Source organism: Dama dama, chromosome 7 (assembly GCF_033118175.1).
Source record: "Dama dama isolate Ldn47 chromosome 7, ASM3311817v1, whole genome shotgun sequence".
Classification (NCBI taxonomy): Eukaryota; Metazoa; Chordata; class Mammalia; order Artiodactyla; family Cervidae; genus Dama; species Dama dama.
In genome coordinates, this window is record NC_083687.1 from 32,440,652 (window position 1) to 32,512,740 (window position 72,089).

Consider the following 72,089-nt stretch of genomic DNA (forward strand, 5'->3'; position numbering starts at 1 on the left):
ACCGCTGTAATATCCTCATTTATCTCCTAGTCAGTAGACTTCAGTGTTAACTGTTTGCCCAGAGTTCAGCTCTAACCAGGGTCACTGAGGACGGAAGGGCAGATTATAGTTCTCTGTCAACACTTTCCTCTGTAGGTGCGATCTTTTGTGATGCCTGTTTGTATTATGATTGAGAACTTCTTCCGTCCTTTCAATATTGTAGCATGGTTCAAACTTGATATGGCAGACTCAGGGAACCATGGTGTATGAAATGTCTTGTGGACATGATTTCCTGGGAAGGGATGCTCTGTGTAAATGCAGAAATGAGAAGTTGTATGTCTCCTGAATCAGAGGGTTCAGGGGAAGGTGTCCCTGAGGCAGCTGTAGGGATTGGATATTCATGCTCCTTTTAAACAATCTATTCTGGTGATTTACATTCTTTGGTGGATTTTTTGAACCATTTTCTAGTGAATTAAATCCACAATGTCTTTAGAAGCTGCAAGTTCTAATTAGGTGACCATTCCTGAGGATAATTTTAGCCTCTTCTGAGAGTGAAACTCATTAGTTGTGAGACGTGAAAGTCACTCCGTCGTGTCCAACTCTTTGTGACCTGATGGACTGTACCCACGAGGCTCCTCTGTCCATGGCATTCCTCAGGCAAGAATACTGGAGTGGGTTGCCATTTCCTTCTCCAGGGTTCTTCCTGACCCAGGGATCTGCCTTGGGGGCTGAACGTTGGTATCTTGCATTGCAAGCATATTTTACCATCTGAGTCACAAGGGAAGCTGTTGCCATACCTGTGACTCTAGTCCCAGTGAAGCCTCGTAGGCATTTCCAGTGATTAGGCTATTGTGGATACTCACGATCATGGAAAAAGCAAGAGAGTTCCAGAAAGACATCAATTTCTGCTTTATTGCCTATGCCAAAGCCTTTGACTGTATGGATTTCAATAAACTGTGGAAAATTCTGAAAGAGATAGGAATACCAGACCACCTGACTTGCCTCTTGAGAAATCTGTATGCATGTCATGAAGCAATAGTTAGACTGGACATGGAACAACACTGTGGTTCTAAATAGAAAAAAGAGTACTTCAAGGCTGTATATTGTCATCCTGCTTATTTAAATTATATGCGGAGTACATCATGAGAAATGCTGGGCTGGAGGAAGCACAAGCTGGAATCAAGATTGCTGGGAGAAATATCAATAACCTCAAATATGCAGATGACACCATCCTTATGGTAGAGAGTGAAGAAGAACTAAAGAGCCTCTTGATGAAATGAAAGAGGAGAGTGAAAAAGTTGGCTTAAATCTCAACATTCAGAAAACTAAGATCATGGCATTTGGTCCCATCACTTCATGGTTAATAGATGGGGAAACAGTGGCTGACTTTATTTTTCTGGGCTCCAAAATCACTGCAGATGGTGATTACAGCTATTAAATTAAAAGACTCTTGAGAGTCCCTTGGAATGCAAGGAGATCCAACCAGTTCATGCTAAAGGAAATCAGTCCTGGGTATTCATTGGAAGGACTGATGTTGAATTTGAAGCTCCACTATTTCGGCCACCTGATGCAAAGAACTGACTCGTTTGAAAAGACCCTGATGTTGGGAAAGATTGAAGGCAGGAGGAGAAGGGGACAACAGAGGATGAGACGGTTGGATGGCATCACCAACTCAATGGACATGAGTTTGGGTAAACTCCATAAGTTGGTGATGGACAGCGAGGCCTGGTGTTCTGTGGTTCATGAGGTTGCAAGGAGTTGGACAGGACTGAGCAACTGAACTGAACTGAACTGAATTGGTAACTCTGTGATCCATTAAAAGTTGGTTATGAATACTAGATAAAAATTAATTTACATGTAAAATTAAATAACTGGATGAGTTCTTATTTATATGTGGAGAATTTTTTTTTTTTGCAATTGTATAAAAAAACTCAAGTGTTTAGTAAAATATCTAAGCCATTAAAAGAGGAGAGCTAAGATAACTGGGAAGTTTAGGGAGTTATCTGAGCTCTGTCATTTATGAGAAGTTATAAAAGAGGCAGATTAAGTTTCCTCTTACAGTCTCCTTGATATTTATTTTCCCTGAGGATTGTCATCTCTGGGCAGCCAGGCAACATCAGCTAATTAACGGTACAGGACGAACATTCTCCAGAGACTTCAGCCAGGTAAACCATTTTCACCAGACCAGTTTTACTGCAGTTTCATACCAATCTCATGCTTTCATAATGAGCTCTCTGTCATAGAGCCAAAACATTATATTCAGAAGGAATCCTGAGAGTTTGAAATTGTCTTCCTATGTCATCCTACCAGCTAGACACAATGCCGATCTTCAGTACCCTGTGAAGGTCTTTGAAGTTATCACGAGAAAGCATCCTCTTGCTTAAGGAAAACTTAAGGATATTCCAATGCTGATAGAGTCAGCTTATGTACTCACAGCAGGCAGCCTGCATCCTTGGTTTACACACCCAGGTTCCAATGGTCAGTACTGTATTAAAGGCAGGAACTGGAAATGAGATAGGGAACGAGTTTAGGACCCTCACATAGGGTGAATAAAACTGAGAGGACTGGAACTCGATCTCTGTGGTACTTTAGAAATTGGTAAGTTAGTCTGTTTTCAGTTGCAAGTGTTCTTTAGAGGTTACATTGACTAACATACATGTTAGTTGGCAAAAGAAACAGAAGTTCCTGTAGAAATTCACCAAATTTAAAAACCAAACTAAGTGTTCCTTCTGGAAGCCAACTTTGTGTTCCTAGACATTGCATCCTATTGTAGTGTATTCATTATGTCTCAGTATGGATATATGGAGCAATTTAAATTCAGGATATTTGGCTGTCATAAAACATGTCCTTCAGTAATTGAATAATAGCATATATGTGAATGTGAAATATTAGACTATACACTTTCATTTTTTCCTCAGCTCCTCTTTCTGTGAAATTACAGAATGTTTCTTAAAGTGTATTGTCAATATCTGTAGTTTTAAAATGTTCATTTTCTTGAAGAAATGAAAGTACATAATCTTCCAAATGCTCATTTGATAATTACCACAATGAAGGTCTGTTTTGTGGTCATTGTGTCAATGCATTTTTGAATTTATTGTTAATGAAAAATGATCATTTTTCAATTGAGGAGAAATACCAATTTGAGAAGAGAAACGTGGGTCAGAAAAGGTGATCTGTAAGTTTAATTTATTGGTGAATTAGGCAAATGACAAGGTGATGTTTAATGTACACTGGTGACTATCTTTCTATCCTTGCACACATTTATGAATGGACTGTACATTTTGTATGAATGGACTCATGTTTCTTATGAATGCTTTCAGTGTCCAGCTCAGATATTTCCTCCTAGCTGCTGCACTGATCCACACCATATTTGTCATGAGTATTGACTGGCAGCTTCACAGTCCTTCCCTTATTTAGAAAATTGCCATCAGTTGAATGGAGCCACATTGCCAGAACTTCCAAATGTGTTTGGGGCAGCTTGTAGTCAATGACAGACTGTTGGGATTTATAAAAGGCTGACTTTTTGTCTAGGTGGAACTAAATCTGACACAATGCATGCTCCACAGCTTGTTATTCTGTATAGTAGTAACTAGTCACATCTAAATAAATAGGGTATTTAAATTTACCTGAGTTAAAATTAAATTTAAAATTCAGTTCTTTATCTGCCCCACTTGAAATGCTCATGTAGCAGCATGTGGGTAGCAGTGACTGTGTAAGTGAAGACACAATATTTTTATCAGCAGATAGCTCTATTTGGTGACTCCTTTTCCAGATTTCTCTGGGATCACATTCATGCTGTTCCATTTGAGATCACATTCTTGCTTAACACATTTGTCTGCTCTGTTTTGATTCCCTGGTTCTCTTTTCTTGAGGACATTGATTCAATAAACAGCATGCAAAAGATTTCCCATTTCAGCCTCTTTTCCCCAACCTGGCCAAACTCTGTCCATAGTGGTTAGAAGTGTTAATCCTGAGACTGTGATAGATCCACTCCCTCTTCATTTATGTGTTCTTCATTGTCATTAGAATGTTGATAGTGAATAATCCTATCTCCTATAGGAATTCCAGGCATTTTACTTGTTGGTAATATATGAAACTGAAATCAGCAGAAAGAAGAGGTAAGTGCTGGTCACTGGAGTTTGAAATTCTATTGTGAAGTGACTGCCTTGGTGTTTAGTCAAAAGTCAAGTCCAACTCTTTTTGACCTCGTGGACTGTAGCACACCAGGATTCTCTGTACTGAAGCGGGTTTCCATTTTCTTCTTCAAGGTATCTTCCGGATCCAGGGACTGAACCTGCCTTTCCTGCATCTCCTGTATTGGCATTGGTTTCTTTACCACTGAGCCAACAGGGAAGCCCGTGAACTGTTTATGCACAGTGAATAAACTTTTGGAGTTCTTGTTAAATTGGTATAGAAATTTTAGGTATCTCAAGGACAAAAGTTAAGCACTGTAATCAAAGGTGACATTTTCAGGCTCTGAGCAATTTATTTTTTACTAGTATACAAAAAGACCAGGATATAGCATTCACAAATATAATGCATTAGGAGTAGAGATAACTATTTTGCCAGAATATATCTATGAGGAAGAATCTTAGTGATACATTGAATGTAATATAATCCTTTGTATTACATAATAGCTCATAAATATCTATATCTGAACGCATTTTAGAGATCATTTTCTATTCCTCTATTACCTGAGAGGTATGTGCAAGCTAAGTTATGTAGAATTATGAGATACATATTTAAAATAAACTTTCTCTCTTTGTCTACATTTTCTTACTCTTTCTAATCACTCTCCCTTGATTTTCCCTCATTCTCACTTTCTCTAAGATGTACAGATAATCATCATACTTTCATCCTATTAAGCTCAATCTAAAATAGGCATTTTATATCTATGATTGATGCAAACCAAGGTTCATTACTTGATTTTATTATTATTATTTTCTTATATTAATTTCAATATATAATTTTTGTGAATAGTAAAGAGCTAATTGATTTAAGATATATCAATTTCAGTGAATACCTCATTATCAAATAGTTGCATATAAAATCACATGACCATGTCTTTGAACATGATAGATTTTCCTCTTCATCTCTGTGCTTTTTTTGGAAGATACCTTTAATAAATTGCTAAATGCTTGATTTGATAGGATCCATATGCTAACAAAGGATGGAACAGAGAAATGAAAGTTCTTTCACTGGATTTATGTTACTGGGCTTCTCTGACAGGCTTCAACTTGAGCTAGTCCTCTTTGTGGTCCTTTTGATCTTCTACATCTTCACTTTGCTGGGAAACACAACCATCATTGCATTGTCCTACTTGGACCCACGTCTTCACACCCCTATGTACTTTTTTCTCTCTAACCTGAGCTTTCTGGACATGTGCTACACCACAAGCATTGTTCCACAGCTCCTATTTAATCTCAGTGGATCAGACAAATCCATCTCCTTTGGTGGTTGTATAGTTCAAATGTACATGTCTCTGGCATTGGGATGTACAGAATGTATTCTCCTAGGAGTTATGGCATTTGACCGCTATGCAGCTGTTTGCAGGCCCCTTCACTACATGGTAATCATGCACCCTGGTCTGTGTGCCCTGATGGCTTCCGCTTCATGGATCATTGGTTTTGCCAACTCCTTATTGCAGACAGTGCTTGTCTTCCTTATACCTCGTTGTGGGAGAAATAAATTAGACCACTTCTTTTGTGAGATCCCTCGTTTTCTTAAACTTGCCTGTGTTGACACTACTATGAATCTGTATGTGACCTTCTTTGGCAGTGTCATCATTCTTCTCATACCTGTTTCATTAATCATGTTCTCCTATGGTAGGATTGTCAGGGCAGTCTTAAGAATCAAGTCCACAGCAGGGCAGAGAAAAGCATTTGGTACGTGTGGATCCCACCTCACGGTGGTCTCCTTGTTCTTTGGCACAGCCATCTATGTGTATTTTCAGCCCAGCAGCAACAACTCCCAGGATCAGGACAAGTTCATGTCTCTCTTCTACACTGTCATTATCCCCATGACCAACCCCCTCATATATACTCTGAGGAACAGGGATGTGAAGGGAGCGATGAAGAAGGTGCTTTGGAAGGACTCTGACTCCAGATGATGGGTGAGGCGGACAGTTTAATGGAAGTACTTTGAATGGCAGAACTATTCAGATATATATATGTGTGCCCCATGAGCCATCTAAAATTCCCTTTGGCAACTCTGAAGGGAGTTTGTTTACTTCATTCCCTTTAAAAAGTGAGTGGTCAAGTTCTAGGTTCATTATTCCTTTCAACTTCCAGAGACACGGATTTAGTGTTCCGACCCCATCTGTTTTGTAGTGATTGTTTTTTATAGTGCCAGGGTTTTTCTTGTTTGCACTCCCTTTTAGGTACATTATTCCACATCTATTTGCAAAATGACATATGAATATATTACATGAAATCACAGCCAAAATAAGAACAGGAAACCACTGAAACGCTGTATGGAATATTAACATTTTATCGTTTCCTAAGAATTGCTACTGCTACAACTCATGTATTCTGATGCCAAAGGGTAGATATCAGTTAGCTGCTTCTATATAACAAATCACTTCAAAACTTAGTTGCTTAAAACACCAACCATTAATTTATCTCACAATTATGTGCATCAGCATTTGGGCTAAGTTTAGCTGGACAGTTCTTCTGGTCTGGGCTGGATTCACTCAAATGCCTGCAGTAGGCTTCTGGGTCTCCTTAGGGCTTCCTGATCTAGATTGCCACAGTTGGCATGCTTTCCATCTTCTTCATGTTGTCTCTTATCTTCCAGTAGGATGGCCTGGAATGTTCATATGGTGAAGGCCGATTTCCAAGTCCTTGTGACTGATTCATTGTTTAAGATATGGCTACTCTCCTGCTTGCCTGTTCTATCTTTCTTTGTGCATTTTTTTACCTCTACAAATAGTAACTGTTAGGGTCTGTTCTTTGTTCCACATGGAAGATCTAGGAGGTCACCGTGTTTTTCCATAGCCTCTTTCCTCAGTCAACAATAAGTAGGGGGCTTCCCTGTTGGTCTAGTGGTAAAATCCTGCTGCCAATGCAGCGAACACAAGTTACATTCCTGGTCCAGGCAGTTCCTACATGATGCAGAGCAACTAAGGCCATGTGCCACGACTACCCAGCCAGCTCTCTAGATCCCATGAGCTACAGCTACTGAAGCCGGCCTGCCCTAGAGCCCATGGTCCCCAACATTGGAAGCCACAGGAATGGGAAGCCCTTGCACCACAGCTAGAGAAAGCCTGCATGGAGCAATGGAGAGTCGCAACAAAGACTGAGCGCAGCCAAAACAAAAGAAAAAATCTAGTCAGTGGGAGGTCTTTCCTGTCGGCCTGGTGGTTAAGAGCCCTGCTTCCACTGCAGAGGTCGAGGGTTCCATCCCAGGTCAGGAAACTAAGATCCACATGCCACGCAGCATGGCCAAATGTTAACAAACAATGAGAACAAATCAGTAAGTGGGGACACAGAGGGGTCTGTCACCAGCAAGGGCCCTACATGGAACTGCTCAGATTCAGACTGAAGATTTGACTAATGGGAAATGGGAGCTAAAGAGCAGATTATTTTTCCTTTCTTCTCCTGGGCTAGGGATCTGTTGGATATCTCCTAAGACGTACTTCAGGGGACAAATGTGATTGAGCACCCAGTTAGTCCATACTAGTGGCAGATTAGATCATGTATCTTTGACAAACCTGCTTTTCTCCCTCTTCTGTTCCCTTTCTTTCACTCCTGATGCTGTATCTCATCCTGCATTTAGTGTTTGTGCATAAACCTTTGTTTCAAATTCTCTTTCCTGGTAAAGCCTAGGCTATGACCTAGAGTCTGGGGGCCTATAAAAATGATCTGAATCATAAATAAGAATTTCTGAGTTTTTGACTGTCAAAGACATTAGCAACTGTTCCCAACCCTTTGAAGTTGAGCCCTAAAAGTGGTCCTTCTGCTGGGTGTTGTTCGTGCCAATCAGACAAGACAGAGTTCAGCTCAGAAGCAAAGGAAGGAACTTCCCTGGTGGCCCAATGGCTAAGACTCTACACTCCCAGTGCAGGGGACCTGGATTTGATCCTTGCTTGGGCAACTAAGTCCTGCTTACCACAACTAAGACCTGTCACAGTCAAATAAGTACATAAAAATAAATAAATATTTTAAAAAAGTAGAAGCAAAGCGAAGTTTTATCCCGGTGGGGGCCTGATCTGCAGGATAAGAAGTGTGTCCTCTGGCAGCAGCCACAAAACCTGGGCGGCCACACATGTAACCAAGCTCCTGTCACAGAGACACTGGTGACCTGGGGTGAGACAGAGGGAAAACATGATGATGGCACCTGTTGGCTTCTCAGGTGATTGGTGAGGATTGCAGTTGACCCCTAGATATGTGTTAGAAGTCTTAGCTTTTAAGATAAGGAAATAGGCTTCTTTCAGGGACAAGCTGGAGGTTTCAGTCTGTGTCTCTGTGCACTTCCCTAGAGAGATAGCCACAGTGAGTCTGGGTGAGCCTGTTAAGAACTGTTTCTCAGTTCTTTATAGCCTCATGGATTTCATGGACACAAGCTTCATTGGCTTTCAGATCTCCTCTATGTTTTGGAGGCCCATGTCTCTGGTGTTAAATCTTCAAAGTTAGGGTCCCAGATGTGGGACACTTGTTCCTCCGGGAGAAACTGACAGTGATGACTTCCCACCTGCTTCTATATTGTGGCTCCAAGGGTGGGTTTTATATAGAGATTTTGTCTCTGCCTCTTCTAATGATTTATTTATTTTTTTTATCTTCTAGTGATTGTAGTTTGGGCTTTTCTTATTCACCTTGTGTATAGGACTCACCCAGCTTGTTTCCACATTCCTTTTCGAAGAAGTTGTTCTGTGTAAAACTGTAGGTTCATTGTGCCCATGGGAGGAGAGGAGATCTGGAGCCAGTATGTCATGAGTGAACAGGAACCTTCTACCCTTCTGAACAGCTTCCTCTCTCCTTTCCTCTCTCTTTGCCATTCTTGTTGCTCTGTGTCTCTGTCTGTCCCTCTTTTTCTCATTCTCTAGTTCTTGTTCTATTCAAGTCTTTTTTCTTTTTAGACTTTTTGTTTTGAAACAATTACAGATTGGTGGGAAAGTCCAAAGTTAGTAGAGAGAGGTCTTGGATACATTTGATCTATTTTCTCCCAGTGATTTTTTAAATATAACTATTCTGTGCTGTGCTTCGTTGCTCAGTCATGTCTGACTCTTTGCAACCCCATGGACTGTAGCCTGGCAGGCACCTCTGTCCATGGGGATTCTCCAGGCAAGAATACTGGAGTGGTTGCCATGCCCTCCTCCAGGGAATCTTCCCAACCCAGTGACCAAACTGAGGTCTCGGGCACTTCATGCAGATGGTTTACCATCTGTGCCGCCAGGGAAGCCCAAAATTACTGGAGTGGGTATCCCTTCTCCAGGGGATCTTCCCGACTCAGGAATCAACCCGAGTCTCCGGTTTGCAGGAGGATTCTTTACCAGCTGAGCTACCAGGGAAGCCCATTATACAACTCTAATGCAATATAAAAACTGGGAAACTGACATATGTATGTTGTGTGTGTTTAGGTCTATGTAAATTTTTCCCCATGTAGATTCCTGAGGCTACCATCACAATCAAGATATGGATTTATCCCATCACCACACACATCTCCTTTGTGATATCCCTTTATGGACAAGCTCGTCCCTCCCTTCCCCTGAAAGTGAAGGTCATTCAGTTGCATCTGATTCTTTAGACCCTCTGCACTATACAGTCCATGGAATTCTCTAGGCTGGAATACTGGAGTGGGTAGCCTTTCCCTTCTCCACGGGATCTTCCCAAAACAGGAATCATTTGCGTGAAATATTTTTTTTTCCAGCCCTTCACTTTTAGTCTGTACCTGTCCCTTGTTTTGAGGTTGGTCTCTTGTAGACAGCATATATAGGGGTCTTGTTTTGTATCCATTCAGCCAGTCTTTGTCTTTTGGTTGGGGCATTCAACCCATTTACATTTAAGGTAATTATTGATAGGTATGGTTCCGTTGCCATTTACTTTGTTGTTTTGGGTTCACGTTTATACAACCTTTCTGCATTTCCTGTCTAGAGAAGATCCTTTAGCATTTGTTGAAGAGCTGGTTTGGTGGTGCTGAATTCTCTCAGCTTTTGCTTGTCTGTAAAGTTTTTGAATTCTCCTTCATATCTGAATAAGATCCTTGCTGGGTACAGTAATCTAGGTTGTAGGTTATTCTCTTTCATTCCTTTAAGTATGTCCTGCCATTCCCTTCTGGCCTGAAGGGTTTCTATTGATAGATCAGCTGTTATCCTTATGGGAACCCCTTTGTGTGTTATTTGTTGTTTCTCCCATGCTGCTTTTAATATTTGTTCTTTGTGTTTGATCTTTGTTAATTTGATTAATATGTGTCTTGGGGTGTTTTGCCTTGGGTTTATCCTGTTTGGGACTCTCTGGGTTTCTTGGACTTGGGTGGCTATTTCCTTCCCCATTTTAGGGAAGTTTTCAGCTATTATCTCCTCGAGTATTTTCTCATGGCCTTTCTTTTTGTCTTCTTCTTCTGGGACTCCTATGATTCGAATGTTGGGGTGTTTCACATTGTCCCAGAGGTCCCTGAGGTTGTCCTCATTTCTTTTGATCCTTTTTTCTTTTTTCCTCTCTGCTTCATTTATTTCCACCAGTTTATCTTCTACCTCACTTATCCTACCTTCTGTCTCTGTTATTCTACTCTTGGTTCCTTCCAGAGTGCTTCTGATATCATTCATTGCATTATTCATTTTTAATTGACTCTTTTTTATTTCTTCTAGGTCTTTATTAAACATTTCTTGCATCTTTTCAATCTTTGTCTCCAGGCTATTTATCTGTAACTCCATTTTGTTTTCAAGATTTTGGATCATTTTTATTATCATTATTCTAAATTCTTTTTCAGGTAGATTCCCTATCTCCTCCTCTTTTGTTTGACTTGGTGGGCATTTTTCATGTTCCTTTACCGGTTGGGTATTTCTCTGCCTTTTCATCTTGTTTAGATTGCTGTGTCTGGAGTGGGCTTTCTGTATTCTGGTGGTCTGTCGTTTCTTTTTGTTGTGGAGGTTTCACCCAGTGGGTGGGGTTGGACGATTGGCTTGTCAAGGTTTCCTGGTTAGGGAAGCTTTCCTTGGTGTTCTGGTGCATGGAACTGGATTTCTTCTCTCTGGAGTGCAATGGAGTGTCCAGTTATGAGTTTTGAGATGGGTCTATGTGTTAGGTGTGACTTTGGGCAGCCTGTATGTTGATGCTCAGGGCTATGTTCCTGTGTTGCTGGAGAATTTGCGTGGTATGTTTTGCTCTGGAACTTATTGGCTCTTGGGTGGTGATTGGTTTCAGTGTAGGTATGGAGGCTTTTGGATGATCTCTTATTACTTAATGTTCCCTGTAGTCAGGAGTTTTCTGGTGTTCTCAGGTTTTGGGCTTAAGTCTCCTGCCTCTGGATTTCAGTCTTATTCTTCCAGTAGTCTCAATACTTCTCCAACTATACAGCACTGATAATAAAACTTCTAGGTTAATGGTGAAAAGATTCTCCACCGTGAGGGACACGCAGAGAGGTTCACAGAGTTACACGAAGAAGAGGAGAGGGAGGAGGGAGATAGAGATGAGCAGGAGGAGAAAAAGGGGGACTCAAGAGGAGAGAGACAGATCTACGCAGTTCTCCGTTCCCAAAGTGTTCTCTGTAGCCCAGACCCCCACAGAGATTCACAGAATTGGATTGGGAAGAGAAGAGGGAGGGAGGAAATAGAGGTGATCTGAGGGAGAAAACGGAGAGTCAAAAGTGGGAGCAAGTAATCAACACACTCCTGAGTAAAAATGGGAACTGAATATTGTATTCTTAAGTGTCCAAAATTGATATCAAATACTGAAAAACAAAGATGAAAAATCTAGAGTAGAGGTTAGACTCTTAAAAATACAATGTTAAAAACAAAAACAAAAACACAAAAAATTTAAAAAATATATATGAAGTTTGGTTTAAAAATAGGGCCTCTTTTTTGTGTGCAAGGTTATAGTGAAATGAAAATGAAAATTAAGGAGTAATAGAGGAGCAATAGAGCACTTTAAAAGAAACTAAGAGAAAAAATAAAAAAAGAAAAAAAATTTTTTTCTAATTAAAAAAATAGTAAAAGTATATGAAAATGAAAATGAAAGTTAAGGAGTAATGGAGGAGTAATAGGTAATTTAAAAAGAAATAAAAGAGAAAAAATAAAAAAAAGAAAAGAAAAAAATTGTTTTTCTTTAATTAAAAAAAAAGATAAAGTAAAAATATATCTAGGAATTTCTCTGGAGCTGTTGCGGTCAGTGCGGGTTCGGTTCACTTTCAGATAGCTCCTCGTTCCAGCTTACACTTCTCGATGTCTATAGGCCCCTTCCGGCGTAGTCAGTGTTACCTACCGGGATTTTAATCTGTTGCACCAGTCCCTTCTGAAGCGGTTCCCTTTGTTCATTTGGCTTCTGTTTTCTGGTCTCTTCAGTGTCTAATTTCCGCCCTGACACAGGCGGGCAGAGGTGGTCTCATGTTCAGGTTAGCTTGTTCAGTCATGCTGTGGGGAGGGAGGGGCGCTGCAGTCAAATGTCACTGGCGTGTGTGGGGAGCACTCGGTTTCTGGCCACACTGGGTTTGCCCCCGCTCACGGCCAACCCAGGAATCAAACCAGGGTCCTCTGCATTGCAGGTGGATTCTTCACCAACTGAGCTATCAGGGAAGCAGCCCCTCCTCTGAAGCCTCTGGAAAACCATCCCTAACTCCTGGGCAGTACTAATTTGGTCTCTGTCTCTATTATTTTGTTATTTCACTGGTGTTATGTAGGAGGGATCATATTTAACCTATTAACACAGACTTATTTTCATTCAACATAACACCCTTGAGACTCATCCAAGATGATATGTGTATTCTTTTTTATTGCCAGGTAGTATTCCACAGTATGGATGTACCCATATTTGTTTAGAATATTTTAGTTGTTTTCAATTTTTGCTGTTACAGATAAAGCTGCTATGAATAATTGTGCACAGGTTTTCGTGTGGAATAAATTTTTGTTTCCCTGCCATAAATGCCCACGAGCATGATTACTGGGCTGTATGGCAAGTGGATATTCGGTTTTTAAATAGCCAAGCTCTTTTATCAAGTAGCTTCATTATTTTGTATTCTCATTAGTAATGTATGAGTGACTCAACTTTGCCACAATCTCACCAACATTAGGTATTGTTCCTATATTTTTCATTTTTGTTGTTCTAGTTTTAGTGTGCATTATGCTGATAGTTAGTGATGATAAACATGTTTTCATGTTTCATAAGAACATCTTTACCATCTGTATATTTACGTTGGTGAGTTATCTGCTCAAATGTTTTTTAATTGAGTTATTTTTTTTATTGTAGAGTTTTGAGAGTTCTTTGTATATTCTAGTAATGAGTGTTTTCTATGAGAAGCAGTTTGAAAATATTTTCTTCCAGTTTGTAGCTTATCTTATTATCCTCTTAACAGGATTTTAATGATTTTATTTTGATGAATTGTCTTTTGTAGATTTTGAAAAAATAGACCATGCTTTGTTGTATTATATTCCAATATAAACCAAGAATTTTGAAAATAGCATAGGAAGAAAAGCATGTAATTTCAAGTAAGCATTCCTAGATAATGTCAAATTATTAGCCAGTGGTATTTTACAAATTAATATTTGCAGCAACAAGATTGAACTGGGAAGAAGTGTTAATAACAGGCCTCTGATTCTCTCCATCTCTGGACACCCTGTGACATATTGGTCTTTCCTCGGCCTCCTTATAAATATTATGTTGGGATTTAACTAGTGGAGAGATTACTGAGAAATTCTAATTAAGACTATTTTAAGGAAGAGATAGTTTCTCTCTATGGATAGAATGTTATAAAAAAAAAAAAGAACTTATGCTTATATGGGCAATGGCTGGCTATAAAATGTAAGTTAATTATTGAAGTTCTCTGTGCTTTTCTGACTAATAACATATAAAAATGAAAATGTTTCAAACTTAAATAGCTTTCTCTGAGATAGCTTATACTACTAGCAGTGGTCTATTACACTGAAAGAAAATGTATTCTAGTGGGGAAAAGAGATTTTATACTTTTTGAAGCTGCATTTGATGGTTAGGCTTCCATAGACAGATGTTAAGTATTCCTGCCTTTTCCTTGTATAGTCAAGTGTGTAAGTTGTTTTGAAACTGATTGATCTTCAAACTTCAATACACACAATACCCTTCAAGTTTCTTTCAATTTACTTTAGCAATTATAGCTATCTTGATTAACTCAATCATGTCCATTGTAAATGGAAAGACAAGTTGAGCTGTAGGAAACCATGGAAGTTCCATTTAAAAAGTCAATAGTTTTTATGTTTGTTTAAGTAAATTATTGCAACTCTCGATAGCAATTGAACAATGTCATAGAGGACTTGATATTTTTCATTAGCCACATTAGAAGTTTTGGAGTAAAATGTGGGTGTTGCCATTTAATATATTACCTTAAAGGTTAGAATCTGCCTAAACACTAACTCTGTGATCTCTTAGAAGTTGGTTATAATTTGCTCTGTGACTCAGGGACTCAAACAGGGGCTCTGTAAAACCTAGAGGAGTAGGAAGTGGAGGGAGGCTCAAGAGGGAAGGGACATAGGTATACCTATGGCTGATTCATATTGATGTTTTGCAGAAGCCCTCATAATATTGTAAAGCAATTCTCCTTCAATTAAAAATAAATAAGTTTAATTATAAAACAAAGAAAAAAGAATTTGGTTATGAATATTCGGTGAAAGTTAACATATTTAAAGTTAAGTAATGGAACCAGTTCTTATTTATACATGTAGTCTTTTTTTTTTTTTTTTTACAATTGTATGAAAAAACCTCAAGTGTTTAGTAAAATACCTAAGGCATTAAAGGAGGAGAGCTAAGATAACTGTGAAGTCTCGGGAGTTATCTGACCTCTGTCATTTATGAGAAGTTAGAAAAGAGGCAGATTAGGTATCCTATTGCATTCTCTTTGATATTGATTTTCCCTGAGGATTGTCATCTCTGGGCAGCTAGGTGACATCAGCTAATTAACAGTACAGGACATCATTCCTCAGAGATTTCAGCCAGGTAAACAATTTTCACCAGACCAGTTTACTGCAGTTTCATACCAATCTCATGCTTTCATAATGAGCTCTTCATCATAGAGCCAGAACATTATATTCAGAAAGAATCCTGAGAGTTTGAAATTGCCTTTCTATGTCATCCTACCAGCTAGACACAAAGCTGATCTTCAGTACCGTGTGAAGGTATTTGAAGTTATCAAGAGAAAGCATCTTCTTGCTTAAGGAAAACTTAAGGATAGTCCAGTGCTGGTAGAGTCAACTTATGTACTCACTGCAGGCAACCTGCATCCTTAGTCTACATACCCAGGTTCCAATGCCCAGTACTGTATTAAAGGCAGGAACTGGAAATGAGGTAGAGAACGAGCTTAGTACACTCACATAAGGTGAATAAAACTGAGAGGACTGGAACTGGATCTCTGTGGTACTTTAGGAATTGGTAAGTTAGCTTGTTTTCAGTTGCAAGTGTTCTTTAAAGTTTACATTGAGTAACGCACATGTCAGTTGGTGAAAGAAACAGAAATTCCTATAGAAATTCACCAACTTTAAGAACTTAACTGTTCCTTATGGAAGCCAACATTTTGTTCCTAGACATTTCATCCTATTGTAGTATATTCGTTATGTCTCAGTATGTATATATGGAAAAATTTAAGTAGAAGATTTTTGACTGTAATAAAACACGTCCTTCAGTAATTGAATAATAGCATATATGTGAATGTGAAAATATTAGACTATGCACTTTCATTTTTTCCTCAGCTCCTTTTCTCTGCAATTACAGAATGTTTCTTAAAGTGTATTGTCAATATCTGTAGTTTTAAAATATTCATTTTTTAAAGAAATGAACATGTGTACTTTAACATGCTAGTTTTGCAGTTACAGCAATGAATGTCCATTTCGTGGTTATTGTGTCAATGCAATTTTGAATTTATTGTTAATGAAAAATGATCATTCTTCAATTGAGGAGAAATACCAACTTGAGAGGAGAAACATGGGTCAGAAGAGGTGATCTGAATGTTTAATTTATCAGTAAATTAGGCAAATGACAAGGTGATGTGTAATGTACACTGGTGACTGTCCTCCATCCTTGCACACACTAATGAATGGACTCTATGTTTTGTATGAATGCTTTCAGTGTCCAGCTCAGATCTTTTCTACTGGCTGGTGCACCAGTCCACACCGTATTTGTCATGAGTGTTGACTGATAGCTTCACAGCTCTTTCCTTCTTCAGAAAATTGCCATCAGTTGAATGGAGCCACATTGCCAGGAATTCTCCTGAATGTGTTTGGGGCAGCTTGCAGTCAATGACAGACTCGTGGGATATGTAAAAGGCTGCCTTTTTGTTAAGATGGGACTGAATCTGACACAATGCATGCTCCACAGCTTGTTCTTCTGTATAGAAGTAACTAGACTCATTTAAATGACTAGGTATTTAAATTTACCTGAGTTAAAATTAAATTTACAACTCAGTTCTTTATCTGCCCCACTTGAAATGCTCACGTAGCATTGATTGTGAAAGTGAAGACAGAATATTTTTACCAGCAGATAGTTCTATTTGGAGAGTCATTTTCCAGCTTTCTACGGGATCAGGTTCATGCTATTCCATTTGAGATCACATCCTTGCTCGGCACATTTGTCTGCTCTGATTTTCTTCCCTGATTCTCTCTGTCTTGAGGACATTCCCTCAATAAACAGCAAAGGAATTCCCATTTCAGCCTTTTCTCCCCAAGCTGGCCAAACGCTGTCCATACTGATTAGAAGTGTTATTTCTGAGATTGTGATTGATCCATTTCTTCCTCATTTATATGTTCCTCATTGCCATTAAAATGTTGATAGTGAATAATCCTGTCTCCTATAGGAATTCCAGGCATTTTAGTTGTTGGTAATATATGAAAATGAAATGAACAGAAAGAAAATATAAGTGCAGGTCACTGGATTTTGAACTTCTACTGTGAACTGACTACTTCTGTTGTTTAGTTACTAAGTCATGTCCAGCTCGTTTGGACTCCATGGCCTCTATCCCACCAGGATTTTCTGTACTGAAGTGGATTGCCATTTTCTTCTTTAAGGTATCTTCCTGATCTGGAGATTGAATCGGCCAGAATACTGGATTAGGTACCTTTCCATTCTCCTGGGGATCTTCCCAACACAGGGATAGAACCCAGGTCTCCTGCATTGAAGGAAGATTCTTTACCAACTGAGCCACAAGGGAAGCCACTATTACATGTGATGTATCTGCATATCCAGTTATGTAGAATTATGAGGTACATATTTAAAATAAACTTTCTCCCTTTGTCTACATCTTTCTTACTCTTTCTACACACTCTCCCTTGATTTCCCTCATTCCCACTTTCTCTAAAATGTACATATACAATGATCATACTTTAATCCTATTAAACTCAATCTGAAAAAGGCACTTGATACATATGATTGATGTAAACCAAGGTTCATTATTTGATTTTATTATTATTATGCATTATTTTTTATATTACTTATCAATATATAACTTTTTGTGATAGATTAGAGCTCAATTTCAACAGGTACATCATTTATTCAAATAGTTACATGTAAATCAAATGACCATGTCTTTGAGCATGACAGATTTTCCTCTTTATCCCCACACTCTTTTGGGAAGATACCTTTAATAAATTGCTAAATGCTTGATTTGACAGGAGCCATGTGCTAACAAAGGATGGAACAGAGAAATGAAAGTTCTGTCACTGGATTTATCTTACTGGGCTTCTCTGATAGGCTTCAACTTGAGCTAGTCCTCTTTGTGGTCCTTTTGATCTTCTACATCTTCACTTTGCTGGGAAACACAACCATCATTGCATTGTCCTACTTGGACCCACGTCTTCACACCCCTATGTACTTTTTCCTCTCTAACCTGAGCTTTCTGGACATGTGTTACACCACCAGCATTGTTCCCCAGTTTCTATTTAATCTCAGTGGAGCAGACAAATCCATTTCCTTTGGTGGATGTATGATTCAAATGTACATGTCTCTGGCGTTGGGATGTACAGAATGTATTCTCCTAGGAGTTATGGCAATTGACCGCTATGCCGCTGTTTGCAGGCCCCTTCACTACACAGTAATCATGCACCCCCGTCTGTGTGCCCTGATGGCTTCTGCTTCATGGATCATTGGTTTTGCCAACTCCTTATTGCAGACAGTGCTTGTCTTCCTTTTACCTCGTTGTGGGAGGAATAAATTAGACCACTTCTTTTGTGAGATCCCTCCATTTCTCAAACTTGCCTGTGTTGACACCACTATAAATGTGTATGCGAGCTTCTTTGCCAGTGTCATCATTCTTCTCACACCTGTTGCGTTGATTGTGTTCTCCTATGGTCGGATTGTGAGGGCGGTCTTAAGAATCAAGTCCACTGCAGGGCAGAGAAAAGCGTTTGGCACGTGTGGATCCCACCTCACGGTGGTCTCCCTCTTCTTTGGCACAGCCATCTATGTGTATTATCAGCCCAGCAGCAATGACTCCCAGGACCAGGACAAGTTCATGTCTCTCTTCTACACTGTCATTATCCCCATGACCAACCCCCTCATTTATACGCTGAGGAACAGGGATGTGAAGGGAGCGATGAAGAAGGTGCTTTGCAAGGACTCTGACTCCAGATGATGGGTGAGGAGGACAGTTTAATGGAAGGGTCTTGAACATCAGTTCTCTAGATGTATCTGTGTGTCCCGCATGAGTCATCTAAAATTCCCTCTGACAACTCTGAAGGGAATTGGTTTCCTTCATTCCAATTGAAAAGTGAGATTCTAAGTTCAGATTCTAAGTTCATGTATTCATTTCAACTTCCAGAGATGCTGATTCAGTGATCTGACAGCATCTGCTTTGTAGTGACTGTTTTAACAGCTCCAAGGATTTTTATTTGCACTCCCATTTGCGTACATTGTTCCACATCTATTTGCAAAAAGACATGCATCTGTATTACATGAAGTCCAAATAAGACAAAACCACTGAAACACTGTAAGGAATATTATTAATAATATTTTCTAGGAGTTACTAGAAGATACCATTCATTGTTTTATTTGGATCACGGCTCTACTAAAATTCCATGGTTTGATGGTTTGATCAGACGTTTTTCACTGATGTAGGTGGAGCACTTGTGGGGAAAATAAAGTTGAATCTCAAAGAAAATCTTGCTGCATTAATCCCGGTCAAGCCATTCAGACATCAGGTGCAACTGCACCCTCAGCAGTGCAGCCGCCATATTGTGGAGGATCATTCAGAGAAGGCGGCGCATAGGACTCACTGAGGGAAGGGGATGATGCGCTGCTGGCAGGGACAGTGGTAGCCCTTCTTTGGTAAGAACACCACATAGTTCTTACATGCCTTTTTGTACACAGCAGGAGAAAAACACTGATGTGAGGTACAAAGTTGGTTATTTTAATTTTGTGAACCACTTAGTTCCTCTCTGAAATGAGATTTTTAAATGAGGAACTTTTGAGGGCATTATATCTGAGTAGCATATGACCCAAGTTCTACTACATACCTACATATTTTAGCTACTGTGATGCAGCATAAGTTTCAAAGGGTAAAATATGTTTAGATTATTCTCGTCATGCCATTTTATAAACTCTTTGATTTAGGCATCAATTGGTTAAGACCTTAGCGTCTCTCCTCTCCCAAAGTTCCTGTGAAATTCAGATTTAGTGAAATATAAAAATATTGAAAATGGCTCCTGATTCCCAGGAAATCCCATGTTTGGTGGAGGTGGCCTCAGACTCATCAGAAGGAAATTGAAAAAACAAATATTGTGTCTATTAAAAATACATGCCTAAGCTTTAGTAGTATCTGTCTAATTGTGAAATAAATGTCACAGAGTTCTGAATTATGAGTAAAAAAATAAACATTCCAGAAAAATTTAATCTGCCATTCTAAGTCTTAGATCCCCATTCAAGTTCAGTTTATAGCATAAATTTATTTTCAGGTATAGATTCTGTTTTTTTTGTGTGTGAGTTAAATTTCATGAACAGTGTATTTTTCTATGGAGGTTAGAGCTCTGATGTGCCAACATCAAAGAAATATTTATGATTTTTGGTAGATTTCCCCAGCATGTACCACTAGGCAAGTAAGTACATTTGTGTCTCTTAGTGGAGACAAAAGCTTGACAACTATCACACAGTTTCCTGTCCTAGCAGCTAACCATCCTCCTGGGTCTCGAACCCTCTTGGCCAATTTGCCTGAAAAGTGGTCTTGCAAGCCGAAAATGGCAGTGTGGGTAAATTACATACAGGGTCAAGATTCTATCTATATTCCTAACAGCACGACACTCTTCACCCTTGAATTAAACACTTATGAAAGCAAGTATTTTGACCCCACAGTAATGATGAACATGTACCTGATGAAAAGCAGAGTGGAGTGCAGTGTACTCTGAATGGTGAGAAATGTCCCCCTTTCCTTACTACTCAATCAGGTCTTGATAGTTATGCCCAAAGAGTCACTTAAAAATCCCTCAATGATACTTTCTTTGCTGCAGAAACCCTCAAAGTCACATGAAGTCACAAATCCTATTTTCCTGAGTGAGCAGCTGCTTGTCTGCTCCTAAGGACTGCCACAAAACAGATTTATTTGTTTTAAGCAGATGCTTGAGCATCATGTGGATGTGTATATTACTTCAGAATAAATTACAGATAATAAAGGTATCTAGATTCCAGGCTTAAAAAAAAAAAACAAAAACATTGCCTAAAAGATAACACATACCCAAAGTTCAGTTCTGTTTTGTAAATTTTCAAATGATTTCTACCTTTTCAAACTTTCCCTCTTTATCCCAGAACAAGGATTGAACCCATGCCCCCTGCAGTAGAAGCATGAAGCCTATACCCGGGAATGCCAGGGAATTCCCTCCTTTTGAATTCTTAATATCTGTGAAATGGCTGCAGTGGGTGTACCCAGGCCTTGGCTAAATTATTTGATCCCATTTTTAGTTCAGAATTGTCAATATGCCCAAGAGCAAGTCATAATCTTTCATCATTTTTGCCTCCTGAGAAGCACAAGGTGAACATGGTGTGTTCAGGTAATGTGTCACCTTGGAAGCCTGAAGTATCAGTGAGACTCCGATGAAACACAATTCTTAAGCAGGACCAGATTGACTAACAATTAGAAAATAATCCAAAACAAGAGCAACAACATGTGCAATGTCTGTGAGGCCCCAAACCAGTCAGACACTGCTTCCTGAACCTAGGTTTTTCAAATGGAAATATAAAATAAATTAGGGACTCTCTCTTGTTTAACTTGTATCGTACAAGTCAGCACAAGGAAGTCTTGAGAGTTTCTCACTTGATATGTGTCCTCACCTTTGTAGTTGTGTTCTGGCTTTAGGACTTTATTCATTAGAACAACTGTAGTCTGTATACTGTAGGTTTATCACACTCTAAACAGACCCTATCCACCCGGCGAAAAATATTACCAGAATGGTAATCAGCATATAGCGACCCTTGTAATATCCTCATTTATCTCCTAGTCAGTAGATTTCAGTGTTAACTGTTTGCCCAGAGTTCAGCTCTAACCAGGGTCACTGAGGATGGAAGGACAGATTATAGTTCTCTGTCAACACTTTCCTCTGTAGGTGCGATCTTTTGTGATGCCTGTTTGTATTATGATTGAGAGTTTCTTCCGTCCTTTCAGTATTGTAGCGTAGTTCAAACTTGAGATGGCAGACTCAGGGAACCTCGGTGTACGGAAATGTCTTGTGGACATGGTTTCCTGGGAAGGGATGCTCTGTGTAAATGCAGAAATGAGAAGTTGTGTGTCTCCTGAATCAGAGGGTTCAGCGGAAGGTGTCCCTGAGGCAGCTGTAGGGATTGGGTATTCAAGCTCCTTTTAAACAATCTATTCTGCTGATTTACATTCTTTGGTGATTCTTTTAACCATTTCGTTGTGAATTAAATCCACAATGTCTTTAGAATCTGCAAGTTCTAAATAGGTGGCCGTTTCTGAGGATAATTTTAGCCTTTTCTGAGAGTGAAACTCTTTAGTTGTGAGACGTGAAAGTCGCTCCGTCGTGTCCAACTCTTTGTGACCTGATGGACTGTAGCCCACGAGGCTCCTCTGTCCATGGCATTCCTCAGGCAAGGATACTGGAGTGGGTTGCCATTTCCTTCTCCAGGGTTCTTCCTGACCCAGGGATCTTCCTTGGGGGCTGAACATTGGTATCTTGCATTGCAAGCAGATATTTTATCATCTGAGTCACCAGGGAAGCTGTGCCATACCTGTGGCTTTAGTCTCAGTGAAGCCTCGTAGGCATTTCCAGTGATTAGGTTATTGTGGATACTCACGATCATGGAAAAAGCAAGAGAGTTCCAGAAAGACGTCTGTTTCTGCTTTATTACCTATGCCAAAGCCTCTGACTGTGTGGATTTCAATAAAGTGTGGAAAATTCTGACAGAGATGGGAATACCAGATCACCTGACCTGCCTCTTGAGAAATATGTATGCATGTTAGGAAGCAACAGTTAGACTGGACATGGAACAACAGTCTGATTCTAAATAGGAAAAAGAGTACTTCAAGGCTGTATATTGTCATCCTGCTTATTTAACTTATATGCAGAGTACATCATGAGAAATGCTGGGCTGGAGGAAGCACAAGCTGGAATCAAGATTGCCGGTAGAAATAGAAATAACCTCAAATATGCAGATGACACCACCCTTATGGCAGAGAGTGAAGAAGAACAAAAAGCCTCTTGATGAAACTGAAAGAGGAGAGTGAAAAAGTTGGCTTAAGGCTCAACATTCAGAAAACTAAGATCATGGCATTTGGTCCCATCACTTCAAGGTTAATAGATGGGCAAACACTGGAAACAGTGGCTGACTTTATTTTTCTGGGCTCCAAAATCATTGCAGATGGTGATTACAGCCATGAAATTAAGACTCTTGAGAGTCCCTTGGAATGCAAGGAGATCCAACCAGTTCATCCTAAAGGAAATCAGTCCTGGGTGTTCATTGGAAGGACTGATGTTGAAGTTGAAGCTCCAATATTTTGACCACCTGATGCGAAGAACTGACTCATTTGAAAAGACCCTGATGATGGGAAAGATTGAAGGCAGGAGGAGAAGGGGACGACAGAGGATGAGATGGTTGGATGGCATCGCCATCTCAATGGACAGGAGTTTGGGAAAACTCCATAAGTTGGTGATGGACAGCGAGGCCTGGTGTGCTGTGGTTCATGAGGTCGTAAGGAGTTGGACATGACTGAGTGACTGAACTGAAATGAGCTGAATTGGTAACTCTGTGATCCATTAAAAGTTGATTATGAATACTAGATAAAAATTAATTTACATTTAAAATTAAATAACTGGTTTCCTCAGTGTGTATGACACGTGCACCCCAATGTTCATCGCAGCACTGTTTATAATAGCCAGGACATGGAAGCAACCTAGATGCCCATCAGCAGATGAATGGATAAGGAAGCTGTGGTACATATACACCATGGAATATTACTCAGCCATTAAAAAGAATTCATTTGAACCAGTCCTAATGAGATGGATGAAGCTGGAGCCCATTATACAGAGTGAAGTAAGCCAGAAAGATAAAGAACATTACAGCATACTGACACATGTATATGGAATTTAGAAAGGTGATAACGATAACCCTATATGCAGAACAGAAAAAGAGACACAGAAATACAGAACAGACTTTTGAACTTTGTGGGAGAATGTGAGGGTGGGATATTTCAAAAGAACAGGATGTATACTATCTATGGTGAAACAGATCACCAGCCCAGGTGGGATGCACGAGACAAGTGCTCGGGCCTGGTGCACTGGGAAGACCCAGAGGAATTGGGTGGAGAGGGAGGTGGGAGGGGGGATCGGGATTGGGAATACATGTAAATCCATGGCTGATTCATATCAATGTATGACAAAACCCACTGGAAAAAAATAATAATAATAATAAAAAAAAAAGAAAAAAAATTAAATAACTGGATGAGTTCTTATTTATATATGGAGAATATTTTTTTGTTGCTCTTGTATAAAAAACTCAAGTGTTTAGTAACATATCTAAGCCATTAAAAGAGGAGAGCTAAGATAACTGCGAAGTCTAGGGAATTATCTGAACTCTGTCATTTATGAGAAGTTATAAAAGAGGCAGATTAAGTTTCTTCTTACATTCTTCTTGATATTCATTTTCCCTGAGGATTGTCAACTCTGGGCAGCCAGGCAACATCAGCTAATTAACGGTACAGGACAAACATTCCCTAGAGACTTCAGCCAAGTAAACCATTTTCACCAGACCAGTTTTACTGCAGTTTCATACCAATCTCATGCTTTCATAATGAGCTCTCCGTCATAGAGACAAAACATTATATTCAGAAGGAATCCTGAGAGTTTGAAATTGTCTTCCTATGTCATCCTACCAGCTAGACTCCATGCTGATCTTCAGTACCCTGTGAATGTATTTGAAATTATCAAGAGAAAGCATCTTCTTGCTTAAGGAAAACTTAAGGATAGTCCAGTGCTGGTAGAGTCAACTTATGTACTCACTGCAGGCAACCTGCATCCTTAGTCTACATACCCAGGTTCCAATGCCCGGTACTGTATTCAAGGCAGGAACTGGAAATGAGATAGGGAACGAGCTTAGGACACTCACATAAGGTGAATAAAACTGAGAGGACTGGAACTGGATCTCTGTGGTACTTTAGAAATTGGTAAGTTAGTTTGTTTTCAGTTGCAAGTGTTCATTAAAGGGTAAACTGAGTAACATACAGGTCAGTTGGCAAAAGAAACAGAAGTTCCCGTAGAAATTCACCAAATTTAAAAACCAAACTAAGTGTTCCTTATGGAAGCCAACTTTGTGTTCCTAGACATTTCATCCTATTGTAGTGTATTCATTATGTCTCAGTATGGATACATGGAGCAAATTAAATTCAGGATATTTGGCTGTCATAGAACATGTCCTTCAGCAGTTGAATAATAGCATACATGTGAATGTGAAAATATTAGCCATACACTTTCATTTTTTCCTCAGCTCCTCTTTCTGTGAAATTACAGAATTTTTCTTAAAGTGTATTGTCAATATTTGTAGTTTTAAAATGTTCATTTTCTCAAAGAAATGAACGTACATAATCTTCCAAATGCCAGTTTGATAATTATCACAATGAAGGTCCGTTTTGTGTTATCGTTTCAGTGCATTTTTTAATTTATTGTTAATGAAAAATGATCATTCTTCATTTGAGGAGAAACACCAATTTGAGAAGAGAAACGTAGGTCAGAAAAGGTGATCTGAATGTTTAATTTACTGGTGAATTAGGCAACTGACAAGGTGATGTGTAATGTACACTAGTGACTGTCCTTCCATCCTTGCACACATTTATGAATGGACTGTACATTTTGTATGAATGGACTCTCATTTTTTATGAATGCTTTCAGTGTCCCGCTTAGATATTTCCTCCTGGCTGCTGCACTGATCCACACCATATTTGTCATGAGTATTGATTGACAGCTTCACAGCCCTTCCCTTCTCTAGAAAATTGCCATCAGTTGAATGGAGTCACATTGCCAGACGTTCTGAATGTGGTTGGGGCAGCTTGTAGTCGATGACAGACTGGTGGGATTTATAAAAGGCTGCCTTTTTGTCAAGGTGGAACTAAATCTGACACAATGCATGCTCCACATCTTGTTATTCTGTATAATAGTAACTAGACTCATTTAAATGACTAGGTATTTAAATTTACCTGAGTTAAAGTTAAATTTAAAATTCAGTTCTTTATCTGCTCCACTTGAAAGGCTCATGTAGCAGCATGTGGGTAGCAGTGATTGTGTAAGTGAAGACACAATATTTTTATCAGCAGATAGCTCTATTTGGAGAGTCTTTTTCCAGCTTTCTCTGGGATCACGTTCATGCTATTCCATTTGAGATCACATCCTTGCTTAACACATTTGTCTGCTCTGTTTTGATTCCCTGGTTCTCTTTTCTTGAGGACATTGATTCAATAAACAGCATGCAAAAGAAATCCCATTTCAGCCTCTTTTCCCCAACCTGGCCAAACTCTGTCCATAGTGGTTAGAAGTGTTATTTCTGAGGCTGTGATAGATTCATTGTCTCCTCATTTATGTGTTCTTCATTGCCATTAGAATGTTGATAGTGAATAATCCTATCTCCTATAGGAATTCCAGGCATTTTACTTGTTGACAATATATGAAACTGAAATCAGCAGAAAGAAGAGGTAAGTGCTGGTCACTGGAGTTTGAAATTCTATTGTGAAGTGACTGCTTTGGTGTTTAGTCACTAAGTCAAGTCCAACTCTTGTTGACCTCAGGGACTGTAGCCTGCCAGGATTCTCTGTACTGAAGTGGGTTTCCATTTTCTTCTTCAAGGTATCTTCCTGATCCAGGGACTGAACATGCCTTTCCTGCATCTCCTGCATTGGCAGGTGGTTCCTTTACCACTGAGCCAACAGGGAAGCCCGTGAACTGTTTATGCACAGTGAATAAACTTTTGGAGTTCTTGTTAAATTGGTATAGAAATTTTAGGTATTTCAAGGACAAAATCGAAGGTGATATTTTCAGGCTCTGAGCAATTTATTTTTTACTAGTATACAAAAAGACCAGGATATAGCATTCATAAATATAATGCAATAGGAGCAGAGAGAATTATTTTCCAGAACTTATCTATGAGGAAGAATCTTAGTGATACATTGAATGTAATATAATCCTTTGTATAAGTACATAATAGCTCATAAATTTCTATATCTGAATGCATTTTAGAGATCATTTTGTATTATTCTATTATATGTGAGGTGTGTGCATGCCAAGTTATGTAGAATTATGAGATACATATTTAAAATAGACTTTCTCCCTTTGTCTACATTTTCTTACTCTTTCTAATCACTCTCCCTTGATTTTCCCTCATTCCCACTTTCTCTTAGATGTACAGATAATCATCATACTTTCATCCTATTAAACTCAATCTAAAACAGGCATTTTATATCTATGATTGATGCAAACCAAGGTTCATCACTTGATTTTATTATTATTATTTTCTTATATTAATTTCAATATATAATTTTTGTGAATAGTAAATAACTAATTGATTTAAGATATACCAATTTCAATGAATACATCACTTATTCAAATCATTGCATATAAAATCACATGACCATGTCTTTGAACATGATAGGCTTTCCTCTTCATCTCTGTGCTTTTTTGGAAGATACCTTTAATATATTTCTAAATGCTTGATTTGACAGGAGCCATGTGCTAACAAAGGATGGAACAGAAAAATGTAAGTTCTGTCACTGGATTTATCTTACTTGGCTTCTCTGACAGGCTTCAACTTGAGCTAGTCCTCTTTGCGGTCCTTTTGATCTTCTACATCTTCACTTTGCTTGGAAACACAACCATCATTGCATTGTCCTACTTGGACCCACGTCTTCACACCCCTATGTACTTTTTCCTCTCTAACCTGAGCTTTCTGGACATGTGCTACACCACAAGCATTGTTCCACAGCTCCTATTTAATCTCAGTGGATCAGACAAATCCATCTCGTTTGGTGGTTGTATAGTTCAAATGTACATGTCTCTGGCATTGGGATGTACAGAATGTATTCTCCTAGGAGTTATGGCATTTGACCGTTATGCCACTGTTTGCAGGCCCCTTCACTACACGGTAATCATGCACCCCCGTCTGTGTGCCCTGATGGCTTCCGCTTCATGGATCATTGGTTTTGCCAACTCCTTATTGCAGACAGTGCTTGTCTTCCTTATACCTCGTTGTGGGAGGAATAAATTAGACCATTTCCTTTGTGAGATCCCTCCATTTCTCAAACTTGCCTGTGTTGACACCACTATGAATCTGTATGTGACCTTCTTTGGCAGTGTCATCATTCTTCTCACACCTGTTTCATTAATCATGTTCTCCTATGGTAGGATTGTCAGGGCAGTCTTAAGAATCAAGTCCACTGCAGGGCAAAGAAAAGCATTTGGAACGTGTGGATCTCACCTCACGGTGGTCTCCTTGTTCTTTGGCACAGCCATCTATGTGTATTTTCAGCCCAGCAGCAATGACTCCCAGGATCAGGACAAGTTCATGTCTCTCTTCTACGCTGTCATTATCCCCATGACCAACCCCCTCATTTATACGCTGAGGAACAGGGATGTGAAAGGAGCGATGAAGAAAGTGCTTTGGAAGGACTCTGACTCCAGATGATGGCTAAGGCGGACAGTTTAATGGAAGTACTTTGAATGGCAGAACTATTCAGATATATATGTGTGCCCCATGAGCCATCTAAAATTCCCTTTGGCAACTCTGAAGGGAGTTTGTTTACTTTATTCCCTTTAAAAAATGAGTGTTCAAAAGAAAAAAGAAGAACCACAACAAAAAAACAAATAAAAAATGAGTGTTCAAATTCTAGGTTCATTATTCCTTTCAACTTCCAGAGACACGGATTTAGTGTTCCGACCCCATCTGTTTTGTAGTTATTGTTTTTTATAGTTCCAGGGATTTTCTTGTTTGCACTCCCTTTTAGGTACATTATTCCACATCTATTTGCAAAATGACATATGAATATATTACATGAAATCACAGTTAAAATAAGAACAGGAAACCACTGAAATGCTGTATGGAATATTAACATTTTATCATTTCCTAAGAATTGCTACTGCTACAACTCATGTATTCTGATGCCAAAGGGTAGATATCAGTTAGCTGTTCCTATATAACAAATCACTTCAAAACTTAGTTGCTTAAAACACCAACCATTAATTTATCTCACAATTATGTGCATCAGCATTTGGGCTAAGTTTAGCTGGACAGTTCTTCTGGTCTGGGCTGGATTCACTCAAATGCCTGCAGTAGGCTTCTGGGTCTCCTTAGGGCTTCCTGATCTAGATTGCCACAGTTGGCATGCTTTCCATCTCCTTCATGGTGTCTCTTATCTTCCAGTAGGATGGCCTGGAATGTTCATATGGTGAAGGCCGATTTCCAAGTCCTTGTGACCAATTCATTGTTTGAGATATGGCTACTCTCCTGCTTGCCTGTTCTATCTTTCTTTGTGCATTTTTTACCTCTACAAATAGTAACTGTTAGGGTCTGTTGTTTGTTCCACATGGAAGATCTAGGAGGTCACAGTGGTTTTCCATAGCCTCTTTCCTCAGTCAACAATAAGTAGGGGGCTTCCCTGTTGGTCTAGTGGTAAAATCCTGCTGCCAATGCAGTGAACACAAGTTATATTCCTGGTCCAGGCAGTTCCTACATGATGCAGAGCAACTAAGGCCATGTGCCACGACTACCCAGCCAGCTTTCTAGATCCCATGAGCCACAGCTACTGAAGCCGGCCTGCCCTAGAGCCCATGGTCCCCAACATTGGAAGCCACAGGAATGGGAAGCCCTTGCACCGCAGCTAGAGAAAGCCTGCAAGGAGCAATGAAGAGTCACAACAAAGACTGAGCGCAGCCAAAACAAAAGAAGAAATCTAGTCAGTGGGAGGTCTTTTCTGTCGGCCTGGTGGTTAAGAGCCCTGCTTCCACTGCAGAGGTCGAGGGTTCCATCCCAGGTCAGGAAACTAAGATCCAGATTCCATGCAGCATGGCCAAATGTTAACAAACAAGGAGAACAAATCAGTAAGTGGGGACACAGAGGGGTCTGTCACCAGCAAGGGCCCTACATGGAACTGCTCAGATTCAGACTGAAGATTGGACTAATGGGAAATGAGAGCTAAAGAGCAGATTATTTTTCCTTTCTTCTCCTGGGCTAGGGATCTGTTGGATGTTTCCTAAGACGTGGTTCAGGGGGACAAATGTGATTCAGCACCCAGTTACTTCATACTAGTGGCAAATTAGATAATGTATCCTTGACAAGCCTGCTTTTCTCCCTCTTCTGTTCCCTTTCTTTCACTCCTGATGCTGTATCTCATCCTGCATTAAGTGCTTGTGCATAAACCTTTGTTTCAAATTCTCTTTCCTGGTAAAGCCTAGGCTATGACCTAGAGTCTGGGGTCCTATAAAAATGATCTGAATCATAAATAAGAATTTCGGAGTTTCTGACTGTCAAAGACATTTGCAACTGTTCCCAACCCTTTGAAGTTGAGCCCTAAAAATGGTCCTTCTGTTGGGTGTTGTTTGTGCCAATTGAACAAGACAGAGTTTGGCTCAGAAGCAAAGGAAGGAACTTCCCTGCTGCCCCAATGGCTAAGACTGCACTCCCAGTGCAGGGGACCTGGGTTTGATCCTTGCTTGGGCAATTAGGTCCTGCTTAGCCCAACTAAGACCTGCCACAGTGAAATAAATATATAAAAATAAATAAATATTTTTAAAAAGTAGGAGCAAAGAGAAGTTTTTTTTTTTCCATTTATTTTTATTAGTTGGAGGCTAATTACTTTACAATATTGTAATGGTTTTTGTCATACATTGACATGAATCAGCCATGGATTTACATGTATTCCCCATCGATCCCCGCTTCCACCTCCCTCTCCACCCGATCCCTCTGGGTCTTCCCAGTGCACCAGGCCCGAGCACTTCTCTCATGCATCCAACCTGGGCTGGTGATCTGTTTCACCCTAGATAATATACGTGTTTCGATGCTGTTCTCTCGAAACATCCCACCCTCGCTTTCTCCCACAGAGTCCAAAAGTCTGTTCTGTACATCTGTGTCTCTTTTTCTGTTTTGCATATAGGGTTATCGTTACCATCTTTCTAAATTCCATATATATGTGTTAGTATACTGTATTGGTCTTTATCTTTCTGGCTTACTTCACTCTGCATAATGGGCTCCAGTTTCATCCATCTCATTAGAACTGATTCAAATGAATTCTTTTTAATGGCTGAGTAATATTTCCTGGTGTATATGTACCACAGCTTCCTTATCCATTCGTCTGCTGATGGGCATCTAGGTTGCTTCCATGTCCTGGCTATTATAAATAGTGCTGCGATGAACATTGGGGTGCACGTGTCTCTTTCAGATCTGGTTTCCTCGGTGTGTATGCCCAGGAGTGGGATTGCTGGGTCATATGGCAGTTCTATTTCCAGTTTTTTAAGAAATCTCCACACTGTTCTCCATAGCGGCTGTACTAGTTTGCATTCCCACCAACAGTGTAAGAGGGTTCGCAAAGGGAAGTTTTATCCCGGTGGACGCCTGAGCTGCAGGATAAGAGATGTGTCTTCTGACAGCAGCCACAAAACCTGGGCGGCCACACATATGAACAAGCTCCTGTCACAGAGACGCTGGTGACCCTGGGGTGGGACGGAGGGAGAGTACAATGATGGCGCCTGTTGGCTTCTCAGGTGTTTGGTGAGGATTGCAGTTGACCCCTAGATATGTGTTAGAAGTCTTAGCTTTTAAGATAAGGAAATAGGCTTCTTTCAGGGACAAGCTGAAGGCTTCAGTCTGTGTCTGTGCTTTCCCTGGAGAGATAGTCACAGTGAGTCTGGGTGAGCCTGTTACGAACTGTTTCTCAGTTCTTTATAGCCTCATGGATTTCATGGACACAAGCTTCACTGGCTTTCAGAGCTCTATGTTTTGGAGGCCCATGTCTCTGGTGTTAAATCTTCAAAGTTAGGGTCCCAGATGTGGGACACTTTGTTCCTCCGGGAGAAACTGACAGTGGTGACTTCCCACCTGCTTCTATATTGTGGCTCCAAGGGTGGGTTTTATATAGAGATTTTGTCTCTGCCTCTTCTAATGATTTATTTAATTTTTTATCTTCTAGTGATTGTAGTTTGGGCTTTTTAAATTCACCTTGTGTATAGGACTCACCCAGCTAGTTTCCACATTTCTTTTTTTTTTTCGGTGTGTGTTTTTTATTTTTTTATTTATTTATTTATTTCAGTGGGTTTTGTCATACATTGATATGAATCAGCCATGAATTTACACGTCTTCCCCATCCCAATTTTGAACAAGTTGTTCTGTGTAAAACTGTAGGTTCATTGTGCCCATGGGAGGAGAGGAGATCTGGAGCCAGTATGTCATGAGTGAACAGGAACCTTCTACCCTTCTGAACAGCTTCCTCTCTCCTTTTCTCTCTCTTTGCCATTCTTGTTGCTTTGTGTCTCTGTCTGTCCCTCTTTTTCTCATTCTCTAGTCCTTGTTCTATTCAAGTCTTTTTCTTTTTAGACTTTTCATTTTGAAACAATTACAGATTGATGGGAAAGTCCAAAGTTAGTAGAGAGAGGTCTTGGATACATTTGATCTATTTTCTCCCAGTGATTTTTTAAATATAACTATTCTGTGCTGTGCTTCGTTGCTCAGTCATGTCTGACTCTTTGCAACCCCATGGACTGTAGCCTGGCAGGCACCTCTGTCCATGGGGATTCTCCAGGCAAGAATACTGGAGTGGTTGCCATGCCCTCCTCCAGGGAATCCTCCCAACCCAGTGACCAAACTGAGGTCTCCTGCACTGCAGGCAGATTGTTTACCATCTGTGCCACCAGGGAAGCCCAAAATTACTGGAGTGGGTAGCCTATCCCTTCTCCAGGGGATCTTCCATACTCAAGAATCAAACCGAGTCTCCTCCATTGCAAGCGGATTCTTTACCCGGATTCTTTACCAGCTGAGCTACCAGGGAAGCCCATGATACAACTCTAATGCAATATAAAAACTAGGAAACTGACATATGTACATTGTATGTGTTTAGGTCTATGCACATTTTTCCCCGTGTAGATTCCTGAGGCTACCATCACAAGCAAGATATGGATTTATCCCATCACCACACACATCCCCTTTTTGGACATTTAGTCCCTCCCTTCCCCTGAAAGTGAAGGTCATTCAGTTGCATCTGATTCTTTAGACCCTCTGCACTATACAGTCCATGGAATTCTCTAGGCTGGAATACTGGAGTGGGTAGTCTTTCCCTTTTCCAAGGGATCTTCCCAACCCAGGAATCAAACCAGGGTCCTCTGCATTGCAGGTGGATTCTTCACCAAATGAGCTATCAGGGAAGCAGCCCCTCCTCTGAAGCCTCTGGAAAACCATCCCTAACTCCTGGGCAGTACTAATTTGGTCCCTGTCTCTATTATTTTGTTATTTCATGGGTGTTATGTAGGAGGGATCATATTTAACCTATTAACACAGACTTATTTTCATTCAACATAACACCCTTGAGACTCATCCAAGATGATATGTGTATTCTTTTTAATTGCCAAGTAGTATTCCACAGTATGGATGTACCCATATTTGTTTAGAATATTTTAGTTGTTTTCAATTTTTGCTGTTACAGATAAAGCTGCTATGAATAATTGTGCACAGGTTTTCGTGTGGAATAAATTTTTGTTTCCCTGCCATAAATGCCCACGAGCATGATTACTGGGCTGTATGGCAAGTGGATATTCGGTTTTTAAACAGCCAAGCTCTTTTATCAAGTAGCTTCATCATTTTGTATTCTCATTAGTAATGTATGAGTGACTCAACTTTTCCACAATCTCACCAACATTAGGTATTGTTCCTATATTTTTCATTTTTGTTGTTCTAGTTTTAGTGTGCATTATGCTGATAGTTAGTGATGATAAACATGTTTTCATGTTTCATAAAGACATCTTTACCATCTGTATATTTACATTGGTGAGTTATCTGCTCAAGTGTTTTTTAATTGAGTTATTTTTTTATTGTAGAGTTTTGAGAGTTCTTTGTATATTCTAGTAATGAGTGTTTTCTATGAGAAGCAGTTTGAAAATATTTTCTTCCAGTTTGTAGCTTATTATCCTCTTAACAGGATTTTAATGATTTTATTTTGGTGAATTGTCATTTGTAGATTTTTAAAAAAATAGACCATGCTTTGTTGTATTATATTCCAATATAAAAGAAGAATTTTGAAAAATAGCATAGGAAAAAAAGCATGTAATTTCAAGTAAGCATTCCTGGATAATGTCAAATTATTAGCCAGTGGTATTTTACAAATTAATATTTGCAGCAACAAGATTGAACTGGGAAGAAGTGTTAATAACAGGCCTCTGATTCTCTCCATCTCTGGACACCCTGTGACATACTGGTCTTTCCTCGGCCTCCTTATAAATATTATGTTGGGATTTAACTAGTGGAGAGATTACTGAGAAATTCTAATTAAGACTATTTTAAGGAAGAGATAATTTCTCTCTACGGATAGAATATTATTAAAAAAAAGAATTTATGCTTATATGGGCAATGGCTGGCTATAATATGTAAGTTAATTATTGAAGTTCTCTGTGCTTTTCTGACTAATAACATATAAAAATGAAAATGCTTCAAACCTAAATAGCTTTCTCTGAGATAGCTTATACTACTAACTAACAGCAGTCTGTCACTCTGAAAGAAAATGTATTCTAGTGGGGAAAAGAGATTTTATACTTTTTGAAGCTGCATTTGATGGTTAGGCCAAAGCCTTCCATAGACAGATGTTAAGTATTCCTGCCTTTTCCTTGTATAGTCAAGTGTGTAAGTTGTTTTGAAACTGATTGATCTTCAAACTTCAATACACACAATACCCTTCAAGTTTCTTTCAATTTACTTTAGCAATTATGGCTATCTTGATTAACTCAATCATGTCCATTGTAAATGGAAAGACGATTTGAATTGTAGGAAACCATGGAAGTTCCATTTAAAAAGTCAATAGTTTTTCTGTTTGTGTAAGTAAATTATTGCAACTCTCGATAGCAAATGAACAATGTCATTGAGGACTTGATATTTTTCCTTAGCCACATTAGAAGTTTTGGAGTAAAATGTGGGTGTTGCCATTTAATATATTACCTTAAAGGTTAGAATCTGCCTAAACACTAACTCTGTGATCTCTTAGAAGTTGGTTATAATTTGCTCTGTGACTCAGGGACTCAAACAGGGGCTCTGTAAAACCTAGAGGAGTAGGAAGTGGAGGGAGGCTCAAGAGGGAAGGGACATAGGTATACCTATGGCTGATTCATATTGATGTTTTGCAGAAGCCCTCATAATATTGTAAAGCAATTCTCCTTCAATTAAAAATAAATAAGTTTAATTATAAAACAAAGAAAAAAGAATTTGGTTATGAATATTCGGTGAAAGTTAACATATTTAAAGTTAAGTAATGGAACCAGTTCTTATTTATACATGTAGTCTTTTTTTTTTTTTTTTTTTTTACAATTGTATGAAAAAACCTCAAGTGTTTAGTAAAATACCTAAGGCATTAAAGGAGGAGAGCTAAGATAACTGTGAAGTCTCGGGAGGTATCTGACCTCTGTCATTTATGAGAAGTTAGAAAAGAGGCAGATTAGGTATCCTCTTGCATTCTCTTTGATATTGATTTTCCCTGAGGATTGTCATCTCTGGGCAGCTAGGTGACATCAGCTAATTAACAGTACAGGACATCCATTCTTCAGAGATTTCAGCCAGGTAAACAGTTTTCACCAGACCAGTTTACTGCAGTTTCATATCAATCTCATGCTTTCATAATGAGCTCTTCATCATAGAGCCAGAACATTATATTCAGAAAGAATCCTGAGAGTTTGAAATTGCCTTTCTATGTCATCCTACCAGCTAGACACAAAGCTGATCTTCAGTACCCTGTGAAGGTATTTGAAGTTATCAAGAGAAGGCATCTTCTTGCTTAAGGAAAACTTAAGGAGAGTCCAGTGCTGGTAGAGTCAACTTATGTACTCACTGCAGGCAACCTGCATCCTTAGTCTACATACCCAGGTTCCAATGCCCAGTACTGTATTAAAGGCAGGAACTGGAAATGAGGTAGAGAATGAGCTTAGTACACTCACATAAGGTGAATAAAACTGAGAGGACTGGAACTGGATCTCTGTGGTACTTTAGGAATTGGTAAGTTAGCTTGTTTTCAGTTGCAAGTGTTCTTTAAAGTTTACATTGAGTAACGCACATGTCAGTTTGTGAAAGAAACAGAAATTCCTATAGAAATTCACCAACTTTAAGAACTTAACTGTTCCTTATGGAAGCCAACATTTTGTTCCTAGACATTTCATCTTATTGTAGTATATTTGTTATGTCTCAGTATGTATATATGGAAAAATTTAAGTAGAAGATTTTTGACTGTAATAAAACATGTCCTTCAGTAATTGATAATAGCATATATGTGAATGTGAAAATATTAGGCTATAACTTTTGTTTTTTCCTCAGCTCCTTATTTTCTCTGAAATTACAGAATGTTTTTTATAGGCTATTGTCAATAACTGTAGCTTTAAAATGTTCATTTTCTTAAAGAAATGAGAATGTGTACTTTTCCACATGCTAGTTTTGCAGTTACAACAATGAATGTCCATTTCATGGTTATTGTGTCAATGCAGTTTTGAATTTATTGTTAATAAAAAATGATCATTCTTCAATTGAGGAGAAATACCAATTTGAGAGGAGAAACATGGGTCAGAAGAGGTGATCTGAATGTTTAATTTATCAGTAAATTAGGCAAATGACAAGGTGATGTGTAATGTACACTGGTGACTGTCCTCCATCCTTGCACACACTTATGAATGGACTCTATGTTTTGTATGAATGCTTTCAGTGTCCAGCTCAGATCTTTCCTACTGACTGGTGCACCAGTCCACACCATATTTGTCATGAGTGTTGACTGATAGCTTCATACCTCTTTCCTTCTTCAGAAAATTGCCATCAGTTGAATGGAGCCACATGGCCAGGAATTCTCCTGAATGTGTTTGGGGCAGCTTGCAGTCAATGACAGACTCGTGGGATATGTAAAAGGCTGCCTTTTTGTTAAGATGGGACTGCATCTGACACAATGCATGCTCCACAGCTTGTTCTTCTGTATAGAAGTAACTAGACTCATTTAAATGACTAGGTATTTAAATTTACCTGAGTTAAAATTAAATTTACAATTCAGTTCTTTGTCTGCCCCACTTGAAATGCTCACGTAGCATTGATTGTGAAAGTGAAGACAGAATACTTTTACCAGCAGATAGTTCTATTTGGAGAGTCATTTTCCAGCTTTCTACGGGATCAGGTTCATGCTATTCCATTTGAGATCACATCCTTGCTCGGCACATTTGTCTGCTCTGATTTTCTTCCCTGATTCTCTCTGTCTTGAGGACATTCCCTCAATAAACAGCAAAGGAATTCCCATTTCAGCCTTTTCTCCCCAAGCTGGCCAAACGCTGTCCATACTGATTAGAAGTGTTATTTCTGAGATTGTGATTGATCCATTTCTTCCTCATTTATATATTCCTCATTGCCATTAAAATGTTGATAGTGAATAATCCTGTCTCCTATAGGAATTCCAGGCATTTTAGTTGTTGGTAATATATGAAAATGAAATGAACAGAAAGAAAATATAAGTGCAGGTCACTGGATTTTGAACTTCTACTGTGAACTGACTACTTCTGTTGTTTAGTTACTAAGTCATGTCCAACTCTTTTTGACCCCATGGCCTCTATCCCACCAGGATTATCTGTACTGAAGTGGATTGCCATTTTCTTCTTTAAGGTATCTTCCTGATCTGGAGATTGAATCGGCCAGAATACTGGATTAGGTACCTTTCCATTCTCCTAGGGATCTTCCCAACACAGGGATAGAACCCAGGTCTCCTGCATTGAAGGAAGATTCTTTACCAACTGAGCCACAAGGGAAGCCACTATTACATGTGATGTATCTGCATATCCAGTTATGTAGAATTATGAGGTACATATTTAAAATAAACTTTCTCCCTTTGTCTACATCTTTCTTACTCTTTCTACACACTCTCCCTTGATTTCCCTCATTCCTCACTTTCTCTAAAATGTACATATACAATGATCATACTTTAATCCTATTAAACTCAATCTGAAAAAGGCACTTGATATGTATGATTGATGTAAACCAAGTTTCATTATTTGATTTTATTATTATTATGTATTATTTTTTATATTACTTATCAATATATAACTTTTTGTGATAGATTAGAGCTCAATTTCAACAGGTACATCATTTATTCAAATAGTTACATGTAAATCAAATGACCATGTCTTTGAACATGACAAATTTTCCTCTTTATCCCTGCACTTTTTTGGGAAGATACCTTTAATAAATTGCTAAATGCTTGATTTGACAGGAGCCATGTGCTAACAAAGGATGGAAGAGAGAAATGAAAGTTCTTTCACTGGATTTATCTTACTGGGCTTCTCTGACAGGCTTCAACTTGAGCTAGTCCTCTTTGCGGTCCTTTTGATCTTCTACATCTTCACTTTGCTTGGAAACACAACCATCATTGCATTGTCCTACTTGGACCCATGTCTTCACACCCCTATGTACTTTTTCCTCTCTAACCTGAGCTTTCTGGACATGTGCTACACCACCAGCATTGTTCCCCAGTTTCTATTTAACCTCAGCAGAGCAGACAAATCCATCTCCTGTGGTGGATGTATGATTCAAATGTACATGTCTCTGGCGTTGGGAGGTGTAGAATGTATTCTCCTAGGAGTTATGGCATTTGACCGCTATGCAGCTGTTTGCAGGCCCCTTCACTACACAGTAATCATGCACCCCCGTCTGTGTGCCCTGATGGCTTCTGCTTCATGGATCATTGGTTTTGCCAACTTCTTATTGCAGACAGTGCTTGTCTTCCTTTTACCTCGTTGTGGGAGGAATAAATTAGACCACTTCTTTTGTGAGATCCCTCCATTTCTCAAACTTGCCTGTGTTGACACCACTATAAATGTGTATGTGAGCTTCTTTGCCAGTGTCATCATTCTTTTCACACCTGTTGCGTTGATTGTGTTCTCCTATGGTCGGATTGTGAGGGCGGTCTTAAGAATCAAGTCCACTGCAGGGCAGAGAAAAGCGTTTGGCACGTGTGGATCCCACCTCACGGTGGTCTCCCTGTTCTTTGGCACAGCCATCTATGTGTATTATCAGCCCAGCAGCAATGACTCCCAGGACCAGGACAAGTTCATGTCTCTCTTCTACACTGTCATTATCCCCATGACCAACCCCCTCATTTATACGCTGAGGAACACGGATGTGAAGGGAGCGATGAAGAAGGTGCTTTGGAAAGACTCTGACTCCAGATGATGGGTGAGGAGGACAGTTTAATGGAAGGGTCTTGAACATCAATTCTCTAGATGTATCTGTGTGTCCCGCATGAGTCATCTAAAATTCCCTCTGACAACTCTGAAGGGAATTGATTTCCTTCTTTCCCGTTGAAAAGTGAATGTTCAGATTCTAAGTTCATGTATTTATTTCAGCTTTCAGAAATGCTGACTCAGTGTTCTGACAACATCTGCTTTGTAGTTACTGTTTTAACAGTTCCAAGGATTTTTATTTGCACTCCTATTTGGGTACATTGTTCCACATTTATTTGCAAAAAGACATGGATCTATATTACATGAAGCCCAAATAAGACAAAACCACTGAAACACTGTAAGGAATATTATTAATAATATTTTCTAGGAGTTACTAGAAGATACCATTCATTGTTTTATTTGGATCACGGCTCTTCTAAAATTCCATGGTTTGATGGTTTGATCAGACGTTTTTCACTGATGTAGGTGGAGCACTTGTGGGGAAAATAAAGTTGAATCTCAAAGAAAATCTTGCTGCATTAATCCCAGTAAAACCATTCAGACATCAGGTGCAACTGCACCCTCAGCAGTGCAGCCGCCATATTGTGGAGGATCATTCAGAGAAGGCGGCGCATAGGACTCACTGAGGGAAGGGGATGATGCGCTGCTGGCAGGGACAGTGGTAGCCCTTCGTTGTAAGAACACCACATAGTTCTTACATGCCTTTTTGTACACAGCAGGAGAAAAACACTGATGTGAGGTACAAAGTTGGTTATTTTATTTTGTGAACCACTTAGTTCCTCTCTGAAATGAGATTTTTAAATGAGGAACTTTTGAGGGCATTATATCTGAGTAGCATATGACCCAAGTTCTACTACATATTCTACACATTTTAGCTACTGTGATGCAGCAAAAGTTTCAAAGAGTAAAATATGTTTAGATTATTCTCATCATGCCATTTTATAAACTCTTTGATTTAGGCATCAATTGGTTAAGACCTTAGAATCTCTCCTCTTCCAAATGTTCTGCAAAATTCAGATTTAGTGAAGTATAAAATATTGGAATACATGTAAATCCATGGCTGATTCATGTCAATGTATGACAAAAACCACTACAATATTATAAAGTAATTAGCCTCCAACTAATAAAAATGAATGGAAAAAAAATATTGGAAATGACCCCTGATTCCCAGGAAATCCCATGTTTTGTGGAGCCGTCCTGAGACTCATCAGAAGGAAAATGAAAAACTAAATATTGTGTCTATTAAAAATACATGCCTAAGCTTTAGCAGTATCTAATTGTGAAATAACTGTCACAGAGTTCTGAATTATGATTAAGAAAATAAACATTCCAGAAAAAATTTAATCTGACATTCTGGCTTGTAGATCCCCACTCAAGCTCACTTTACAGCATAAATTTAATTTCAAGTATAGATTCTGGGTCTTTTTGTGTGTAAGTTATTCATCATAAACAGTGTATTTTTTCTTTGGAGGTTAGAGCTTTGACTGTGCCGTCATCACAGAAATATTTAAGATTTTTGGTAGATTTCCCCAGCATGTAACACTAGGCATGTCAGTACATTTTTGTCTCTTAGTGGAGACAAAAGCTTGACAACTATTACACATTTCCCTGTCCTAGATGCTAATCATCCTCCTGGGTCTCGAACCCTCTTGGCCAGTTTGCCTGACAAGTGGACTTGCAAGCTGGAAATGGCAGTGTGGGCAAATTATATACAGGGTCAAGATCCTATCTATATTCGTAACAGTACCACACTCTACACCCTTGAATTAAACACTTGTGAAACCAAGTATTTTGACCCCACAGTAAGGATGAACATATATCTGATTAAAAGCAGTTTGGAGTGCTGTGTACTCTGAATGGTGAGAAATTTCCCCCTCTCCTTATTACTCAATCAGGTCTTGATAGTTATGCCCAAATAGTCACTGAAAAAATCCCTCAATGATACTTCCTTTGCTGCAGAAACCCTCAAGGTCACATGAAGTCACAAAGCTTGTTTTCCTGAGTGAGCAGCTGCTTGTCTGCTCCTAAAGACTGCCACAAAACAGATTTATTTGTTTTAAGCAAATGCTTGAGCATCATGTGGATGTGTATATTACTTCAGAATAAATTACAGATAATAAAGGTATCTAGATTCCAGGCTTAAAAAAAAAAAAAAAAAAAGATCACCTAAAAGATACCACATACCCAAAGTTCAGTTCTGTTTTGTAAGTTTTTCAAATGATATCTACCTTCACAAGCTTTCCCCCTTTAGCTCCCAGAACAGGGATTGAACCCATGGCCCCTGCAGTAGAAGCATGGAGCCTATACCCTGGAACACCAGGGAATTCCCTCCTTTTGAATTCTTAATATCTGTGAAATGGCTGCAGTGGGTGTACCCAGGCCTTGGCTAAATTATTTGATCCCATCTGGAGTTCAGAACTGTCAATACGCCCAAGAGCAAGTCATAATCTTTCATCATTTTTGCCTCCTGAGAAGCACAAGGTGAACACAGTGTGCTCAGGTAATGTGTCACCTTGGAAGCCTGAAGAGTCAGTCAGACTCCTATGAGACACAATTCCTAAGCAGCACTAGACTGACTAACAATTAGAAAATAATACAAAACAAAAGCAACAACATGTACAATGTCTATGAGGCCCCAAACCAGTCAGACACTGCTTCCTGAATTTAGGTTTTTCAAATGGAATATATAAAATAAATTAGGGACTCTCACTTGTTTAACTTGTATCATTTAAGTCAGCAAAAGGAAGTCTTGAGAGTTTCTCACTTGATATGTGTCCTCACCTTTGTAGTTGTGTTCTGGCTTTAGGACTTTTATTCATTAGAACAACTGTAGTCTGTATACTGCAGGTTTATCACACTCGAAACAGACCCTATCCACCCTGCTGAAAACATTACTAGAATGGTAATCAGCATATATTGACCGCTGTAATATCCTCATTTATCTCCTAGTCAGTAGATTTCAGTGTTAACTGTTTGCCCAGGGTTCTGCTCTAATCAGGGTCACTGAGGATGGAAGGACAGATTATAGTTTCCTGTCAACACTTTCCTCTGTAAGTGTGATCTTTTCTGATGCCTGTTTGTATTATGATTGAGAGTTTCTTCCGTCCTTTCAGTATTGTAGCAGAGTTCAAACTTGATTTGGCAGACTGAGGGAACCACAGTGTATGGAAATGTCTTGTGGACGTGGTTTCCTGGGAAAGGATGCTCTGTGTAAATGCAGAAATGAGAAGCTGTGTGTCTCCTGAATCAGAGGGTTCAGGGGACGGTGTCCCTGAGGCAGCTGCTGGGATTGAGTATTCATGCTACTTTTAAACAATCTATTCTACTGATTTACATTGTTTGGTGAATTCTTTTAACCATTATGTAGTGAATTAAATCCACATTGTCTTAGAAGCTGCAAGTTCTAATAAGGTGACCATTTCTGAAGATAATTTTAAACTCTTTTGAGAGTGAAACTCTTCAGTTGTGAAAAATGAAAGTCACCCCATCGTGTCCAACTCTGTGAGCCCATGAGGCTCCTCTGTCCATGGCATTCCTCAGGCAAGAATACTGGAGTGGGTTGCCATTTCCTTCTCCAGGGGATCTTCCTGACCCAGGGATCTTCCTTGGGGGTTGAACCTGGGTATCTTGTATTGCAAGTAGATATTTTACCATCTTAGCCATCAGGGAAATTGTTGCCATACCTGTGGCTTTAGTCTCACTGAGGCTTCCTAGGATTTCCAGTGATTAGGTTATCGGGGATACTCACGCTCGTCGAAAAAGCAAGAGAGTTCCTGAAAAACATCTATTTCTGCTTTATTGCCTATGCCAAAGCCTTTGACTGTGTGGAATTCAATAAACTGTGGAAAATTCTGAAAGAGATGGGAATACCAGATCACCTGACTTGCCTCTTGAGAAACCTGTATGCAGGTCAGGAAGCAACAGTTAGACTGGACATTGAACAACAGACTGGTTCTAAAGAGGAAACGGAGTGCATCAAGGCTGTATATTGTCACCCTACTTATTTAACTTATATGCAGAGTACATCATGAGAAACGCTGGGCTGGAAGAAGCATAAGCTGGAATCAAGATTGCCAGGAGAAATATCAATAACCTCAGATATGCAGATGACACCACCCTTACGGAAGAAAGTGAAGAGGAACTAAAAAGCCTCTTGTTGAAAGAGAAAGAGGAGAATGAAAAAGTTGGCTTAAAGCTCAACTTTCAGAAAACTAAGATCATGGCATCTGGTCCCATCACTTCATGGCAAATAGATGGCGAAACAGTGGAAACAGTGGCTGACTTTGTTTTTCTGGGCTCCAAAATCACTGCAGATGGTTTTTGCAGTCATGAAATTAAAAAAATGCTTACTCCTTGGAAGGAAAGTTATGACCAACCTAGACAGCATATTAAAAAGCAGAGACATTACTTTGTCAACAAAGGTCGGTCTAGTCAAGGCTATTGTTTTTCCAGTAGTCAGGTATAGATGTGAGTGTTGGACTATAAAGAAAGCCGAGTGCCAAAGAATTGATGCTTGTGAACTGTGGTGTTGGAGAACTCTTGAGAGTCCCTTGGACTGCAAGGAGATCCAACCAGTTCATCCTAAAGGAGATCAGTCCTGGGTATTCATTGAAAGGACTGATGTTGAAGCTGAAACTCCAATATTTTGGCCACCTAATCTAAAGAGCTGACTCATTTGAAGAGACCCTGATGTTGGGAAAGATTGAAGGCAGGTGGAGAAGGGGACGATAGAGGATGAGATGGTTGGATGGCATTGCCAACTCAATGGACATGAGTTTGGGTAAGCTCTGGAAGGTGGTGAGGGACAGGGAGGCCTGCTGTGCTGCAGTTCATTGGGTCACAAGGAGTTGGACATGACTGAGCGACTGAACTGAACTGAACTGAATTGGTAACTCTGTGATGCGTTAAAAGTTGGTTATGAATATTAGATAAAAATTAATTTACATTTAAAATTAAATAACAGAATGAGTTCTTATTTATATATGGAGAATATTTTTTTTTGCAATTGTATAAAAAAGCTCAAGTGTTTAGTAAAATATCTAAGCCATTAAGAGAGGAGAGCTAAGATAACTGGGAGGTTTAGGGAATTATCTGAGCTCTGGCATTTATGAGAAGTTATAAAAGAGGCAGAATAAGTTTCCTCCTACTTTCTCCTTGATATTCATTTTCCCTGAGCATTGTCATCTCTGGGAAGCTAGGCAACATCAGCTAATTAATGGTACAGGACAAACATTCCCTAGAGACTTCAGCCAGGTAAACCATTTTCACCAGACCAGTTTTACTGCAATATCATACCAATCTCAAGCTTTCATATAGAGTTCTTCATCATAGAGCCAAAACATTATATTTAGAAGGAATCCTGCGAATTTGTAATTGTCTTCCTATGTCATCCTACCAGATAGACACAATGCCAATCTTCAGTACCTTGTGAAGGTCTTTGAAGTTATCAAGAGAAAGCATCTTCTTGCTTAAGGAAAACTTAAGGATATTCCAGTGCTGATAGAGTCAACTTATGTACTCACTCCATGCAACCTGCATCCTTAGTCTACATACCCAGGTTCCAATGCCCAGTACTATATTAAAGGCAGGAACTGGAAATGAGATAGGGAACGAGCTTAGTACACTCACATAAGGTGAATAAAACAGAGGACTGGAACTGGATCTCTGTGGTACTTTAGAAATTGGTAAGTTAGTCTGTTTTCAGTTGCAAGTGTTCCTTAAAGGTTATATTGGGTAACATACATGTCAGTTGGAAAAAGAACAGAAGTTCCTATAGAAATTCACCAAATTTAAAAACCATACTAAGTGTTCCTTATGGAAGCCAACTTTGTGTTCCTAGGCATTTCATCCTATTGTAGTGTATTCTTTATGTCTCAGTATGGATATATGGAGCAATTTAAATTCAGGATATTTGGCTGTCATAAAACATGTCCTTCAGTATTTGAATAATAGCATATATGTGAATGTGAACATATTAGACTATATACTTTCATTTTCTCCTTAGCTCCTATATCTGTGAATTACAGAATATTTCTTAAAGTATATTGTCAATATCTGTAGTTTTAAAATGTTCATTTTCTCAAAGAAATGAACGTATGTAATCTTTCAAATGCTAGTTTGATAATTATAACAATGAAGGTCCATTTTGTGGTTATTGTGTCAATGCATTTTTGAATTTACTGTTAATGAAAAATGATCATTTTTCAATTGAGGAGAAACACCAATTTGAGAGAGAAACGTGGGACAGAAAAGGTGATCTGAATGTTTAATTTATTGGTAGATTAGGCTAATGACAAGGTGATGTGTAATGTACACTGGTGACTATCCTTTCATCCTTGCACACACTTATGAATGGACTATACATTTTGTATGAATGGACTCTCATTTTTTATGAATGCTTTAAGTGTCCAGCTCAGATATTTTCTACTGACTGCTGCACTGATCCACACCATATTTGTCATGAGTATTGACTGACAACTTCACAGCCCTTCACTTCTTTGGGAAATTGCCATCAGTTGAATGGAGCCACATTGCCAGAACTTCCGAATGTGGTTGGGGCAGCTTGGAGTCAATGACAGACTGGTGGGATTTATACAAGGCTGCCTTTTTGTCTAGGTGGAGCTAAATCTGACACAATGCATGCTCCACAGCTTGTTATTCTGTATAGTAGTAACTAGTCACATCTAAATAAATAGGTATTTAAATTTACCTGAGTTAAAATTAAATTTACAATTCAGTTCTTTATCTGCCCCACTTGAAAGGCTCAGGTCGCAGCATGTGGATAGCAGTGATTGTGTAAGTGAAGACACAGTATTTTTAACAGCAGATAGCTCTATTTGGTGAGCCCTTTTCCGGCCATCTCTGGGATCACGTTCATGCTATTCTATTTGAGATCACATCCTTGCTTAACACATTTGTCTGCTCTGTTTTGATTCCCTGATTCTCTTTGTCTTGAGGACATTCATTCCATAAACAGCATGCAAAAGAATTCCCAGTTCAGCCTCTTTTCCCCAACCTGGCCAAACTCTGTCCATAGTGGTTAAAAGTGTTATTTCTGAGGCTGTGATAGATTCATTGTCTCCTCATTTATGTGTTCTTCATTGCCATTAGAATGTTGATAGTGAATAATCCTATCTCCTATAGGAATGCCAGGCATTTTACTTGTTGACAATATATGAAACTGAAATCAGCAGAAAGAAGAGGTAAGTGCTGGTCACTGGAGTTTGAGATTGTTGTAAAGCGACTACTTTTGTTGTTTAGTCACTAAGTCAAGTCCAACTCTTGTTGACCTCAGGGACTGTAGCCCACCAGGATTCTCTGTACTGAAGTGGGTTTCCATTTTCTTCTTCAAGGTATCTTCCTGATCCAGGGACTGAACCTGCCTTTCCTGCATCTCCTGCATTGGCAGGTGGTTCCTTTACCACTGAGCCAACAGGGAAGCCCGTGAACTGTTTATGCACAGTGAATAAATTTTTGGAGTTCTTGTTAAATTGATATAGAAATTTTAGGTATCTCAAGGACAAAAGTTAAGCACTGTAATTGAAGATGATATTTTCAGGCTCTGAGCAATTTATTTTTTCCTACTATACAAAAAGACCAGTATATAGTATTCATAAATATAATGCAATAGGAGTAGAAAGAACTATTTTTTCAGAACATATCTATGAGGAAGAATCTTAGTGATACATTGAATGTAATATAATCCTTTGTATAACTACATAATAGCTCATAAATTTCTATATCTGAATGCATTTTAGAGATCATTCTGTATTATTCTATTACATGTGAGGTATGTGCAAGCCAAGTTATGTAGAATTATGAGATACATATTTAAAATAAACTTTCTTCCTTTGTCTATGTTTTCTTAACTTTCTAATCACTCTCCCTTGATCTTCCCTCATTCCCACTTTCTCTAAGATGTACAGATAATCATCATACTTACATCCTATTAAGGTCAATCTAAAACAGGCATTTAAAAAAAATAAATAAAACAGGCATTTTATATCTATGATTGATGCCAACCAAGTTTCATCACTTGATTTTATTATTTTCTTATATTAATTTCAATATATAATTTTTGTGAATAGTAAAGAACTAATTGATTTAAGAAATATATCAATTTCAATGAATACATCACTTATTCAAATTGTTGCATATAAAATCACATGACCATGTCTTTCAACATGATAGGTTTTCCTCCTCTGTGCTTTTTTGGAAGATTCCTGATCTTCCCGACTCAGGAATCCAACTGAGTCTCCTGCATTGCAGGAAGATTCTATACCAGCTGAGCCACAAGGGAAGCCACTATTACATGTGATGTATCTGCATATCCAGTTATGTAGAATTATGAGATACATATTTAAAATAAACTTTCTCCCTTTGTCTACATCTTTCTTACTCTTTCTACACACTCTCCCTTTTTTTCCACACTCTCCCTAATTTCCCTCATTCCCACTTTCTCTAAAATGTACATATATAATGATCATACTTTAATCCTATTAAACTCAATCTGAAAAAGGCACTTGATATGTATGATTGATGTAAACCAAGGTTCATTATTCGATGTTATTATTATTATGTATTATTTTCTTATATTATCAATATATAAATTTTTGTGATAATATAGAGCTCAATTTCGATGAGTACATCATTTATTCAAATAGTTGCATATAAAATCACATGACCATGCCTTTGAACATGACAGATTTTCCTCTTTATCCCCACACTTTTTTGGGAAGATACCTTTAATAAATTGCTAAATGCTTGATTTGACAGGAGCCATGTGCTAACAAAGGATGGAACAGAGAAACGAAAGTTCTGTCACTGGATTTATCTTACTGGGCTTCTCTGACAGGCTTCAACTTGAGCTAGTCCTCTTTGTGGTCCTTTTGATCTTCTACATCTTCACTTTGCTTGGAAACACAACCATCATTGCATTGTCCTACTTGGACCCACGTCTTCACACCCCTATGTACTTTTTCCTCTCTAACCTGAGCTTTCTGGACATGTGCTACACCACCAGCATTGTTCCCCAGTTTCTATTTAACCTCAGCAGAGCAGACAAATCCATTTCCTTTGGTGGATGTATGATTCAAATGTACATGTCTCTGGCGTTGGGAGGTACAGAATGTATTCTCCTAGGAGTTATGGCAATTGACCGCTATGCAGCTGTTTGCAAGCCCCTTCACTACACAGTAATCATGCACCCCCGTCTGTGTGCCCTGATGGCTTCTGTTTCATGGATCACTGGTTTTGCCAACTCCTTATTGCAGACAGTGCTTGTCTTCCTTTTGCCTCGTTGTGGAAGAAGTAAATTAGACCACTTCTTTTGTGAGATCCCTCCATTTCTCAAACTTGCCTGTGTTGACATCACCGTGAATGTGTATGCGAGCTTCTTTGCCAGTGTCATCATGCTTCTCACACCTGTTGCGTTGATTGTGTTCTCCTATGGTCGGATTGTGAGGGCGGTCTTAAGAATCAAGTCCACTGCAGGGCAGAGAAAAGCATTTGGAACATGTGGATCCCACCTCACGGTGGTCTCCCTGTTCTTTGGCACAGCCATCTATGTGTATTATCAGCCCAGCAGCAACAACTCCCAGGATCAGGACAAGTTCATGTCTCTCTTCTACACTGTCATTATCCCCATGACCAACCCCCTCATTTATACGCTGAGGAACAGGGATATGAAGGGAGCGATGAAGAAGGTGCTTTGGAAAGACTCTGACTCCAGATGATGGGTGAGGACAGTTTAATGGATGGGTCTTGAACACCAGTGCTCTTTAGATGTATCTGTGTGTCCCGCATGAGTCATCTAAAATTCCCTCTGACAACTCTGAAGGGAATTGGTTTCCTTCCTTCCCGTTGAAAAGTGAGTGTTCAGATTCTAAGTTCATGTATTCATTTAAACTTCCAGAGATGCTGATTCAGTGTTCTGACAACATCTGCTTTGTAGTTACTGTTTTAACAGCTCCAATGATTTTTATTTGCACTCCCATTTGGGTACATTGTTCCACATTTATTTGCAATAAGACATGCATCTATATTACATGAAGCCCAAATAAGATAAAACCACTGAAACACTGTAAGGAATATTATTAATAATATTTTCTAACAGCTACTAGAAGATACCATTCATTGTTTTATTTGGATCACGGCTCTTCTAAAATTCCATGGTTTGATGGTTTGATCAGACGTTTTTCACTGATGTAGGTGGAGCACTTGTGGGGAAAATAAAGTTGAATCTCAAAGAAAATCTTGCTGCATTAATCCCGGTAAAGCCATTCAGACATCAGGTGCAACTGCACCCTCAGCAGTGCAGCCGCCATATTGTGGAGGATCATTCAGAGAAGGCGGCGCATAGGACTCACTGAGGGAAGGGGATGATGCGCTGCTGGCAGGGACAGTGGTAGCCCTTCGTTGTAAGAACACCACATAGTTCTTACATGCCTTTTTGTACACAGCAGGAGAAAAACACTGATGTGAGGTACAAAGTTGGTTATTTTAATTTTGTGAACCACCTAGTTCCTCTCTAAAATGAGATTTTTAAGTGAGGAACTTTTGAGGGCATTATATCTGAGTAGCATATGACCCAAGTTCTACTACATATTCTACACATTTTAGCTACTGTGATGCAGCAAAAGTTTCAAAGAGTAAAATATGTTTAGATTATTCTCATCATGCCATTTTATAAACTCTTTGATTTAGACATCAATTGGTTAAAACCTTAGAATCTTTCCTCTCCCAAACTTCCTGTGAAATTCATATTTAGTGAAGTATAAAAATATTGGAAATGACCCCTGATTCCCAGGCAATCCCATGTTTGGTGGAGATGTCCTTGACTCATCAGAAGGAAAATGAAAAATTAAATATTGTATCTATTAAAAATACATGCCTAAGCTTTATCTATCTAATTGTTAAATAACTGTCACAGAGTTCTGAATTAGGAGTAACAAAACATTCCAGAAAAAATTAATCTGACATTCTAGGTTGTAGATCCCCACTCAAGCTCACTTTACAGCATAAATTTAATTTCAGGTATAGATTTTGGGTTTTTTTGTGTGTAAGTTATGCGTCATGCACAGTGTATTTTTTCTATAGAGGTTAGAGCTTTGACTGTGCCGTCATCACAGAAATATTTAAGATTTTTGGTAGATTTCCCCAGCATGTACCACTAGGCAAGTAAGTACATTTGTGTCTCTTAGTGGAGACAAGAGCATGACAAGTATTACACAGTTCCCTGTCCTAGATGCTAATCATCCTCCTGGGTCTCAACCCTCTTGGCCAGTTTGCCTGACAAGTGGACTTGCAAGCTGGAAATGGCAGTGTGGATAAATTATATACAGGGTCAAGATCCTATCTATATTCCTAACAGCACCACACTCTTCACCCTTGAATTAAACTCTTGTGAAACCAAGTATTTTGACCCCACAGTAAGGATGAACATATACCTGATTAAAAGCAGTTTGGAGTGCTGTGTACTCTGAACGGTGAGAAATTTCCCCCTCTCCTTATTACTCAATCAGGTCTTGATAGTTATGCCCAAATAGTCACTGAAAAAATCCCTCAATGATACTTTCTTTGGTGCAGAAACCCTCAAGGTCACATGAAGTCACAAATCCTATTTTCCTGAGTGAGCAGCTGCTTGTCTGCTCCTAAGGACTGCCACAAAACAGATCTATTTGTTTTAAGCAAATACTTGAGCATCATGTGGATGTGTATATTACTTCAGAATAAATTACAGATAATAAAGGTATCTAGATCCCAGGCTACAATAATAAAAAAAAAAGATCACTTAAAATATATATAGATCCAAGGCTACAATAATAAAAAAAAGATCACTTAAAATATATCACATAGCCAAAGTTCAGTTCTTTTATAAATTTTTCAAACGACATCTACCTTTCCAAGCTTTCCCTCTTTAGTTCCCAGAACAAGGATTGAACCCATGGCTCCTCAGTAGAAGCATGGAGCCTATATCCGGGAATGCTAGGGCATTCCTTCCTTTTGAATTCTTAATATCTGTGAAATGGCTGCAGTGGGTGTACCCAGGCCTTGGCTAAATTATTTGATCCCATTTTTAGTTCAGAACTGTCAATATGCCCAAGAGCAAGTCATAATCTTTCATCATTTTTGCCTCCTGAGAAGCACAAGGTGAACACAGTGTGTTCAGGTAATGTGTCGCCTTGGAAGCCTGAAGTGTCAGTCAGACTCCTGTGAAACACAATTCCTAAGCAGCACTAGACTGACTAACAATTAGAAAAAATACAAAACAAGAGCAACAACATGTGCAATGTCTATGAAGCCCCAAACCAGTCAGACACTGCTTCCTGAATTTAGGTTTTTCAAATGGAATATATAAAATAAATTAGGGACTCTCACTTGTTTAACTTGTATCTTTTAAGTCAGCAAAAGGAAGTCTTGAGAGTTTCTCACTTGATATGTAGCCTCACCAGAACCAGTCGTGTTCTGGCTTTTAGGACTGTTATTCATTAGAACAATTGTAGTCTGTATATTGTAGGTTTTTCACACTCGAAACAGACCCTATCCACCCTGCTAAAAACATTACTAGAATGGTAATCAGCATATAGCTACTGCTGTAATATCCTCACTTATCTCCTAGTCAGTAGACTTCAGTGTTAACTGTTTGCCCAGGGTTCTGCTCTAACCAGGGTCACTGAGGACGGAAGGGCAGATTATAGTTCTCTGTCAACACTTTCCTCTGTAGGTGCGATCTTTTGTGATGCCTGTTTGTATTATGATTGAGAGTTTCTTCCGTCCTTTCAGTATTGTAGCATAGTTCAAACTTGATATGGCAGACTCAGGGAACCATGGTGTACGGAAATATCTTGTGGCCATGGTTTCCCGGGAAGGGGTGCTCTGTGTAAATACAGAAATGAGAAGTTGTATGTCTCCTGAATCAGAGGGTTCAGGGGAAGGTGTCCCTGAGGCAGCTGTAGGGATTGGGTATTCATTCTCCTTTTAAACAATCTATTCTACTGATTTACATTGTTTGGTGGATTCTTTTAACCGTTTTGTAGTGAATTAAATCCACAAATGTCTTTAGAAGCTGCAAGTCTTCTAATTAGGTGACCATTTATGAGGATAATTTTAACCTCTTTTCAGAGTGAAACTCTTCAGTTGTGAGACGTGAAAGTTGCCCCATTGTGTCCAACTCTTTGTGACCTGATGGACTGTACCCACGAGGCTCCTCTGTCCATGGCATTCCTTAGGCAAGAATACTGGAGTGCGTTGCCATTTCCTTCTCCAGGGGATCTTCCTGATCCAGGGATCTTCCTTGGGGCTCAACCTCGGTATCTTGCATTGCAAGCAGATATTTTACCATCTGAGCCACCAGGGAAGCTGTTGCTGTACCTGTGGCTTTAGTCTCACTGAAGCTTCCTAGGAATTTCTCAGTGATTAGGTTATTGGGGATCCTCATGATCAATGGAATGTCATTGTTAGTTGTCAAAACCTTCCTCAAGAGCCCAGTCCTGATTTTGTGTTAGCCGGTCACAAGTCTTGCTGACTAAATATTTTTAAGTCCTCATTTCATGCATTTGAGGATTGTTAAATAGTCTCCCAAGATTCTTTTGAGAAGTCTCTTTTTTATGCATTCACTCAATGAGAATTCTGTTTGGTTTAATATAGATAAAGTGAGCACCATAGCCATTAATGTGTCTTCATTATGAGATCAACCTCTCTCTGAATTTACTCCCCATCTTGGAAAAAGCCTCCAATACTTCCCAATGAATATTTCTCATCATATTCCTCCACAGCATGTTCTATTTTGGTTTATATTTGGCTTTAAATAACACATAGTACTATGTTATTACACATAGCCAGATATACACATCCACAAACATGCACTCTGTATGCAACCAGTTTTTGATAGATCTTTTAACTCTTTCCTGAGGATGAACAATAGAAGGAATGTTTTCTTTAGCTTATATCACTTAGAAGATACAGGTTTATATATGGTGTAATTTCAGTGTTCTCTGAAATAAGTACAAATATACGCAAGTCAATGTGGTAATTTTTTTTTTTCTGCAAGTCATGTTGAAAAGAAAACTGATAGCATTTGCTGCACTAAGGAGCTTCAGAGAAGAGATCATGCTCCTTTTGCTATTATGATGAATACACAAACTGTTAAACTTTTAGAAGTGCCATTCTTTCAGGCTCTGGACTGAAATTTGGATCGCAAAGAGAAAGCAGTCTTTGTACATAGGATAAAGCTAGAGTATTTTCCTTCATTAACTATGTAGAAATCGTTGTCTTAAACAATAGTGAAAATCTGACTTTGGAGAGGAAAAATAAGTAGGATGAAAAAAATGAATAATAACTCTTATTTTCATTTATTTTCCTCTATATCTAATGAGATATAAATTGAGCAAGTTTAAAGAGTACAAAGCATGATTTGATATACCTGTATATGGTAAAGTGATTACTACATAGTGTTAGCTAAGATCTTTATCTTGTCAAATATTTATTCCCCTTAGAAAATTTAAAAAAGCTTATTTTTTTGACTCCTCAGAAATTATTAATTTTTAACTGGAAGTTTGGACCTATTTGCCAATATCGCCCCATTTCTTCTACCTTTTTGGCCCTGGTAACCACCATTCATCCCTCTGTTTGTAACAAGTTCAGTTTTTCTGATGCCACATGTATGTGAGATTATATAGTATTTGTCTTTCTCTTATTTCACTGAGCATAATGCTGTCAAGGTCCATCCATGTTATTGCAAAGGGAAGTATTTCATTCTTTCTCGTTGATGAATAATATTCCTTTGGATATGCACAGAACTTTTTCTTTAGTCATTCACCTCTTTGGTCACCTATGTTTTTTCCGTATCTTATCTATTGTGAAAAATGGGGCATTGAACATGGGAGTGAAGATAGTGATTTCATTTTATTTGGTGTACCTAGAATTTGGATTGCTGGATAATACGGAAGTTCTATCTTTAGTTTTTTTGGTATCTTCATATTATTTTTCATAGTGGCTTACCAACTTACATTCCCATCAACAGTACATGGGTGTTCCTTTTCCAACTTCACCAACAGTTGTTATCCTTTATCTTTTTAAAGATAGCTATTAGTTTGTTTTCTTCCAGCCTCGTTCAGGAATAAATTTTCTTCTCGAGGTTTTATGACTTCATGTCTTATATACAGTGTTGCATAAGTTTGTGATGCCATCCAACCATCTCATCCACTGTCATCCCCTTCTCCTCCTGCCTTCAATCTTTCCCAGCATCAGGGCTTTTCAAATGAGTAAGCTCTTCGCATTAGGTGGCCAAACTATTGGAGTTTCAGCTTCAACATTAGTCCTTCCAATGAACACCCAGGACTGATTTCCTTTAGGATGGACTGGTTTGATCTCCTTGCAGCCCAAAGGACTCTCAAGAGTCTTCTCCAACACCACAGTTCAAAAGTATCAATTCTTCTGCGCTCAGCTGTCTTTATAGTCCAACTCTCACATCCGTACATGACCACTGGAAAAACGATAGCCTTGAATAGAAGGACCTTTGTTAGCAAAGTAATGTCTCTGCTTTTTAATATGTTTTCTAGGTTGGTCATAACTTTCCTTCCAAAGGTTGAGGGCAGGAGGAGAAGGAGATGACAGAGGATGAGTTGGTCGAATGGCATCACCGACTCAATGGACATGGGTTTGGGTGGACTCCAGGAGCTGGTGATGGTCAGGGAGGCCTGATGTGCTGTGGTTCATGGGGTCGCAAAGAGTCGGACATGACTGAGCGATTGAACTGAACTGAACTGAACTGAAGATATAGAATAGTGATCTGAGTTACATACATCATGAAATGATGACCATAATATGTTTGTGTGTATATCTCGTTTTTCAGATTCTTAACCTTTATCGGGTACAAAAATAGTTACAAAATGTTGACTATAGTTTCCTCTGCTGTACAGTTGGTCCTTGTCCTATTCAGTCTTTATCTTGTTCTGTTCTAGAAATATAAGAGATACAATCTTCTCCTGAGTTTTGACAGAAGGCCTCAGGAGTCTTATTTTCTCAGCCCTGAAAGACTCTTGGAGCTTAAGTTCTGCCTCTCAAAGATGTCTAGCTTAGCTTTTTAGCCCTTGCTTCATGAAGCTTCAAAATTTGGCAACTGCCTTAACGAAGAGAACTGTGTGTTAGAGAAAGGACCCCTACCCTAGAGAGTTTTTGTTTCTTAAGCACAATGGAGTTGCAGGATAGATCATTCTGTATTTTTGAAACTTTGGTCTGGCTTTCTGGCTTCCCAGTGAGTCCACTGGAAATAGAAATGTCCACTGGAAACATCTGGCCACATAGTTAAGTCTCTTTAAGTTTTTGACTTGTCAGTCTAGACTTACATGAGTGTTTGGTTTTTCATGTTTTCATAGCAAAGTCCCTCTCTATGGGCCATGCTCAATTCTAATCTCACATTCAAGCTCATCAAATACTCCATGAGAAAAAAAAAAAAAAGCAGTTTCCCTTCAGCTCACCTCAAAAGTGTTCAGTGCTTTCTGTTATTCATGTCTACATCACCCTCATCACTTCCACAACTCTCTAATGGCTTCATAAATATGGTTGCTAAAATTAGTTTGACCTTTCAAAGTACAATTGTTCCTCAGTGTTGGCCAGGGGTTGTTTCAGGCACTACCTTCCACCCACTCCTATACCAGAAAAGCTGGATGCTCAAATCCTTTGTGGAGAATGAGAGATCAAATGGATCCATGTTTGGATGAGTTTGTGGCTAAGGAGGAGTGTCTGTCCTTGCAGTAGGAACTGTGTTCAGCTGTAACCTAATGTGCTTTATTGGGAAATGAAATTCACAAAAGGCTACGTTGAATGAAATGATAAATTTTCAGCATTTATTTGCTGAAATGGAAAAATGTAAGCATCTAGATGATTATTAGTATGGAACTTTTGTGCCAAAAGATGATATGGTTATCAGTGAAGCTAGCTGTCATGGTTTGAAAGAAAACTCCAAGGGGTTGATATAAAAAAATCATATCTTCTCTATTACAAAAAATATAATCAGAAATCATTCATATTCAGTACAAGTAGAGGTAAGAATAGTACAGAACTCAACAATTCAGTAATCTATTTTCACTTAAATAAAGAAAAAAAAATCCTTGTTCTATTATTTCATTAAGAGAATAATACATGAAAAACCATCCAACTTACAAGTATTAAATAAGAAATATTTAAGAACATATTTGCACAAAGGCACATTGATCTTACCAGAAAATTATTTCTGTTTTTACATTGTTTTATAAATTCCCTTCAGTATCTGACCTTTTATCTGCCTTTCCTGGGTCTGTAAGCGCTGCATTAACTCTGTCTCAAGCCTAGGATTCTCCTCATTTGTCTCCTTAGTGCCCCTTTGACTTCTTTGTTTCTCAACGTGTAAATCAGGGGATTAAGCAGGGGAGTCACCAGAGTATAGAACAGTGCAATGCTTTTGTTCACATCCTGTGAATAGCTGGAAGGAGGTTGAAGGTACATGGAGATGAGTGTCCCAAAGAAAATAATCACTACCATTAGGTGAGAACCACAGGTTCCAAAAGCCTTCTGTCTCCCTTGGGCCGACTTCATCTTCAGGACTGCACGGGTAATGTGACTGTAGGATACTAAGATGAGTGACAGGGGGACGACCAAGAAGAATACACTGACAGCAAAGAGTTCAGCCTCATTGATGGAGGTGTTGGTGCAGGCCAGTTTCAGCATCACTGGAACTTCACAGAAGAAATGGTCCACTTGGTTTTTACCACAGAGGGGAAGAGTCATGGTCAGTGCTGTCTGGATTACAGAATTGCCAAAGCCTGTAAGCCAAGCAGTTACAACCAGCTGCAAGCAAAGCTGGGGATGCACGATCACCATGTAGTGGAGGGGACGGCACACAGCTGCATAGCGGTCATAGGCCATGACAGACAGGAGGACACACTCTACTCCCCCAAGTCCCAAGGCAATGAAGAGCTGGGTCACACAGCCGCCATAGGTGATGGTCTTGTCTTTCCCCTTACAGTTGGCCAGGGTCTGAGGGACAGTGCAAGTCGTCAGACAAAGATCCATGAAAGAGAGGTTGGAGAGGAAGAAGTACATAGGGGTGTGGAGGTGAGGATCCATCGTTGACAAAAGTATAATGATGCCATTGCCTAAACAGCTCAAGAAGTAGATGATCAGGATGACCACAAAGAGAGCCGTTTCCAGCTGGGGCTGGTTGGAGAAGCCCAGGAGAATGAATCCAGAGAAGGCGCTGTCGTTAGCTCTTTCCATTGTACTCTACTTGTTGGAATTAAGAGAACGCCATACTGTTAAGCTGTTTGTTTAATCCACCTCTTTCCCCTTGAGTAAGTAGAGTTTGTGAGGAAGCTTGAGGCATTTTCACAGTTACCCTTTTGTTGACAAAACAGGAGCACTAGAGAGCTACTATATACAGTATCTTCTATGTTTCAGGCACTGACTGAACACTTTCTAGGTAATTTGTCACAACAACTCTATGAGCTTGGCATTACCATGATTTCTGCTAAACATATGAAGGAACTAAGGATTAAAGAGGTGTAGTGACTTTATCAGAGCGATGTACTTAATAAACCACTGAGGCAAGATTCCAACAGACTCTGCAATATAAGTTCTTAACTGCTGGGGATACTGTCTGTCTTTATGACTGTATGAACTACAAAGATAACTCAAAAGTTTCTCAAAAATTAAATCTATATGTTCTAAATAAGACACAAATATGTACTGCCTCAGTACTAGCTTTTTTTTCCCCCCCTGGAGGGTTGAATATAATTAAAGACCGGCTTTCCTGCTTATGTTTTGTATAGAGAAAAACAATTTTTTTCTGAAGATGCACAGATAATAGAATTTACTATTAATAATTTTATTCAGTTGGAAACAATACATTTTAATGTGTGGAATAATGGAGCCTTTGGTGTTGAGTCTGTAATCATGTCTTTGATTGGAGAAGTTTTATTGGAAGTGATTTAAGATTTTATTGTATCCAAACTGCAAGTTCCAGAGGCACTCAGTCTGAGTAACCATCACTGTAACCATCTGCAGTGAAAACTCAGGAAACCATCACTAGGTTTTAATTTTCTTTCACTTTATAAGTCTTTTGAAATTGTAAAATGGACTGGAATGGGTGTAAAATGGAATGGGTGTAAAATGGAATGGGTGAATTTAACTCAGATGACCATTATATCTACTACTGTGGGCAAGAATCCCTTAGAAGAAATGGAGTAGCCATCATAGTCAACAAAAGAGTCTGAAATGCAGTACTTGGATGCAGTCTCAAAAATGACAGAAAGATCTTTGTTCGTTTCCAAAGCAAACCATTCACTATCACAGTAATCCAAGTTTATGCCCCAACCAATAATGCTGAAGAAGCTGAAGTTGGATGGTTCTATGAAGACCTACAAGACCTTCTAGAAGTAAAACCCCCAAAAGATGTCCTCTTCTTTATAGGGGACTGGAATGCAAAAGTAGGGAGTCAAGAGATACCTGGAGTAACAGGCAAATTTAGCCTTGGAGTATAGAATGAAGCAGGGCAAAAGCTAATAGTTTTGCCAAGAAAACGCACTGGTCGTAGCAAACACCCTCTTCCAACAACACAAGAGAAGACTCTACGCATGGACATCACCAGATGGTTAATACCGAAATTAGGTTGATTATTTTCTTTGCAGCCAAAGATGGAGAAGCTCTATACAGTCAGCAAAAACAAGACTGGGAGTTGACTGTGGCTCAGATCATGAACTCCTTATTGCCAAATTCAGACTTCAATTGAAGAAAGTAGGGAAAACCACTAGACCATTCAAGTATGACCTAAATAAAATCTCTTATGATTATACAATGGAAGTGACAAATAGATTCAAGGGATTGGATTTGATAGACAGAGTGCCTGAAGAACTATGGACAGAGGTTTATGACATTGTATGAGAGGCAGGGATCAAGACCATCCCAAGAAAAAGAAATGCAAAAAGGCAAAAAGGCTGTCTGAGGAGGCCTTACAAATAGCTGTGTATAGAAGAGAAGCAAAAGGAAAAAGAGAAAAGGAAAGCTATACCTATTTGAATGCAGAGTTCCAAAGAATAGCAAGGAGAGATAAGAAAGCCTTCCTGAGCAATCAATGCAAAGAAATAGAGGAAAACAATAGAATGGGAAAGACTAGAGATCTCTTCAAGAAAATTAGAGATACAAAGGGAACATTTCATGCAAAGATGGGTACAATAAAGGACAGAAACTTTATGGACCTAACAAAAGCAGAAGATATTAAGAAGAGGTGGCAAGAATACACAGAAGAACTGTACAAAAAAGATTTTCACAACCCAGAAATCACGATGGTGTGATCACTCACCTAGAGCCAGATATCCTGGAATGTGAAGTCAAGTGGGCCTTAGAAAGCATCACTACGAACAAAGCTAGTGGATGTGATGGAATACCAGTTGAGCTATTTCAAATTCTGAAAGATGATGCTGTTAAAGTGGTGCACTCAATATGTCAGCAAATTTGGAAAACTCAGCAGTGGCCACAGGACTGGAAAAGGTCAGTTTTCATTCCAATCCCAAAGAAAGGCAATGCCAAAGAATGCTCAAACTACCGCACAATTGCACTCATCTCACACGCTAGTAAAGTAATGCTTAAAATTCTCCAAGCCAGGCTTCAGCAATATGTGAGCTGTGAACTTCCAGATATTTAAGCTGGTTTTAGAAAAGGCAGAGGAACAAGAGAACAAATTGCCAACATCCACTGGATCATTGAAAAAGCAAGAGAGTTCCAGAAAAACATTTATTTCTGCTTTATTGACTATGCCAAAGCCTTTGACTGTGTGGATCACAATAAACTGTGGAAAATTCTGAAAGAGATGGGAATACCAGACCACCCGACCTGCCTCTTGAGAAACCTTTATGCAGGTCAGGAAGCAACAGTTAGAACTGGATGTGGAACAACAGACTGGTTCCAAATAGGAAAAGGAGTACGTCAAGGCTCTATATTGTCACCCTGCTTATTTAACTTATATGCAGAGTACATCATGAGAAATGCTGGGCTGGAGGAAGCACAAGCTGAAATCAAGATTGCCGGGAGAAATATCAATAACCTCAAATATGCAGATGACACCACCCTTATGGCAGAAAGTGAAGAGGAACTAAAGAGCCTCTTGATGAAAGTGAAAGAGGAGAGTGAAAAAGTTGGCTTAAAGCTCAATATTCAGAAAACTAAGATCTTGGCTTCCGGTCCCATCACTTCGTGTCAAATAGATGGAGAAACAGTGGCAACAGTGGCTGACTTTATTTTTTTGGGCTCCAAAATCACTGCAGATGGTGATTGCAGCAATGAAATTAAAAGACACTTAATCCTTGGAAGGAAAGTTATGACCAACCTAGATAGCACATTTAAAAGCAGAGACATTACTTTACCAACAAAAGTCTGTATAGTCAAGGCTATGGTTTATCCAGTGGTCATGTATGAATGTGAGAGTTGGGCTATAAACAAAGCTGGGTGCCGAAGAATTGATGCTTTTGACCTGTGGTGTTGGAGAAGACTCTTGAGAGTCCCCTGGACTGCAAGGAGATCCAACCAGTCCATCCTAAAGGAGATGAGTCTTGGGTGTTCATTGGAAGGACTGATGATGAAGCTGAAGGTCCAATAGTTTGGCTACTTGATGAGAAGAGCTGACTCATTTGAAAAGACCCTGATGCTAGGAAAGACTGAAGGCAGGAGGAGAAGGGGACGACAGAGGATGAGATGGTTGGATGGCATCACCAACTCGATGGACATGGGTTTGGGTGGACTCCGGGAGTTGGTGATGGACCGGCAAGCGTGGCGTGCTGCGGTTCATGGGTTCGCAAAGAGTTGGACACGACTGAGTAACTGAACTGAACTGAACTGAAAGTGCTGTGTAGATAGCAGAATTCTGCAATAATAGGGAAAAAACTGACTCCCTTTACTTGGTATGAATGTCCAATTAAGGTTATTTTCCTATACACACTTTTGTTACACTTTACAGATCTAAAATATCATTACAGATTGCATGATAATAAGATCTAATATTTTGTTTGAATTGGTAGAGAAAATACTTACATCCTTTCATTTCTCCTTTCATCCATACCACTAGTCTCCAAGTCTGGAGTTCAGATTCCTCTTCCAGTACAGAACTTACTTTAAGTAAATAGCAAACTGATGCATAGACCCTATCTCTGCAGGTATGACCACCACATTTTTGGATCAAAGAAACTATGTCCTGTGGCCTTAGAGACATTTGAATAGGTGTTGGACTAAGAATATGGTGTCTTCTTTTTTTTTTTTTTTTCTTTTTTTCTTTTTAAATTTTTATTATTATTATTTTTTTTTCCCAGTGGGTTTTGTCATACATTGATATGAATCAGCCCTTCTTTAAGACAAAATAACAAGACGAAAGATTTAAAACTACTTCAAGAAGAAACAAGATGGTCTTGAAGAATCATCATAGTTGTATAAAATTAGAAGTTTGGCATGTTGATGAAATTGTTAATATCAGACAGATGAATCACATAACTACTTGTCCCCCATGAAAGCTAGTAATTCAGGGGTTATCAAGTGAGTGTGGTCTTGGAATTGAGGAAAGGTATTTGAGGTGAAGTAGATAGGACAGAGTCCTTAGGATAAATACAGAACCATGCATTTAAATATGTTTTAAAATATGCCAAACTTGAAAGTGATTTGTTATCAAAGATAAGGAAAATGAAAATTGTAACTCACTCAGGCTCCATTAAAGGTAGAACTGGTTCTTTTAAAAATTACATTTACCATAACTTTTGTCATCCCCAGAGTTTTCCCAGGCAGAATCTATAAGTGCAGTGCATGTTTCAGGGTATATGAGGGAGTATAGATCAGAGTAGACAGTTAATTCTGTAACTAAACAGATGTTGGAATCTGTAAAATCTATGGAAACTGCCTATGAGTAAAAGGGCTAATATTATATCTGAAGGATACTTTTATAAGCACCAGAGTCAAAGTATGTGCTTTAAGAGACTGAGATACTTGAAGATGTATTTATTTTTAGTGGCCCCAAGAGAGTCCTGCCCCATGTAACTCATTAGCTTCAGTTCAAGTATCCAGAGTTTGACTGTCTCTAGGGTACAAGGAAAGAGGGAGTCTCTGGAGAGGTGACATCAACATAGTCCATCTTTTCCTTCCAAATTGATTAGGAGTGAACCTATTGTTTCCACTTAACTTTCAAATTTCAAATCTAGTATTATTGATTACAATTTTTTTTTTTGGCTAGTCTTTTAAAAAAATTATTTAATTTTGTCTGTGCTGGTTCTTTGTTGCTGTGCACAGGCTTTCTCTAGTTGTGGTGAGCAGGGGCTACTTTCTAGTTCAGGTTGGGCTTCAGATAGAATACACATCCCCAGTGCCACATGAAGATATGTGAAGTCATCATGAGAAAACATTTTATGGCTTAAGAAAAATTTCAGGATAATCTGGTGCTTGATTGCACTCACTCCACAAAATCTGCTTTCTGATTTTATATATTCAAGTTCTAACCCCCAGTGCTGTGTTAAAACTTGGATATTAGCTAGGAAAAGAGCTTTGGTTCCACAGATAAGGTAAATAAAAGTAAGTATAGTGGAACTAAGTTTCTGTTACTTTAGGAATCAGCAAATTAGATTATTTTCAGTTGTGATTGTTCTTAAAAGAAAAAACTCAATTGGTTAGCATGTGTGTCAGTTGGCAAAATGAACAGAAATTCCTACAGATATTCAACAAATATAAGAACTAAATTATTTATTTTATAAGCCAACACTTTATTTGTAGACATTTCATTCTATTTTAGTACATTCATTATAACAGTATGTACACATGAAAATAATTTAAATACAGCATATTTAGCCCTAGTAAAACATGCATTTAGGATAATGCATAAAACAGGATAATAGTACATGTCTGAATGTAAAACTTTAGACTGTATGCTTCCATTTTTTCCTCTAGGTCCTTATTTTCTGTGAAATTACACAATATTTCTCAAAATCTACTGTCACTATCTATGTTTTTTAAGTGTTCATTTTTTCAAAGAGGTACAAAAATATCTGAAATATACATGGAATCTCCCAAATGCTAGGTTGACAGTGACAAGGAATATTGTGTCAATGTGTCAAAGCCATAGTAACTCAGTCAGAGCACTGAGGCTGCAGAAATTTTGCCGAGACTTCAGGATTCATTGAGAAACTAGATAAGACAGTCTGAATGTCAAAAATATTGGTGAATGCTGTATAATTTGAAATATCTTAAAAATTATTATCTTGAAATCTCCTGTCTTTAAAATGTGTGGTTTACCTACTGAGTATCCAGTTTTATTGAAATACTTATTCTTCCACTCAAATTTTAGTTATATTATTTGTCAGTATTGTACAATTATTGTAATTGCAAACTATTATCTCTATCACCTGATGTGTGTCAATACTAAGCATTTAACTTCTTTCATTTGATGCCTATTCTCTTGATTAGAATAGTAAAATTGTGTTCCTATGAGATATCATTTTCCATTTTTAAAATAATTGTTACACAGAATGTCATCTTTGTCTTATAGAATCTATTCATTTTAATTTTACCGATTTAAATTTTTCTACATAAATTTGCTGTTTTTCAATTATTTCTTTTTTTGTATCCAAGTAATAACTTTTGTATAATTTTTATGACAAGACTTTCTTATATCATGTCACATAATGATGGTTACCACAGACACCATTTTTTGTTCCTGTAGTTAGGGTGAATGTGTCTAATATTTTCAGTTATTATTATTTATATAGTTTGTCTAATATAGATCAAGATTTCTTACTGCATTAAGTCAACTGATGCTTGTGTTAACATAGATGACAATTCCCAGTGAAATTACACAGTTCTTTCAGTATGTAGGAAAGAAATGAGAATTTCTAATTAACTTTAACCAAAACATATTTCTTCTCTTGGAAGACTGCCTTTTGTGGTGGTGTGAATAGCTCTAAGAGAAATGGATGTTGAATAGGAAAGTACAAAAGGAACAAAGTGACCCAGAACAGCAGAATATATTAGAGAATTAATGGGTTAATGCTTCTAGCACAAGAGATTTCCCATATCCAGTGTTACTAAAGGATAATAATTTTCCTGAATGTAAAAAAAAAAAAAAGAATTAGTATCTTAGTATAGTATACATTATAGTATATATATAGTATGTATGTTAGTATACATTAGTATACATTATTAAGATATATAGTATCTTAGTATACATTAGTGTCCTAATTATGTCTCAGTGTGCTATGTGGATTCAATTTTAACATAAAGAGACCATTATATTCTTTATTCTATTTTAGTTGGTGTCTCCTTTGCCTGACACTTTTTATTTCAATCTAAACCCATTCATTTTTATCTGTCAGGTAGGTAGCCATTCAACATTCTTTTTTGTTTATTCTATAAAGCAGTAAATGGTTATGTAACTTTATTTCCCCAAGGATTTTTTTTTTTCAAACAGAAGAGTAGTTGACTGGTATATGCACTTCAGGTATATATAGCATAGTGATTTTATATTTTCATAGATTATACTCCACATAAAGTTATTTTAAAATATTGGCTGTGTTCTCTATGCTGTACATTACATGCTTGTATCTTGTTTATTTCGTACCTAGTAGTTTTTAACCTCTTAATCCATTGCCCCTATCTTGCCCTTTCCCCTCTCCCTTTCCCCAGTGGTAATCACGAGTTTGTTCTTTGTATCTTTGAGTCTGTTTGGTTTTGTTATATTCATTTGTTTGTTTTAGGTTTTAGATTTCACATATAAGTAAAAACATACAGTATTTGTCTTTCTTTGTCTGACTTTCCTAAGCGTAATATTCTCCAGGTTTGTCCATGTTGTAAATGGCAAAATTTCATCTTTTTCATGGTTGAGTAATATCCCATTGTACCTATCTATCTGTATAAATATACACCACATCTTCTTTATCCATTCATCTGTTGATGCATACTTCCATAGGTTGCTTCTATATCTTGGCAATTGAAAATAATGCTGCTATGAAAATTGGAGGGTTTTACCTTTTGTCAGTTGCCTTCTTGATCCTTATTGATATGATAATGTTCAAATAAATTATTATTTTATTATACTGTGTTATTATATTAGTGTTTTCCCTGGATGAGTTAGCATTTTATTTTTTCCCTCCTTTAGTCTGCTAAATACTTCTTTATTAGGTACATTAAAAATAATTTGCCAGCAGTACATTTCAGATGACTATATTATATTTGTATATGTGTTCATGAGACTAAACCATGATTTTTTAAATTTGCTCTTCTGAGCAGGTGTGAATCAGGGGGATGTAGAATGTCATTGTACATGTACACTGTATATGGTACTTTTTTCTCATACTTTTATGATTAATTTTATTATGAAATTTTTGGACCCAGATTTTTTTGTGGATACCATTGATCACATCACTATAAAAGTCAAAGAAAGTATAAAATACTACATCCTCTATACCCCATGTAGGTGGGGAAACAGTGGAAACAGTGGCTGACTTTATTTTTCTGGGCTCTAAAATCACTGCAGATGGTGATTGCAGCCATGAAATTAAAAGACGCTTACTCCTTGGAAGGAAAGTTATGACCAACCTAGACAGCATATTAAAAAGCAGAGACATTACTTTGCTAACAAAGGTCCTTCTATTCAAGGCTATTGTTTTTCCAATGGTCATGTATGGATGTGAGAGTTGGACTATAAAGAAAGCTGAGCGCAGAAGAATTGATACTTTTGAACTGTGGTGTTGGAGAAGACTCTTGAGAGTCCCTTGGACTGCAAGGAGATCCAACCAGTCCATCCTAAAGGAGATGAGTCCTGGGTGTTCATTGGAAGGACTGATGCTGTAGTTGAAACTCCAATACTTTGGCCACCTGATGTGAAGAGCTGACTCATTTGAAAAGACCCTGATGCTGGGAAAGATTGAGGGCAGGAGGAGAAGGGGACGACAGAGGATGAGAGGGTTGGATGGCATCACTGACACAATGGACATGGGTTTGGGTAGACTCCGGGAGTTGGTGATGGACAGGGAGGCCTGGCGTGCTGCGATTCATGGGGTCACAAAGAGTCGGACACGACTGAGCGACTGAACTGAACTGAACTATACCACATGTACTGCCTTTGAATTTTAGTATATTCATTTGCTTGATGATAAACTAATAGCTATTTAAAAGCACAAACTTTGATATTAAAAGGACTTGGGTTTCTATTAAAATAGGAATTTTATGATCTTGGTTAAGTTAGTTAACTACTTTAACCTATTTCTTCATATGTAAAAGGGTTGTAGTAAATTTCAATTTTTTGGAGTCAGGATTATGCTTGTAAAGGTTTTAGAATATAAAACACTTAGTAATACCAGCTATTATGAATATTGTTAATTGATATGTAGGTAGCATATCTGTCCAGCATTCAACCTTTGGCTGCTTTATTTTTCAAACTTCTTTTTTTTCTTTTTTTAATTTCTTTTATTAGTTGGAGGCTAATTACTTCACAACATTTCAGTGGGTTTTGTCATACATTGACATGAATCAGCCATGGAGTTACATGTATTCCCCATCCTGATCCCCCCTCCCACCTCCCTCTCCACCCGATTCCTCTGGGTCTTCCCAGTGCACCAGGCCCGAGCACTTGTCTCATGCATCCCACCTGGGCTGGTGGTCTGTTTCACTATAGATAATATACATGCTGTTCTTTTGAAACATCCCACCCTCACCTTCTCCCACAGAGTTCAAAAGTCTGTTCTGTACTTCTGTGTCTCTTTTTCTGTTTTGCATATAGGGTTGTCGTTACCATCTTTCTAAATTCCATATATATGTGTTAGTATGCTGTAATGTTCTTTATCTTTCTGGCTTACTTCACTCTGTATAATGGGCTCCAGTTTCATCCATCTCATTAGAACTGATTCAAATGAATTCTTTTTAATGGCTGAGTAATATTCCATGGTGTATATGTACCACAGCTTCCTTATCCATTCATCTGCTGATGGGCATCTAGGTTGCTTCCATGTCCTGGCTATTATAAACAGTGCTGTGATGAACATTGGGGTGCACGTGTCTCTTTCAGATCTGGTTTCCTCGGTGTGTATGCCCAGGAGTGGGATTGCTGGGTCATATGGCAGTTCTATTTCCAGTTTTTAAAGGAATCTCCACACTGTTCTCCATGGTGGCTGTACTAGTTTGCATTCCCACCAACAGTGTAAGAGGGTTCCCTTTTCTCCACACCCTCTCCAGCATTTATTGCTTGTAGACTTTTGGATAGCAGCCATCCTGACTGGCGTGTAATGGTACCTCATTGTGGTTTTGATTTGCATTTCTCTGATAATGAGTGATGTGGAGCATCTTTTCATGTGTTTGTTAGCCATCTGTATGTCTTCTTTGGAGAAATGTCTGTTTAGTTCTTTGGCCCATTTTTTGATTGGGTCATTTATTTTTCTGGAATTGAGCTTCAGGAGTTGCTTGTATATTTTTGAGATTAATCCTTTGTCTGTTTCTTCATTTGCTATTATTTTCTCCCAATATTTTTCAAACTTTAAATGTGAAAATTTTTTTACTAATTAAAGATTGCTTTTGCAAGATCTGCCTGTATTCTTCCATACTGTTGTCAGGTGATTGAGTGTGAAGTTAAATTAGTTCAATCCTTCTTATGTATGAAGTATTAAATTTCTGTTTTGTGTACTTTTATATTTCAAACCTTATATTTTGGTTGTTTGCTTTCCTTGCAACTAAATTATGGGACAAGGAAGATATTTATGGTAGTGATGGAGGAATATTTCCCAGTGGCCTTTCTAGCACTGACTCTTCTTTTGTTTGCCCTTTACTTTTCCCTTATTTGGATTTTATCAACATTTATTTACTACTAATTTTGTACCAATTTATTTAACACATCAATAGGTTCTACACTCAAACCTGATTCAAATTTTTAAAATTTTGGAAGAATTAAAAATTTACTTTATGTCTAACAATTTGAACATGATAGAACTGAATTCTTTCTTTTCTTTTTTTTAAATTTTTATTTATTTATTTATTTTTTGAATTCTTTATTTTCTAATGCCACTTGGGGTAGTGTATAACCATGCTTATGCAAGGACTTCCATTGTGGCTCAGCTGGTAAAGAATCTGCCGGCAATGCAGGAGATCTGGGTTCAACCCCTGGGGTGGGAAGATACCCTGGAGGAGGGAAAAGCTACCCACTCCAGTATTCTGGCCTGGAGAATTCCATGGACTGTATGGTCCATGGGGTCGCAAAGAGTGGGACACAACTGAGTGACTTTCACTTCACTTCATGCTTATGCAAATACTAAATAGTTGGATGAAAATGATAATCAGCTAACCTTAGGAATGGCAATGTGCTAGGTTTAGTGTAACTGATGCTTCAAGATTGCAAACATAAATTAACCTATCATAGATGGAGGTGCTTAGATTTTTATAATACCATAATATCCTTTTCTTTATGTCATTCTTTATATTAGTTTTAGTTTTATATTCTATCTTTGACCTGTCATTGCACTGACAATGTATCTGTCTTTATCTTATGCATTTAATTACTTATCATAGGGAGCAATGTAAAGCATTATAATTTATGCACAGATTACACAATTGGATAGCTTTAAAAATGTTTATCTTGATTAGAATGTTGGAAGTGAATAATTCTACCTCCTTTAGGATGTCCATGCACTCTGGTTATTGGTACTTGGTGAAAATGAAATCAATAGAAAGAAGAGGTAAGTGTTGGTAACATCAAAGAAATTTTGGAGTTCTTATTAAATTGGTGTAGTAATTTTAGTTATCATGAGGGCATGAGTTAAGCATTGTAATTATTGTAATTGAATGGTCATATTTTCAGACTCTGTCTATTTATTTGTTTTCCTACCATACCAAGGTAACATTCACAAATATGTTAAAAGAGTAGAGAAGCAATTCTACCGAAAGCTTTATGTGCAGCATTGCTTCTCCACTGTATATTCTTATAGTACTTTAAATCATATTAAGCTCAATCTGAAAAAGACCTTTTATATCTATGATGGATGGAAACACAGGGTCTACTATTTGATTTTTCTTATGTTAAACATCAATATCATTACTTTTGGTAATGTAGAACTAAGTTGATATGCCATGCCATGCCATGCCATCCTAAGTCATTTTAGTAATTTCCTTCTCCAGGGGATCTTCCCAACTCAGAGAGCGAACCTTGATCTCTTATGTCTCCTGTATTGGCAGATGGGTTCTTTACCACTATGCCACCTGGGAAGCCCCAAATTGGTATAATATATATCGATTTCAATGAATCATCATTTACCCAGATAGTTGCATATAAAATCCCGTGGCCCTGTCTTTTAACATGATAGGTTTACTGCCTCCCTAGGCCCTCCCCCTTTTGGAAGATACTTTTATTTTTTTCTCATTTATTTTTATTAGTTGGAGGCTAATTACTTTACAATATTGTAGTGTTTTTTGCCATACATTGACATGAATCAGCCATGGATTTACATGTGTTCCCCATCCTGAACCCCCCTCACACCTCCCTCCCCATCCCATCCCTCTGGGTCATCCCAGTGCACCAGCCCTGAGCACTTGTCTCATGCATCCAACCTGGACTGGTGGTCTGTTTCACACTTGATAATATACATGTTTTGATGCTATTCTCTCAGATCATCCCACCCTCGCCTTCTCCCACAGAGTCCAAAAGTCTGTTCTGTACATCTGTGTCTCTTTTTCTGTCTTGTATATAGGGTTATCGTTACCATCTTTCTAAATTCCATATATATGTGTTAGTATACTGTAATGGTCTTTATCTTTCTGGCTTACTTCACTCTGTATAATGGGCTCCAGTTTCATCCATCTCATTAGAACTGATTCTTTTTAATGGCTGAGTAATATTCCATGGTGTATATGTACCACAGCTTTCTTATCCATTCATCTGCTGATGGGCATCTAGGTTGCTTCCATGTCCTGGCTATTATAAACAGTGCTGTGATGAACATTGGGGTGCACGTGTCTCTTTCAGATCTGATTTCCTCAGTGTGTATGCCCAAGAGTGGGATTGCTAGGTCATATGGCAGTTCTATTTTCAGTTTTTTAAGGAATCTCCACACTGTTCTCCATGGTGGCCGTACTAGTTTGCATCCCCACCAACAGTGTAAGAGGGTTCCCTTTTCTCCACACCCTCTCCAGCATTTATTGCTTGTAGACTTTTGGCTAGCAGCCATCCTGACTGGCGTGTAATGGTACCTCATTGTGGTTTTGATTTGCATTTCTCTGATAATGAGTGATGTTGAGCATGGAAGATACTTTTTATTTTATTTTATTTTTTTGAAGATACTTTTTAAAATGTTAAATGCTTTGTCTTGACAGGAGCCATGTGCTAAGAAAAGGTGGAACAGTAAAATGGAAATTCTTTCACTAGGTTTATCCTACTGGGCTTCTCTGACAGACCTCAACTGGAACAAGTTCTCTTTGTGGTTCTTTCAATCTCCTACATCTTCACTTCGCTGGGAAACACAACCATCTTTCCATTGTCCTACTTGGACCCACGTCTTCACACCCCTATGCACTTTTTCCTTTCTAACCTGAGCTTTCTGGATCTGTGCTACACCACCAGCATTGTTCCTCAGTTCCTGGTTAATCTCAGCGGAGCAGAAAAATCCATCTCTTTCCGTGGCTATGTAGCTCAGTTCTTCATCTATCTGGGACTGCATGCACAGAATGCTTTCTCTTAGGATTCATGGCATTTGACCGCTATGCAGCTGTTTGCAGGCCCCTTCACTACACAGTAATCATGCACCCGGTCTGTGTGCCCTGATGGCTTCTGCTTCATGGATCACTGGTTTTGCCAACTCCTTATTGCAGACAGTGTACATCTTCCTTTTACCACTTTGTGAGAGAAATAAATTAGACCACTTTCTTTGTGAGATCCCTCCTTTTCTCAAACTAGGCAGTGTTGACACCACTATGAATGTGTATATGACCTGCTTTGGCAGTGTCATCATACTTCTCACACCTGTTGCCTTAATCATGTTCTCCTATGGTCGGATTGTCAGGACGGTCTTAAGAATAAAGTCCACTGCAGGGTGGAGAAAAGGGTTTGGCGCATGTGGATCCTATCTCACAGTGGTCACCCTGCTCTTTGGTATAGCCATCTATGTCTATCTTCATCCCAGCAGCAGCATCTCCCAGAATCAGGACAAGTTCATGTCTCTCTTCTACACAGTCATTATACCCATGACCAACCCCCTCATTTATACACTGAGAAACAGGGATATAAAGGGAGGTTGAAGAAGGTGCTTTGGAAGGACTCTGACTCCAGATGATGGCTGAGAAGGACAGTTTAATGGAGGGAATTGAACATTAGAACTCTTTAGATGTATGTGTGTGTCCACCATGAGTCATCTAAAATTTCCTCGGATAACTCTGAGGGAATTTCTTTACTTCAGTGTGGTGCATCTGTGCTCAGTCATGTCCAACTCTTTGACCCCATGAGCTGTAGGCCACTAGGTTCCTCTGTCCATGAAATTTCCCAGGTAAGAATACGGGGGTGGGTTACCATATCCTTCTCCAGGGCATCTTCCTGACCCAGGGATTGAGTCTGTGTCTCCTGCATTTACAGGTGGATTCTTTATCACTGAACCATCAGGGAAGCCCTTCTTCACTTCATTCTCTTAAAAAAATGAGTGCTCCAAACCTGGTTAATGGATTCATTCCAACCTCCAGAGATATGATTCACTGTTCCTGGAGCATCTACATTTAAAAAAATTTTTTTAAGCAGTTTGAATTAATATAGAATATCTCATCTCAAAATACACCTAAAGAACATAGAAAATATTTTGAGCTGAAAACAACTAAGAAGCAGTAAATGCTGAAGAAGCTCACCATTTTCTGCCTAAAGCAGCACACATTCTCCTTTTCATATAGACTCTTATCAACCCAACAAAACAAACTGGAAAATTCTTAAAGAGATGGGAATACCAGACCACCTGACCTGCCTCTTGAGAAACCTATATGCAGGTCAGGAAGCAATAATTAGAACTGGACATGGAACAACAGACTGGTTCCAAATTGGGAAAGGAGTACATTAAGACTGTATATTGTCACCCTG

The 72,089-nt window shown here is 38.7% G+C and overlaps 3 protein-coding genes and 4 pseudogenes across 3 annotated transcripts; 6 read left to right on the forward strand and 1 right to left on the reverse strand.

Moving 5' to 3' along the window:
- The first annotated feature begins 5,149 nt into the window (after nucleotides 1-5,149).
- LOC133059782 (putative olfactory receptor 2B8) lies at nucleotides 5,150-6,088 on the forward strand. Its single transcript, XM_061147365.1, has one exon. It carries the CDS (start codon nucleotides 5,150-5,152, stop codon nucleotides 6,086-6,088), a length of 939 nt encoding a protein of 312 aa, XP_061003348.1.
- Nucleotides 6,089-17,760: 11,672 nt separating this feature from the next.
- LOC133059771 (putative olfactory receptor 2B8) lies at nucleotides 17,761-18,714 on the forward strand (annotated as a pseudogene).
- An 8,591-nt stretch (nucleotides 18,715-27,305) lies between these two features.
- Nucleotides 27,306-28,244, forward strand: LOC133059783 (putative olfactory receptor 2B8). Its single transcript, XM_061147366.1, has one exon. It carries the CDS (start codon nucleotides 27,306-27,308, stop codon nucleotides 28,242-28,244), a length of 939 nt encoding a protein of 312 aa, XP_061003349.1.
- A 9,792-nt stretch (nucleotides 28,245-38,036) lies between these two features.
- LOC133059776 (putative olfactory receptor 2B8) lies at nucleotides 38,037-38,990 on the forward strand (annotated as a pseudogene).
- An 8,791-nt stretch (nucleotides 38,991-47,781) lies between these two features.
- LOC133059775 (putative olfactory receptor 2B8) lies at nucleotides 47,782-48,735 on the forward strand (annotated as a pseudogene).
- Nucleotides 48,736-56,311: 7,576 nt separating this feature from the next.
- On the reverse strand, nucleotides 56,312-57,256 carry LOC133059777 (putative olfactory receptor 2B8). The gene has a single exon (XM_061147359.1). The coding sequence runs from the start codon at nucleotides 57,254-57,256 to the stop codon at nucleotides 56,312-56,314; it is 945 nt and encodes a 314-aa protein (XP_061003342.1).
- An 11,371-nt stretch (nucleotides 57,257-68,627) lies between these two features.
- LOC133059306 (putative olfactory receptor 2B8) lies at nucleotides 68,628-71,304 on the forward strand (annotated as a pseudogene).
- Nucleotides 71,305-72,089: the final 785 nt, after the last annotated feature.

What these genes read in the sequence shown, in the direction of transcription:
- LOC133059782 (XM_061147365.1), top strand. Translation starts at nt 5,150, where the DNA reads ATGGAACAGAGAAATGAAAGTTCTTTCACTGGATTTATGTTACTGGGC.
- LOC133059783 (XM_061147366.1), top strand. Translation starts at nt 27,306, where the DNA reads ATGGAACAGAAAAATGTAAGTTCTGTCACTGGATTTATCTTACTTGGC.
- LOC133059777 (XM_061147359.1), bottom strand. Translation starts at nt 57,256, where the DNA reads ATGGAAAGAGCTAACGACAGCGCCTTCTCTGGATTCATTCTCCTGGGC.